This window comes from Schistocerca gregaria, chromosome 8 (assembly GCF_023897955.1).
Source record: "Schistocerca gregaria isolate iqSchGreg1 chromosome 8, iqSchGreg1.2, whole genome shotgun sequence".
Lineage (NCBI taxonomy): Eukaryota > Metazoa > Arthropoda > Insecta > Orthoptera > Acrididae > Schistocerca > Schistocerca gregaria.
In genome coordinates this window covers 366,312,075-366,379,431 of record NC_064927.1, presented here as the reverse complement: position 1 = coordinate 366,379,431, position 67,357 = coordinate 366,312,075, and the positions used below count along the sequence as shown (strand labels likewise).

The window sequence follows — 67,357 nt, the reverse complement described above, 5'->3', positions numbered from 1 at the left end:
CAGGCTGCTACTCCGAAGCACCCTCATCCTGAACCACAACTCATTCTCGTGCCAGACTGTGGTAGAGACAGTATTTCAGCAGGTTGTAAATGGGATGCCCCAACTGCATCCGTTCTTCTTGAAGAAACTACCTTCTTCACAATCTAAGTTCTCAGCTTCTGATCAAGAGCTTCTCACCGTCTCAAGACGCCAGTTCGCACTGATTCAGAGATATAGAGCTTATTGTGCAGTACACTAACGACATATGACACATCTACAGTGTAGATAATATCATTGCAGACTACCATTCAAGAATCAACGCAATATCTCTTAAGTGCAACTACGAACACATCACAAGCGAGGAAACAACCGATCCAGGCACTTCAGATCTTGTTAACAACAGCAAAACAATCATCCACATCAAATATTGAATTCTTTCCACGACCACTAGTGTCTCTTACAACGCACTGCGAAATTTTGTGTGGTTACATAACTTGAGCTGCCCCAGCGTCAAGATAATGGTTCGCTTGGTGGTAGATTTATGTGAGCCAGCCTCAAGTGAGCGTGTCGTCACTGGGGACAAAGCAGTCTTGTGTGTCAGCATAGCAAGACAGTCCACTATGCACAACCTCACCGCAGATGCTTCCCCATCCTGAAGACTCAGTTCTGATTTGTCCACCTTGATATCGTCGTACCTTTGCTGGAGTTAGAAGGATTTTGTTACCTGCTATAGGTAACTGACAGGGCATCATGACGGGTATAAGTTATACCTATTCATGAGATCACAGCCAAGACAACTGTATGTCCATTTGTCGAGATGTGATCACCTACTTCAGCACACCCAAAGTTGTTACTACTGAGCAGGGCTGTCAATTTGAGCCAGCGCTCTTCAGGGCCCTGTGTCGCCTCTGCTGGATCATTCACACGTGGACTATTGGATACCACCCACAAGGTGATGGCTTCATCAAGATGTGGCACAGAACCATGAAGGTTACCTGTACCCGTGAATCCTACTCAGCATTTGTTCTGCCTACAAGTAGAATCTAAACTGTCACTGACAGAGGTAGCCTACAGACAACCACCGGTCCTGCTAGCTGACTTTGCACAGCCTATGGATGACACAGATCACATGCACTCACACAATGTAGTGAGTTATGCTCAGCATCTTATCAAGAATGTGCATGACCTGCTTTCTTCGCCTCATCAGAAACCAAAAGTGTCTATGCGCAAGGACCTTGCATCCTGCAACTTTGTGACGCTGGCAGGATAATTCTGTACCGGCAGCTCTGCAGCCATCTTATTTAGACCTGTACAAGTATGCTCAAACACACTCGACAAACATTCGATATCCTAGTGCACAGCATACCTGTGACTGTCTCACTCTCACGACCTAAGCCTACCAGGATCCTCCAGGACAACACAGACTCAACACAAATGGACGTCGATACTTCAGTCAATGATAACGACAATCAGTACTCATCGCCCACCTCTCCTCCACCCTCGGATTCGGCCAGAGACAGACAGGACTTGGATAAGCTTCCACTGCTACTCCCCCCCCCCCCTCTCCACTGCACCATATGTGTCACGATACAGCCATGTTAGACACTCCTGCAACATCTGGCGCCATACCACTTGTGCAGCATCACAATGAGGAATTGTCCGACCGTGCCTCATTCACACACTTGCTGTGGCACGACAAGCAGTGCATAACTGCGCCACCCCTCTACAAGAAACAGTTTGGTCGTGTACTTCTCACACACCTGCCACAGCATGATCAGTCATGCTGTGCATCTGTGCACATCAAAGTCCACCAATCAACACTGCCCGCTTTAGTCTGTACTCCCGCTGGCGGGGCTCTGTGGTGATATTGATCTCTAGTTGGCACTCAACAATCTGTGGTACATGTGGAGTGAATAGTCTTTGGACTGTTGGAATGGAGAGGCAGTGCATTCTGAGTTATTGTTCAGTACATATGTATGTAAAGTGGTTCCGGTGAATAATGTATGTATTACCTTAACCACATCATCTGTGATTGGAATGAGTTCCTGCTGTACTGAGGTGCTCTCTTCTTACAAGTTTATTCGACTTTCATACTTAAGTAGCCATTGCTGCATGCATTTCTGCATCACTTTTTATATTGTCACTGTTCACAGAAACCTTTTCATTTTATTTTCAAATAGCAGTATGGTCTGCCAACAGAAGTTACTGACCAATAGCTATGATGCTATATAATCCACTCCAAAAAAATCCTGGGCTTGTTCACGTGAATTTACTGAATCACATATTCAGTCTTACAATAATCACTTAGTAACCTTTCATACAGTGTAGGCATGATGCAACAGCACATGGACTCTTCTTGCAGAAATCTGCCAATGACTCTCTGCTCACATACATGTGTGTGACTAGTAGTGCATGGCCTTTATGGACATTAAATAGCAAAAAAAATCCCTAGGCAGAAAAAAGAGATGTGCTCGGCGTCAGAAGTTTAGAAATCAGCAATTGGTAAGGATAATGATTTACTACTGCATAAGAGCAACGACAGTAGTATTCCTTACAGTTCAAGTCCAAGAATTTTCTCCAATGTGCCACATTATTGTAGTAAACTGACTGAATCTGAGCCTAGAGAAGACCCAAATTAAAGGTAAGACCCAAATAAAAGGTGTGAAGAAAACGTTTATATGAAAAACGAATAGCAGCTTGCTTAAAATGTGATTACAAGTTTTAGAGACACATGAGAAAATGTATGTAGGATTGTAGGAAATTACAAGTAATACCATATGGTAAAAAAGTTCATATAGTTTCAACAGGTTATCAGTGGAAAGAATTCCGAAAGTTTAAACTTTTTCAAAGATTGACTGTTACAAGCTTACTGCTGTTTTACGTATTTCAGGAGAAAATCAGTCATGTAAATCTACACTCAATGAATGTCATAATGTGTTCCCATATATGAGATTCAAGTTCTGATTTAGAAACTGTGATTATAAAGCAATTATGTAAAACATGTGCCAATTTGAAACAACACCATGCAAACCTTATTCTACAATAAAATTTTTAAAGCAGTTACTACAAGAGAAGTTGTGCTCACATTGTGAATTTTTTCCTGCACTCCTTTCTTTTTGAATTTTCGCTTTAAGAATTTACTTCTGGACATATAGCCAGCAGGAATGAATCTATCAAAATAGCTCACCAGAAGTGTGTTGTTTGTCAAATCATACATTTCACTATACCTTAGTGTCTACAGTGAGAAAAGTTGACAGCACTGGGATTTTCAGGGAAAATTTAAGTGCATGTCGAATGGATAGGATAATGAGAAATTGAGGTGGCGTATTTGATACAGTAGACAAAAAGCCCAAAACTACCAAGGCAGAAATTGAAGCTATATTCGAAATTATTGGGGCAAAACTCAGTATCAGGGGTGGACATAAATTTATACTTGGAACCACCAGGCTCATCAAAAGCAAAAAAAAAAAAAAAATCAGAGAAAGTCTCAGTTCAATAGTACAAAAGTTTCGCAATCATCAGGGGAGACTTTAATCATCCAGCAACCAACTGGGAAAATTACAATTTTGTCAGAAGTGGGCATACCAAGATCTCATGTAAAATATTATTAAATTCTTCTCTGCAAACTACCTAGAACAAATGGTTTGGAACCCCACTAATAGAAATACATTAGATCTAATAGGAACAAATACACCCAACTTCTCTGATAATGTCCACATCGAAACTAGTATCGGTGTCGACGCGGCAGTTGTAGCAACAGTGATTACCAAAGTGCAAGTAGCAACTAAAATAGGAAGATATGTATGTTCAGTAAAGTAGATAAAGAAGCAGTAGTGCCATATATCAGTGAGGAGCTAGAAACTTTTAGCTCAGAACAGGAGCATGCAAAGGAATTATGGCTCAAGTTTAAAAGAACTGGACAGATATGTACCCCGTAGAACACTTCAAAATGGGAGAGACCCTCGATGGTATAGAACCACTACAAAGAAATTGAAATTGAGGGTAATAAAGCAAAAGCAGAAATGCTTCATTCTGTTTTCAAATGTTTTGTTTCAAAGAAAAACCTAGAAGTATTGCCCCAGTTTAATTCTCGTACCTCTAAATAGAGGAGCGAAATAGTTGTTAATGTGATTGACGTTAGTAATAACTGAAATCCTCAAAATTGAACAAATCTCCAGAGCTTGATAGTGTCTCTATCAGATTCTATACAGAATTCGTAACTGTGTTCGCTCCTCTTTTAATAATAATCGCCCAGGATTAGCTGAGCGGTCTAAGGCGCCACATTCATGGACTGTGCAGATGGTCCCAGCAGAGGATCGAGTCCTCCCTCAGGCATAGGTGTGTGCGTTTGTCCTTAGGATAATATAGGTTGAGTAGTGTGTAAGCTTAGGGACTGATGACCTTAGCAGTTAAGTCCCATAAGATTTCACACACATTTGAAGATTTTTTAATAATAATCTACTATGAGTCCTTCAAACAAAAAAGTGTTCTCAGGAATTGAAAAAACAACACGTCACATCTACCTACAAAAAACGGTAGCAGAAATTATCCACCAAACTACCATGCAATAGCCTTGACATCCATTTATTGCACAAACTTAAAAGATATTATGACTTCTATCATGGTGAGATGTGTTGAACAGAATGACTTCCATGCCAATAGCCTTGACACCCATTTACTGTGCAATATTAAAAGATATTCCGAATTCAAACCTAGTGAGGTACATTGAACCAAATGATCTATGTGCCAGTCAACACGGAAGCTCATGTGAAACCTACACTCTCAGTGCGAGCCAGATTTCCAACTTACTGTCCACACACTACATTTGTAGTGTCCTTCCCACTACACTCATTACTTGCGGCAGTCAATCTACCAATTCCCATAAGAGTTTGGGCAATGTGAGTGCATGAGTGCATGTCCAAAAGAATACATACCATCTTCATATAGGTAACACTTACCAGCCAATTACCTTCTTCAGTACGGATGTACTCTCATTGCTCAAAATCTTATGGGAATCAGTAGATTGACTGCTGCAAGGATGAGTATAGTGGCCAGGGATGCTACAAATTTAATTTGTGGACAATATGTTGGAAATGTGGGTCTCATGGGGAGCATGCCAGAAATAAGTTCCTGCAGTCGCATTATCCTCTGTGTCTTTGGCGGTTCAGTCTGATAGAGCGTCTGCTATGTGAGCAGGAGATTCTGGGTTCGAGTCCTGATTGAGGTGGACATTTTCAACTGTCCACATTGATCTTTATTAACGCCTGTAAGCAGCTTAAGTTCTTGATTTCATTATAATTTCATTCTTCGAGAGCTGAAAGATCACCAATGGTAGCTAAAGGATGAACTTCGTCTTTTTTTCTGAACAGCAGTTCTACACTCACGGCTGTTTTCTAGTTTCTGATAATGTGATAGTTAGCCGACGTTTTCCAGAAAGTGAATGATCTTATCGTATCACTACAATGTGAAAAAAAGTAATATCGTCTTTCTAAATGAGAACATGTTTGTGTTTAAGAGGACGCTGGGACTTTGGAGTATCTAGATGGAGAAGGAAACTGCAAAATGTTTTCGTGTCTCAATTATTTCGCTGAGGGATAGGAGTTGGACTTAGGTAAAATTATTAGTATTGATTTAGAACGGATGGAAGCCCCTAGTCAGTAGTTCAAGGATACATTTCCATCACCTTCATCTCAGTATCACTGGGTCCACAATACTGAGATACAGTCATAACAAAATACTTGTGAACACTAAAAGAGGAGGAGCTAATAGAACTCTCACATGATAGACCACTTTCAAATGAATTTAAATCGAAGTCTGTCTAAATTTTTGGTTGCAGACTCGGAATGAATATCGCAGTTTATGTAGAAGGGAAAGAGCAATGCTATTATCCTTTACATCAACTTAATTTGTGTGAGTTAACATTTTCTGCAGTGGTACAAATCAAGATGACACATCAGTCTCAACTGCAACTGGAAGGGGATTTGCAAGTTGCTCTTGCAAGAATTCGACTGAGGTTGTATCTGCTTTCTTCACAAATTGATGCCTACACATCACAATAAATAAGCAAATCTCAGAAAATTTTCGGATTTTGCACCATTTGCATGTTTATTCTTATTTATTTATTTATTTTTTGGATGATCAGTTTGAGTGTAACAATATCTAAATGGGCATTTAAATGTAGACTATAATTCTATCACCATTTGTACATCTCAACCATTTGAATATTAACACATCAGTAGTATAGATGGAAACAGTTAAACTTTAAATAACTAGCTAATTCATGCACTAATTTGTAAAAAATTTACAGTGAAATACATGTATTTGCTCAGTTCTAAAAACTTCACATGAAGTGATGGTTGTTTGTAAACTAATTGTAATTGCTAACTTTTGCTACCTTTGAATAATACAAATGTATAATTATATAAAAATATGTTTAATTCTCATATGCTTGAAGGTTGATCTCTAATTATTATTATTATTATTATTATTATTATTATTATTATTATTTTAATTGATAGTTGCAGTAATTATACAGATTGAAATAGATCTTGTGTACAATTTTTGTGTCAGTTATGAGAAAGGTTGAGGAAGGAAAAAATAGGGGGTGTGGAAAAATAATTTATGTTTCAGAAAGGGGGGCATAATGGAAAAAGTTTGGGAACCACTTGGCTATCCTGTAACTGACAACCACACAATGTTTGTTTCAGATATCACAATTTTCTTAATTTGTTTAAATTCCATACTTGGCCAGTTACACACACACACACACACACACACATTATATATATATATATATGTGTGTGTGTGGGGGGGGGGGGGGGGCACTTCCTGCCATACTGCCATATAATTGACTCCTACACCATCTTCCATTATCATGTTTCATAATTTTCCATACTTATCAAAGTTCTGTCTGTGACTGTTTAAATTGTAAAATATCATTGATTCGTTTTTTGAACGTTTTCTAAACGGACAATTGCTTATATTAGATAGCAAGGCAGCTTCGCTTTTAATATGCAAAGAGAGCTGCAGCATATTGTCTTACTGAACATTACTGGACTGAACTGAATTGAGTTGATTTACTTGCCTGTAAAGAACTTTTGTGTTGTATAAGACACAATAAGTAAATGCATGACTGTACATAAGGTTATACAAATAATTATACAAATAGTTGACATGTATGAATATTACTACATAGACATTGCTCTATCTTGTCCTCATCACATTCCAGTAATTAGTTTTGTTACACAGATTAAATAGACCACAAATTAGGTTGTACACTGGAAGTTATAATTCTGTTTCTTCACAAGAACATTTATAGTAAAAGATCGTATTTTTTCATTATATGTAAATTCTTTTACTATATCAAGGTTGGTTTATCTTTCAATTTTGTCTTTACCTCGATTTTAAATTTATTTTCATGAAATTGCCTTGTTACTTAGTTACCTAATTAAATGTTCCACAGATGATTTGAATATTGTTTTATCAAAAAATGGGGAAATAGTCAGTTTACAGGATATGTGTGCATGATTAGTGTTAACATGAATTAACACAATATAATTTTATTCCTACTTATGCAACTATATTTAAAAATTACTGGCTACTTGTTTTTAAATAGAAGTTCGTCACTGGAATAGGAGGAGTTGTACAGGAGATATGATTTTAAATTAAATTTGAAACTTGCTTTGCTACCTGTTAGACATTTTACATTATTGGGCAAATGATCAAAAATTATTATTGCTCACATATTGAACTTCCCTCTGAGCCACTGACAGCTTTATCTGCTGATAATAAAGAGAGTTTTTTCCTCTAGTTTTATACTCATATTTGTGTAAAAATACATCACTATTCTCAAATTGTGATGGATTATTTATGACGAATTTCATTAGCGAAAATATGTACTGTGATAGTGCAGTTAACATACCTAGCTCCTTGAAGACTTACCTACAAGATGTCTGTGGGTGAACACTGCACGTTTTTGTACAATCAATACTTTATTTCTAAGTGATGAGTTACCACAGAAAATTATTTCATATGACAGTATTAAGTAGAAATATCAAAATATGTAAGGAGGCTGATACATTTGTTTCCACCATTAGCAATTATATGACGAGCAAAAGTAGCTGAATATAATTTTTGAGAAGCTCAGTAATATCCTACTTCCAGTTCAAGTTTTCCTATGCACATACACCCCTAAATTTGGAGCATTTTACCCTACTCACTGCCTTCTGTTCATGTGTTATATCAGATGCTGGTATGATTCTATTTGTTGCACAGAATTGAATGATGTGTGTTTTTTTCTAAAATTAAAGGAGAGTCTATTTTCAGAGAACCACTTAATAATTCTTTGGAAAATCTCGTTTTATAACTCTTCTGTCACTTTCTCTCTATTGGGATTTATTATAACACTTGTATCGCCTGCAAAAAGTACCAATTTTGTTTGAGTTATTCTAATAGAGTATCATGATATATACAATCAAAGGCCTTGGAGAGCCCACAAAACATAAAACTCGTGATATATTGCTATTTAAGGCTTTTACTTATAGATGAGTGAATGTATAGCTAGCATTCTCAGTCGAACAGCCTTTTTGGAATCTGCACTGTGATACACTAACTAAATTGTTTCCATTTTATTGTATGACTTCTCTTGAGTACATAACTTTTTCAATTATTTTGAAAACATATGTAATTATGCAAATTGGACGATAATTGTTGAATTTTGTCTTCTTACCTTTGTTATGAAGTGTTCAATAATTAAAATATCCACGGGTGTACTGCCGGTCTATAGTGTCCAACGGGCACAATATTTCGGCGATCAAACATGTCGCCATCATCAGGTGAACTGACGGACTGAGCTCCTGTGAACGTGCCGGCATGGAGATCCGTACACTATGGCTGCTCAGGGGGAACTGGGTTCGGTCGCGGCGGCGGCCGATTTAAATACCCTCCGCCCGTGGCACGCTCCCTCCGCCGTCCCCGCCCCACGCCACGGTAGCGCGGTGGAACAGATTGCGACGGCGTCTGAGATGATGTCAGTGTGATGGATCTGTCCGCCGTGGTCGTCACAACTATGCGTTTGCTCGTTTTACTCTTGATTAACCCAATCGCTGGTTCCCAAGCCTTACTAAGATTATAGCCACAGTCACGGTTTATGAGGTCGTCATTGGTGCGAATTTCGATGGCCTCTCTAACAACGCTGTCCCAGTATCTCGACGTCTGTACCAGATCCTCGTGCGGTCATACTCCATAGCGTAATTTTCCGACAAACAATGTTCAGCGACCGCCGACTTGCTCAAATACATCAGTCGAGTATGCCTCTGGTGTTCACGGCTTCGATCCTCGACGGTAGGGATCGTCTGACCAATATACGACTTGCCACATTGACACGGAATCTGGTACACGCCGGCCTTCCTCATCTTGGGCGCTCCCCACCAGTGCACGAGTTTTATTCGGAGGACAAAACACAGTTCCGACCCGGTGTTTCTTCAGAATGCGGGCGATTTTCCCCGAGAGTGCGTCTGTGTATGGAATAAATGCAGTGCCTACCTCCTCCCTCGTGACTTCATCCATCTCAACAAGTTGTGCTGCAATGGTTGGGCGGAGAGCAGGTTGGATCTGCCACTCTGAGTACCCATTTTTTCGAAACACAGTTCTCAGATGTTCCAATTCCTGGGGTAGACACTCTGTGTCAGAGATAGTGCGCGCCCTATGTACTAGAGTTTTAAGTACCCCATTCCTCTGTGAAGGGTGGTGACAGCTGTCTGCGTGCAAATACAGATCAGTGTGTGTTGTCTTTCGATACACCCCATGACCTAGGGTGCCGTCAGCCCTTTTCCTAACCAAGACGTCAGGGAAAGGTAATTTACCCTCCGTTTCAGTCTCCATAGTGAATTTGATGTTGGGGTGTATGGAGTTTAGATGTGTAAGGAAGTCAAGGAGTTTATCCATACCATGTGGCCAGATGACGAACGTGTCGTCCACGTAACGGAAAAAGCAAGTAGGTTTCCATTCGGATGACGACAGGGCTTCCTCCTCGAAGTTCTCCATGTACAAATTCGCTACCACCGGTGAGAGTGAGCCACCCATAGCGACTCCCTCCGTTTGTTCGTAGTATTCTCCATTAAAAAGAAAATACGTGGAAGTCAAGACATGCCTAAAAATTTCAGTGGTATTCTCGTCAAACCTCTGACCAATCAACTCTAGCGACTCTCGCAGGGGTACCCTCGTAAACAAGGAAACGACGTCAAAACTCACCATGATATCTGACTTATCCAACCTGAAGCTATCAAGGCGTTTAACAAAATCCACGGAAATACGGATGTGATGAGGGCATTTACCCACATAAGGACTTAATAATCCCGTCAGGTATTTGGCCAACAAGTATGTAGGTGCCCTGATGTTGCTGACAATGGGGCGTAATGGTACCCCCTCTTTGTGAACCTTCGGGAGTCCATATAGCCTAGGCGGTACCGGACCTTGGGGTAACAATTTCTTAGCGTCACCCTCCGGTAAATCTGCGTCCTTGAGAAGAACCCTCGTCTTGTTCTCCACCTTCTTTGTAGGGTCAACGCTGATCTTCCGGTAGGAATCGTCATTTAGCAGGCTCTGCATCTTATCAGTGTAGTCTTTATGGGAGACAACAACTGTAGCATTGCCTTTGTCAGCCGGTAAGACAACAATTTCAGAGCGTTCCCTCAGATCACGAATGGCCGCCCTCTCTTTACTGCTGATATTTGACTTCATCGGCTTGGATTTCGTCAACGCACGACAAGTTTCAGGACGTATTTCCTCGGCTGATTCTGGCGGAAGTCGAGCTGCAACCTGTTCAACAGTACTAACAATTTCTGCGACCGGAGTGAACTTGGGGGTGGGAGCGAAGTTGAGACCTTTCTGCAAAACCGAGACCGCATCATCACTCAAAACCATGCCACTCAAATTGATGACAGTCTTGCACGGAACCTGCAGATATGGTTTGTCAAGGAGACGTGAGAACTTAGCTGTTTGACGTCCCGTAGCCTTCTTATGGGCAGAATCAGCTGACACCCAGGTGACACCATCAATCCAATCCCAGGAAAAAGAAGTGAACTTAGTAGCCAGTTGCAAATATAATTTGAGCAATTCCTGTGAGATAAACTCAAGGCCCTGGCGGGTGAATTGCACTCTCTCACGTTTAATAATTGCATATTATAAGGGGAAATGTAACAGAAAATGTAAACATTTATTTAAAAAATCATTACAGCCATATTTATTAATGTACAAATATAAAATTTTGTAACTGTATAGCAAAAATGCTGTGTTTTAACGAAAAATGTAGAAAAATATGCAGGATTAATATTTTGCTAGAAATTTGAATTTATAATTTTTCTATCGTCTTTTTTATAAAAAGCCATAACCCAAATTCTAATCATGCAATTAATCCTAATGTTTTATTGTAGTGTCACGAGAAGCTTATAAGCCCACTGAACTACAGTTAAATTAATAACTGTTCAAAGTGTATCATTAACAGAGTTTTTAATTTTGCACATCCAAAATTAACTTATTTATACATACAATCATCTAAAAATCAGAATATTGTTGCAGGATCTCGTATTTTTTAGTTCCAGGGAGACAGTGACACACTGAAAACAGTTCCTGAAAATTTGATTGCATTAGAACACATACTTTTTGAGAAAAGGCTTCTATTAAGGTAAAAAATGTAAATTAGGGAAAATGAGTTTCTAAGATTTTCTTCTTATTCTTCTACATGTAATAAGCTTATCTCAGTTTTAAAATCCTCCATACTTCTCATCCTCCAGGTTTCTCCTCTCTCCTCTTCAAATCTGTCTGGCCTGTATTTGCAGGAAAGACATTGATCTGTTAGCTTTCTTGACCCTGCTCTTGTTGTTGGTGTAAAATGCTTTTGTTGCAAACACACTAGGATCTATACCAACTCTCTTCAGCACTTCAATTCTGCCATTATTTCCGTTATTATAACATACTAGCTGATCCGGCGAACTCTGTTCCACCTTAAAGCCAATAAATAATCGGACTTTGGATGTTAAGTTCAATTTTTATTAGGAAATACAAAAATATTAACTATTTTAATGATTCTTTATTGTTTATGTTTTTTCGTGCATAGCTTCCACTCTTCAATTAAGTACCTTGTGATACGCCTGCCAGAGTGGCCGAGCGGTTCTAGGCGCTACAGTCAGAAGCGATGGTTGTAGGTTCGAATCCTGCCTCAGGCATGGACGGGTGTGATATCCTTAGGTTAGTTAGGTTTAAGTAGTTCTAAGTTCTAGGGGACTGATGACCTCAGAAGTTAAGTCCCATAGTACTCAGAGCCATTTGAACCATTTTGAACCTTGTGATACGCGACATTTTTTGTTTTATTGTTAGCAATGCAGATGGTCTTCTGGCCCATGAATATGCCACATATAATTGACCATGTGCAAACATGGATATTCCAGATTTAAACCACAAACTTTCAAGGATTGGCCTTGTGATTTGTTAATGGTCATGTCGAATGCAAGACGGATCGGAAATTGAAGTCTTTTAAACTCAAACGGCATATCTTCAATACTGTCTGCCCCAAATGAGGTCAACAACTATTGTATTTTTGGGTGTTTGCAAGAAAATGACGTGATTCAGGTCTTTCGCCACAAAGCAATGAATACAATGGTTGAGGTGGCGGAGTCAGTAATGGCAATTAGTGGTAAGGCAGCACAATCAGTGTGTTTCTCAGGAAAACTTCAATGTGCCACAATACTCGCAAACAACGTCCATGAGCCCAATGCAAACGCAAGGATGCAAGCAGTAATCAGTACTGCAATCGTATCTAAACACTGCGCTGCTCGATTCTTATCATCACATGATAAATCTCTTCTTGTGGGTCAAAGATTATCTACATGTTGATCTCTGTTGTTCGCTCGACGATTTCGCATTGCCAACCGAGCCGCTTCAAGGGCTGCCTCACTTTGCTCTTGTGATTGAGAAGCATGAAGTCGAGCCATATAACGTGGCGCTCTTCATGGGCATTTTGTTTTTGTCCTTTCATTCGCAATGTTTTGTATCTTTCTTGCATTACAGCTTTGTCGAGAAATATTCGATCGTCTTGGTCGCGGCTTGTTAATGATGATTCAAAGAAAATACAAATTATTTCTTTAAATTTTTAATTAATGATGTATACTGATACTTAACCGTAGACGTTTAGCTGTCATTTGCGGTCTGTTATTCTATGTCAGATGCGTTTTTGTTATACCACGTTTTATAGTGACGTTTAGCTGACATTTGCGTTTTCTTATTCCTTGCCAGATGCGTTTTTATTATACGACGTTTTATAGCGGTCGAATAGGATAAAAAGTATCCTGCTTCTAGGCTACCACCCATCAATTTTCAGCCAAATCGGTCCAGCTGTTCTTGAGTTATAAAAAGTGTAACTAACACAACTTTCTTTTATATACGTATATAGATAACTGCATTATAGACACCTACAAAGAAGGTGGACTACAAGACGAGGTCGCTTCTTAAAAACGCAGATTTACCGGAGGGTGACGCTAAGAAATTGTTACCCCAAGGTCCGGTACCGCCTAGGCTATATGGACTCCCGAAGGTTCTCAAAGAGGGGGTACCACTACGCCCCATTGTCAGCAACATCAGGGCACCTACATACTTGTTGGCCAAATACCTGACGGGATTATTAAGTCCTTATGTGGGTAAATGCCCTCATCACATCCGTAATTCCGTGGATTTTGTTAAACGCCTTGATAGTTTCAGGTTGGATGAGTCAGATATCATGGTGAGTTTTGACGTCGTTTCCTTGTTCACGATGGTACCCCTGCGAGAGTCACTAGAATTGATTAGTCAAAAGTTTCACGAGAAGACCACTGAACTTTTTAGGCATGTCTTGACTTCCACGTATTTTCTTTTTAATGGAGAATACTACGAACAAACGGAGGGAGTCGCTATGGGTGGCCCACTCTCGCCGGTGGTAGTGAATTTGTACATGGAGAACTTCGAGGAGGAAGCCCTGTCGTCATCCGAATGGAAATCTACTTGCTTTTTCCGTTGCGTGGACGACACGTTCGTCATCTGGCCAAATGTTATGGATAAACTCCTTGACTTCCTTACACATCTAAACTCCATACACCCCATCATCAAATTCACTATGGAGACTGAAACGGAGGGTACATTACCTTTCCTTGACGTCTTGGTCAAGAGAAGGGCTGACGGCACCCTAGGTCATGGGTGTATAGGAAGACAAGCACACTGATCTGTATTTGCACGCAGACAGCTGTCACCACCCTTCACAGAGGAATGGGGTACTTAAAACTCCAGTACATAGGGCGCGCACTATCTCTGACGCAGAGAGTCTACCCCAGGAATTGGAACATCTGAGAACTGTATTTCGAAAAAATGTGTACTCAGAGTGGCAGATTCAACGTGCTCTCCGCCCAACCACCACAGCACAACCTGTTGAGATGGATGAAATCACGAGGGAGGAGGTAGGCACTGCATTTATTCCATATACAGGCGCACTCTCGGGGAAAATCGCACGCATTTTGAAGAAACACTGGGTCGGAACTGTGTTTTGTCCTCTGAATAAAACTAGTGCATGGTGGGGAGCGCCAAAGATGACCTCGGTTTGAGGAAGGCCGGCGTGTACCAGATTCCGTGTCAATGTGGTAAGTCATATATTGGTCAGACGATGCGTACCGTCGAGGATCGGTGCCGTGAACACCAGAGGCACACTCGACTTATGTATCCGAGCAAGTCGGCGGTCGCTGAACATTGTTTGTCGGAAAATTACGCTATGGAGTACGAACGCACGAGGATTCTGGTACAGACGTCGAGATACTGGGACAGCGTTGTTAGATAGGCCATCGAAATTCGCACCAATGACGACCTCATAAACCGTGACTGTGGCTATAATCTTAGTAAGGCTTGGGAACCAGCAATTTGGTTAATCAAGAGTAAATCGCGCAAACGTATAGTTGTGACGACCACGGCGGACAGAGCCATCATCTCAGACGCCGTCGCAATCTGTTCCACCGCGTGACCATGGCTTGGGGCGCGGACAGCACAGGGAGCGCGCCACGGGCTGAGGGTATTTAAATCGGCTGCCGCCGAGACCGAACCAAGTTCCCTCTGGGCATCCATAGCGTACGGATCTCCGTGCCGGCATGTTCACAGGAGCTCAGTCCGTCAGTTCACCTGATGATGGCGACATGTTTGATCGCCGAAATATTGTGCCCGTTGGACACTGTAGACCGGCAGTACACCCATGGATATTTTGATTATCAAATACTCCGGGAGAAACTCAAGAATCACATCTTACAACAAATCGGACACTGATTGTGCATTGGTGTTTGGCAGTGGACAGTCTGTGGGAAAAAAATTGCCCACACAGCACGCCCCATTGACTCTAAATTAAGTGTGTTTTTCCTGATAGCACTCCCATAAAATAACTGAAGAGAATCGATTTATTTCAGAGTAAGCCTGCCTTTTCCTCCTAGTGGTTTTCCATCATCAAGTACTTTACCTTTCTTCTCTTTCAGCAAATGATGAAGCCTATCACCTAGCCACTTTTGGATATGGCCAACACATTTCAACTTTTATATTGTTGTATTGTACGGATTTTTTTCTGTAACAGCTTTGAATTAAGAGGAGTCTCCATAACCAATGTATTTAGTATAACTAATACCATACTGGTCCTCAGATCTGGAGAACATCCTCACAACTGCAGCAGCCTCCATGCCTCCACTTCAGCCACTACAATTTTTACACCATGCTACTGCATGTTATTCTTGCCACAGTTTCTCACTATCTTCGTTGTTGGACGTTTTTCTTGTTGCACACTGGTGGCAGTATTTAGACATAATTTCTACATTTAAAACTTTACCTGTGTCAATACAATAACAGATGCAACTCTATACAGAAATGTGTGACCCCTTTTCATTCAGGTCCCACCTACAGACACGAACAGGTCAGTAACATTAGTAGGAGATTCACAGTTGTGAATATCCAGAAAACCACACAATAAATTATCCCCTTCCCTGCCCTGTCCAAGGCATCTCAGACCACATGCTATCCTAAGATTGCTATCATAGATGCCAGTGTCAGTTTTTTTGGAGGGGGAAAATTCATATTCATAGTCTCACGAATTACAAATTAATTTAAAATCACAAGCTATTCCCACTCTTCTTTCTTCAACAACAATCATTCATTCTGTATTTTTACAGCTAACAGATGAACATGAAAACTTAATACCTCGGCAGAAAAGCTCTAAAACAATAAGTCTGAATCCAATGAAATCCATATCAGCATCATTCACGCACCTGTACAATTCTCCTGTCCCAAATTTCGATGCTGAAACTGATAGCTTATGTTCTTCATTTCGAGTTGTCTCTTCTTTTTTATTGGTAAACCGATTTTCATGAAACTTGCATTTCCTAAACACAGCTTTCCACCACCCAGTATGCATAAATCTTGACTTCCACGTAAAGGTTTGCGAATTCAACCTTCCACCTACTTATATGTGTCAATATTGTCAAAATGTAAATAAGCCAAATGCAAGAAAGTTTTCAGACAAAGATATAGATGTCAGCCAGAGATATAGATGTCAGCCATAGATAACGAAAGAAAATAGCCTTCACACTGACAAAAATTCCGCCAGTGCAGAGTTAATTAGTTTAACAATTTAAAAGCTTTTGTAAAGCTGCTACCACGATAAAATTCACACACAACATAGATTAAACTGTGTAGACCAAGAAAATAATAAACTGTCTGGAACAATTCCCTGTCACAGTGATGGATAGCATATATATTACTAAGGATATTACTTAGGAAGTTGAAAAAACTTTTCAGAATTCTTTTTGAAATTCTATTAACCCCACAGGAGCTTCTGTTATTTTTAGGAATTTTTATAACTGTATTAATTTCAGTGAAGGATATTGGTGCTACTTCTAGTTGTCTAAAGTTTTGTTGAATGACATTTTAATATATTCTTCTGCTTCTTCATGTGAACCATTTAATTCTATATTTACTGCTACATTTAGAAACTGATTGTTAAAAGTGTCTGGTATAGACCCTACCATCGAAAAATATTTTGTCAATGTGTGTAGAATAGAATATGTATAGAATAGGCTATGGTACTACTCCGTGATTACAATATCAATGAAACACAGTTGGAATCCGTCAGCTGATACAAATACCTGGTTTAACAATTTGTTGAGTTATGAAATAGAACAATGACATAGGCTCACCCATAGGTAAAACAAGTGGTTCATTGGTACAATCCTAGGGAACTAAAACCAGTCCACAAAACACTAAAGTGATCCATCCTAGAATGTTGATCAACGCCGTAGGACTCATACCAAATAAGGCTAGCAGGGGATAATAAACATATCAGTATACAAAGAATAGCAGCATGAATGCTCATGGGTTTGTGTGGCACATGGGAGGGCGTCACAGAAATGATGAAAGAACTGAACTGGCAGACGCTTGAAGATAGATGTGAACTGTCTTGAGAAAGCCTAGGGACAAAGTTCCAAGAAGCAACTTTAAGTGATGACTCTACAGGTACATGCTTGAATGTACCACACACAGGCCTTTAAGCAATCATTCTTCCAGGGGACCAGCAGGGAATGGAACAAGTAGAAACCGTAATGATTGGTACAATGGGAAGTACCTTCTGCAATGAACTTCACTGTGGTTTTCAGAGTAAAGATACAGATAAATGTGGCATATGTGAAAGAAGAATATAATAATTCCAATCCCAAAGAAAGCAGGTGCTGACTGACGTGAAAATTACCGAACTATCAGTTTAATAAGTCACAGCTGCAAAATACTAACGCGAATTCTTTACAGACGAATGGAAAAACTGGTAGATGCGGACCTCGGGGAGAATCAGTTTGGATTCCGTAGAAATGTTGGAACCCGTGAGGCAATACTGACCTTACGACTTATCTTAGAAGAAAGATTAAGAAAAGGCAAACCTACGTTTCTAGCATTTGTAGACTTGGAAAAAGCTTTTGAAAATGTTGACTGGAATACTCTCTCTCAAATTCTGAAGGTGACAGGGGTAAAATACAGGGAGCGAAAGGCTATTAACAATTTGTACAGGAACCAGATGGCAGTCATAAGAGTCGGGGGGCATGAAAGGGAAGCAGTGGTTGGGAAAGGAGTGAGACAGGGTTGTAGCCTCTCCCCAATGTTATTCATTCTGTATATTGAGCAAGCAATAAAGGAAACAAAAGAAAAATTCGGGGGAAGTATTAAAATTCATGGAGAAGAAGTAAAAACTTTGAGGTTCGCCAATGACATTGTAATTCTGTCAGAGACAGCAAAGGACCTGGAAGAGCAGTTGAACGGAATGGACAGTGTCTTGAAGGAGGATATAAGATGAACATCAACAAAAGCAAAACGAGGATAATGGAATGTAGTCGAATTAAATCGGGTGATGCTGAGGGAATTAGATTAGGAAATGAGACACTTAAAGTAGTAAAGGAGTTTTGCTATTTGGGGAGCAAAAATAACTGATGATTGTCGAAGTAGAGAGGATATAAAATGTAGACTGGCAATGGCAAGGAAAGCGTTTCTGAAGAAGAGAAATTTGTTAACATCGAATATAGATTTATGTATCAGGAAGTCGTTTCTGAAAGTATTTGTATGGAGTGTAGCCATGTATGGAAGTGAAACATGGACTAAAACTAGTTTGGACAAGAAGAGAATAGAAGCTTTCGAAAGTCGTGCTACAGAAGAATGCTGAAGATTAGGTGGATAGATCAGGTAACTAATGAGGAGGTTTTGAATAGGATTGGGGAGGAGAGAAGTTTGTGGCACAACTTGACTAGAAGAAGGGATCGGTTGGTAGGACATGTCCTGAGGCATCAAGGGATCACAAATTTGGTACTGGAGGGCAGTGTGGAGGGTAAAAATCGTAGAGGGAGACCAAGAGATGAATACACTAAGCAGATATAGAAGGATGTAGGTTGCGGTTGGTACTGGGAGATGAAGAAGCTAGCACAGGACAGAGTAGCATGGAGAGCTGCATCAGACCAGTCTCATGACTGAAGACAACAACAACAACATGTGAAAGAGTGTGACCTAACTGAACAGTAATTCCTGTTAGAGATGGATTAAGTCGAGTTACCAAACTGGATTAACTCAGGCTGAGGGGATTCGAGTCAACCCGAGTTAGACTGTCACTAACTCAAGTGCTCACACGGTACATGGCGGTCGCCTAGCGACGACGGTTTCGGGTGAGAATATAATTTACCGCCGTCGTGCCGACCGAGCACGTGTTGAACCGAGTTGAGTCCACGCATACACAATGGGACACCACTCAGTGGGATCTATAAAATTGGAGTAGCTTGTTATGATTTATTTCGTTTGATCGAAATTCGTGTTGCGTTTGATATGTGTTATTTAGATGTGGATCTATGCAGAAGATTGGCGCCATGGCAGCTGCAAATATAAATCTATATTAAACTTTTGAGTGCAAAGTGACTGAACGATACAGTGATCGACCCTGTGGTGAAGCTGCCTTAACATAGTCTGATCGTCATCAAAATCCTTACAGCAAATTCTGTGTGTATTATGAGTGCTCGAATTGTGGCCTGTAGCACAACAACCATTCATGAACACGACGACCAGTCGGCTACCTTAAAATCGTTCGAACACTCTCCAAATCTTACAGCAAATTCGAAGTGTCTCATGAGTGAATTTTCAAAACCAGCCTGCAGAGTAGCATCCATTAATGCTCGTGACGAGGCGTTTGCCTACTTTAAGATCGTAAGGCCACCAACAAAGCATTACAGTACATTCTGAGTGTATCATGATCTCCGCAACTTCCATACTGCGAATTTCGGATGTTTCATAAGTGTATCTTCAGAGTTTTAAACGAAAAGATCAAATATTGCCATTGTAGAGCAGTATTCGTGAACAGACATTTGGCAACCTTTCGATCGCCCGACAGCCGTCAAAATGTATACACCATGTTACAAGTTTTTCATAAGTTTACCATCAAAATTTCGATCTGGAAGACTAAAAATTGCAGCCTCTTAACAGGTATCAAATAAAGATCGTGAAGAAGATTTTGGCTATCTTATGGCTGCGCAATGGCTGTCATATTGCGAATTTCGGATGTTTCACAAGTGTATTTTCTAGATTTCAAACTGAAAGACCCACCCAATATCGCTGTTTGTTGTGCAGTATTCAGTCAGAATCGTGAACAGCCGTTTGGCTGCCTTACGATCGCCCAATAGCCACCAAAATCTATACACCATGTTTCAGTTTTTTCGCAAGTCTGTCATCAAAATTACAAGCCTAAAAAATGGAGGCCTTAGTAGCTCCATCTCGATCGTGGCTATACATGGTGATCCATTGATAGTGACCGGGCCAAATATCTCTTGAAATAAGCATCAAACGAAAAAACTACGAACATCGAAACTCGTCTAGCTTGAAGGGGGAAACCAGATGGCGCTATGGTTGGCCTGCTAGATGGCGCTGCCATAGGTCAAACTGATATCAACTGCGTTTTTTTCAAATAGGGACGCCAATTTTATTACATATTCGTGTAGTATGTAAAGAAATATGAATGTTTTAGTTGAACCAATTTTTTTCCCTTTGTGATAGATGGCACTGTAATAGTCACAAACGTATAAGTACGTAGTATTACGTAACATTCCGCCAGTGCAGACGGTATTTGCTTCTTGATATGTTACCCGTGTTAAAATGGACCGTTTACTAATTGCAGAAAAGGTCGATATCGTGTTGATGTATGGCTATGTATGCTGTTCGGCATCCGGAACGACATCATCCAAGTCTCCGAACCGATCGCCGGGTGTTTACGTTATATAATGAAACAGGAAGTGTTCAGCCACATATGAAACGTCAACCACGACCTGCAACAAATGATGATGCCCAAGTTGGTGTTTTAGCTGCTGTCGCCGCTAATGCGTACATCAGTAGCAGACAAATTACGCGAGAATCGGGAATCTCAAAAACGTCGGTGTTGAGAGTGCTACATCAACATCGATTGCACCCGTACCATATTTCTATGCACCAGAAATTGCATGGCGACGACTTTGAACGTCGTGTACAGTTCTGCGACTGGGCACAAGAGAAATTACGGGACGATCACAGATTTTTTGCACGCGTTCTATTTAGCGACGAAGCCTCATTCACCAACAGCGGTAACGTAAACCAGCATAATATGCACTATTGGGCAACGGAAAATCCACGATGGCTGCGACAAATGGAGGATCAGCGACCTTGGCGGGTTAATGTATGGTGCGGCATTGTGGGAGGAAGAATAATTGGCCCCCATTTTATCGTTGGCAATCTAAATAGTGCAATGTATGCTGGCTTCCTACGTAATGTTCTACTGATATTACTACAAGATGTCTCACTGCATGATAGAATGGCGATGTACTTCCAACAAGATGGATGTCTGGGACTTAGCTCGTGTGCAGTTGAGGCGGTATTGAATAGCATATTTCGTGACAGGTGGATTGGTCGTCGAAGCACTATGGCCCGCACGTTCACCGGATCTGACGTCCCCGGATTTCTTTCTGTGGGAAAGTTGAAGGATATTTGCCATCGCAATCCACCGACAACAACCTGCCAACATGTGTCAGCACATTGTCGATGCATGTGGGAACATTACCGAAGGCGAACTATTCTATGTTGAGAGGAATGTCGTTAAATGTATTGCCAAATGCATTGAGGTTGACAGACATCATTTTGAGCATTTATTGCATTAATGTGGTATTTACAGGTAATCATACTGTAACAGCACGCGTTCTCAGAAATGATAAGTTCACAAAGGTACATGTATCACATTGGAACAACCGAAATAAAATGTTCAAACGTATCTACGTTCTGTATTTTAATTTAAAAGACCTACCTGCTACCAACTGTTCGTCTCAGGGCGCCAATGAGGTCGACACCAGCGTCGATCTGAGTATTGTCTTTGAACTAAGCTAAGATTATCTTTGTGCAGTTCCGCCATGTCAGTTCTTTGTAAGCCTTGCTTGTGTAAAGAGGTGAATAAATGAACTATTGTTAAAATCGTGTTACTTAGTGTAACCAACTCGAACTTCCACCTCACTGGTGACCCCAACGTGATCTGAACACGCAACCTTCTTGTTTTTCGGGTCTCTGCCGATAGCCTTTCACTGCCCCCTGAGAAAGTACAAACAATACTAAATCTACCCAGACCTTCATCATTCAAAGAGCTCTGGCGCTTTGTGGGGACACTTAATTATTATTGCTGACATCTACCTCGGGCTGTGGAGATTCAGTCTCCACTGATGGACGCCTTGGCAGGCACCAACACTTCTGGATCTCGGCCCGTTCCATGGACCCCTGCTATGACTGACTCTTTTACTGCCCTCAAAAATCTTCTTGCTGAGGCCCACACCATCGCGCATCCTCATTCCAATGTGCAACTTTTCATCACCACAGACGCGAGTGATACTGCCATCGGCACTGTCCTTAGCCGGACAATCGACGGCCAGATTTCGCCTCTGCATTTCTTCTCACGCAAGCTCACCAATGCACAACGGAAATATTACGCGTTTGACGCGGAGTTGCTCATGGTCTACGAAGCAATCAAGCATTTTAAGACTGACATTGAGGGACGCCCTTTCTATGTTTTAATTGACCACAAACCCCTGGCTGCGGCCATTAGGACCCGCCAGCTGACCTGCCTCCTCGCCGCTTCAGATACATAGACTTCATATCTCAGTTCACCACCAATGTCAGACACATAAAGGTTGCTGACAATATAGTTTCTGATTTCCTTTCACGAGTTGACACCGTCCATTCCCTGTTAAATCTCTCTGAACTGCCTAACCTCCAACCCGCCGACGAGGAATCATAAAACCTGATTTCAGACTCTACCTCTTCACTACACTTCGTCACCACCTTCCCTGGCATTTCTGGTGAGATCTGGTGCGACGACAGTACGGGAACGTTACGCCCCCTCATCCCAACCACGCTCCGTCTAGCTGTCTTCAACGCATTGCATTATTTAGCCCACCCCGGTGTTCGTGCGTCCGCCCGCTTCGTAGCGGAGCGCTTTGTGTGGAGAAATGTCAACAAGGACTGCAACCAATGGGAATGCTCCTGCGTTGCGCGCCAATGCTGCAAAGTACTCAAGCATGCTTCACCCCCTCCCCCCCTCGGCACCTTTTCGATCCCTCCTTGGCGTTTCCAGCGTATTGATATTGACATTGTCGGCCCTCCCCGTCTAACGCCTTTCGTTATGTTCTCTCGTCTATCGACGAGCCGCCGATGCGGTGGACACCAGCATTGATCTGGGTATCATCTTTGAACTAAGCTAATTGTGCAGTTCCGCCATGTCAGTTATTTGTAAGCCTTGCTTGTGTAAATAGGTGAATAAATTAACTACTTTTAAAATGATGTTGCTTGGTGTAACCAACCTGAACTTCCACCTCAGTCTAAAATTGTGAGCCATATGTTTGGGACTATTACAGCGCCACATATCACAAAGCGAAAAGAGTGGTCCAACTAAAACATTCATATTTCCTACCGTACTAAACGAATATGTAATAAAAATGGGGGTTGCTATTTAAAAAATAAGCACAGTTGATATCCGTTTGACCTATGGCAGTGCCATCTAGCGGGCCAACCATAGCGCCATCTGGTTTCCCCCTTCAAGCTAGAGAAGTTTCTTTCTTTGTAGTTTTTTCGTTTACGCTTATTTCGGGAGATATTTGGCCCGGTCACGATCAATGGACCACCCTGTATATATAACCACTGTTTGGGAAACTCCAGAGCGCACCCTGGTTAACGGAACTGATTCGTAATCTGCACAGACGCGAAAGAATGGACGACGTTGAAAGCCATCTCAGTTTTTTCGCACTAACTCGGTTAGAACTCGGTTTATGTAAACGTTCAACTCGGCAAGCCGAGTTCGCCCATCGCTATTTCCTATATTGTCTACTTCCTTGTCGACAACAATCGAATGTCGAACGATATCCTGATCGACGCTTGCGTGTAGGCTTCACTCCCTTCTCCTTGCAAGGTCGTCGGCTGTACTAGTTGGACGAGTGTAGAATTACGTAGAAGTAAGAAAGAGAATGTTTTCTCGCGTAGTGAGACCCCAGACCGTGTCAGTTTTGCAAAATGGTGTTAGAAGTATATCCACATCGTCGCAGGTGAGAAATGAATGCATAGTTTCGAAATGGTGTATTTCTACAACGTGTGGGTAGTTCCTACCGGTTAAGAATATGACTTGTGTACAAAGACACTTAATTTAATTATGGAATATGTTAAAAAAGCAAATTATCGTTTCTTTCTTTTCAGAGACATACTAAAGTGGCTGTCCTAGGAGCAAGTGGAGGAATTGGCCAGCCTCTGTCATTATTAATGAAACAGTCTCCACTCGTATCAGAATTATCTCTCTACGATATTGTAAACACACCAGGAGTTGCAGCCGACCTAAGTCACATTGAAACGCCAGCTAAAGTAAAGGGCTATGATGGTTCCAATCAGCTGAAGGTAATGTTTGTGTTCAGCGCTTTGAAAACTCTTATTTGCCATCTGGCAATTTAACCTTTTGTGCGCGTGTCTGCCACGAACGTAGACCGAAACAGCCTTAAATTTAGGAAATACAAACATGTTATACGTGTCGTTAATCTCTGTATAGCCTAGTTGAATCGTGCCAGCAACGCATTTAACAATGGAAAAAAGCATATGCCGAAGTTGGATGTTGTTATCTCTGTCTGGACACCGTAATATATATTGTTCGATACCGGAATTAAATTCCTCAAATGAGATTGTAAAAGTAATATACGAACTCTGCAGTTCATGACTTGTTAATATCCCACTTCGTCCAAATTCAGAATGGCCCCCACAGTATGTGGTTGGCAGTGCAGTCACTATCAAGTACACAAAACTGTTGCATGAAGAGGTCAGCACAGTGTGTGTAGGCTCAGAATTATCTGTCCAGAATTTGTTCTGCAAAGAATTTAAATAGTAAGATAGGACACAGGCAATAACGTGATTGATGGTATATAAATTTAAACTGATCAGTGTTCTTAACAGTACTGTTGAAATTGCTTTAGATGCCTGCTGATAGCCGGTATGATTTTAGGATGCTCTGAAAGGTTGCGAGGTGGTGATCATCCCAGCTGGTGTACCAAGGAAACCTGGAATGACCAGAGATGACCTCTTCAACACAAATGCATCAATTGTGAGAGACCTTGCCCAGGCATGTGCTGAAGTGTGTCCAAAAGCTATTATTGGCATCATTTCAAACCCTGTAAGTAACTGACATCATTGAAGTAGAAGTAAGTGACATCATGTAAGTAGCATTCTCTCAAAATGGCGTTGTTTAATTTCTGGAAGGTCTTGCCTTCTGTCTTTTATGGTGTGCCTTTTAGATGAAAAGATTTACTGCTTTACTTCATGATCATGTAACCAAACTGAATTAATGTATGGATCTAGTTCAAATATTGATAATGTATTCTTAGTTATCTTAAAAGTTCACAAGTTATATAACATAACAAGAAACCTAATTCTCTTGAACATATCGGGCCAAACTTAAAATGCAAATCTTGAGACGTCAGTAATTTGATCACTGTGTCGTCCTGAGTAACTATTTGAACTGTTTGGTGAATGTAGTCAAGCTTCTCAAGACATCAAATTAATTGACTTCACTAACTTCCTTGAAGCTGTGCTGCTAATCACTGCCAAGTGCACTGTCCTTGCAAAATATAGTATAATTATGAGCTATTGGTTGCAATTTGAAAATCACTTGTATTTTTTCCCCAGTAGATCAGTGTGTGACAAATACGTGCACCACGCACACACAAAATCATCTCCATTGATTTGTAAATAAATTCCTTTCTATGGGGAGAATAGCGAGACAATTAACAAGCTGATAAATGATTAAATTATCAAATGATTTGTTTCTTTGCTGAAGATACATTGCCTTTGTGGTCTCCTCTTCTTTACCTAATTGTGTGCTTCAACAACTGTGAATGCTTGAGTGAATGCTTGAGGAAGGTACTAGCAACAGATTCAACTGTAGTGTAGCGGTGTAATTTTCAACTTTCTACCATATTTAATGCAGTTTTCATTGCAAAAAACCGAACGATGAATTCAGAAGACAAATATTGGATCATGAAAACGTCGTGAGTATTATTACTGTGAAAAATGCAATGTGGATCCACTACATTAACTGGTGCCCTGTCTCATACTGCTTTTATTACAAAGTATTGCCTCCTTATTTTTCTTAAGTCTTATCAAGGTGTGAAATGAAAATGTTAAATATTTATTGGAAGTTAAATTAGATATTTATACTAATCCGTAACTATTTGTAATTCAAGCAAAGCCTAAAATTGTAGTAAATTAAGTCATATGCACTAAAATTGTGTCCCAGGCTATGATTTAAACTGAACTCGTGCAACACTCACAACCCATTTCATTCTCCAAGTACCTTTATATTTCATAGAATTACATACATGGAAGGGAAGAAGATTAGAATTTAATGTCCTGTTGCTGACGAGGTCATTGGAAATGGAGCACAAGCTTGGCTAAGGGGAAGGATGAGCAAATAAATAGTCTATGCACTATGGAACCTCACCATTTTCCTCAAGTTATTTCGGGGAAATTGCGGAAAACGTAGAACTGGTTAGCCGGATTAGGATGTGAGATTCTGTTGTCCCAAATGAGAGTGCTGTGCCTTTATTGTGCCATTTCTCTCAGTAATTTATATGTTAATAGATATAACACATGTATATAAAGCATTACAGAAACATCAAAGTTAAACACGAAGGGGAACATAATTTGTGGTAAATTTGTTTAATAAAGACCATGTGAAAAGGACCAATGATTTTACTGAGAGGTGTATTACTTATTAGCCTCGTCATATAGATTCCTATAGTAAGACTCTGATTTCACTGTGATTCATTTAGTTCTTGTTAAGATCATGTAAACATACAATTATTTTTATTCATTCAAATATCTTGGATGTAAGGGAGCATGAAAGGGAAGCTGTGGTTGAAAAGGGAGTGGGACAGTTGCAGCCTATCCATGATGTTGTTCGGTCTGTATATTGAGCAAGCCGGAAAGGAATCCAACGAAAACTTTGGAGTAGGTAATACAGTTTAGTTAGAACAAATAAAAATCTTAGGGGAGGTTTGCCAATGAAATTGTAATTGTATCAGACAGCAAAGAACTTTGAAGAGCAGTTGGAATGGATAGTGTTGAAAGGAAGATATAGGATGAACATCGACAAAAGCAAAACAAGGATAATGGAATGTTGTTGAATTAAATCAGGTGATGTTGAAGGAGTTTTAGATTAGGAAATGAGACACACAAAGAAGTAGAAGAGTTTTGTTACTTGATTAGCAAAATAACTGATTATGGCCAGTGTAGAGTTACTATAAAACATACTATCAATGGCAAGAACAACATTCCTGTGTATTGTTGAATACAGATTTAAGTGTCTGAAGTATTTTTAGGCGTATGTATGTAGAGTGTAGCCATGTATAGAAGGGAAGCATGACTGGTAAACAGTTAAGATGAGATGAGAATAGAGGCTTTTAAAATGTGGTGCTACAGAAGATTGCTGAAGATTAGATGGGTAGGTTATATAATTTGTGAGGAGATGTTGATGGAATTGGAGAGAAAAGAAATTTGTTGTGCAACATGATTAGAGGGCATTGGTTGGTAGTACATAATTTGGACGTCAGGGATCACCAATTTACTATTGTACAGAAGTGTGGGGGAGGGGCAAAAATAGCAGAGGGAGGCCAAGAGATAACTCAGTCAATAGATTAAGGAGGTTGTAGTAGTTATTAAGAAATAGACTTGCACAAGATACAGTAGGATAAAGAGCTGCATCAAACGGGTCTTTGGACAAGAGACCACAACAAGAAGCCACCATAAGTTCTGTGCAGACATGATCTTATTAGCATAATTTGCCAAGAAATATGCCTCCAGTTCAGCTTTAGGTTGCCTTAGGGGTAACACAAAAAACACTACTTTGGTATCTATTGCAACTAAGCAATGAGGTTGAAGTGTGAATCATAGAATTGAGTTGTCAATAATATACGAGGGTAATCCCAAAAGTAAGGTCTCCCATTTTTTATAAGTACATAGACATGTTTATTTCTACAATGACTCATGTCAGTTTTCAGCTTGAACGTTTAGCTATTTTTCAACACCTCACCATTTCTTCCGATGCATTTTTGTAGATGCTGTAGTAGTTTATGTAAGCTCACGTCATACCAGCTCGCCACTATGCTGTTCAGAAAGTTATGAACATCTTCTTTCACCTCGTCATTGGAGCTGAATTGCTGGGACCAGGACCACAATTTATGCTGACAGGTACTGTGAGATTGTGAAAAACTCAAACAGGCAATTGAGAACCGGAAAAAGAGGATTGTTGAGCAAGGGTGTACACATCCTCCATGACAACACTCGCCCCCACATCACTCAGCAAACCGTTGCTCTCCTGCAACAGTTTCAGTGGAACATAATCAGCCACCCACCCTACAGTCCTGACTTGGTGCCCAGTGACTGACTATCACCTGTTCCCTAGGTTAAAAGAACATTTGGCCAGAGAGTGATTTAGCTCCAACGACAAGGTGAAAGAAGAGGTTCATAACTTTCTGAACAGCATGGCAGCGAACTGGTATGACATGGGTATACAAAACCTGCCACAGCGTCTACAAAAATGCACCGACAGAAATGGTGATTATGTCGAAAAATAGATAAATGCTAAAGCTGTAAACTGATGTAGATTGTAGAAATAAACATGTCTATGTACTTATTAAAAAATAGGAGACCTTACTTTTGGGATTACCCTTGTATTTTCATTATATTATGATACTGATCTCTCCTTCAGTTGCAGAGGTACAGAGTGATACCATGGTTAAGTCATTTTCACAAATATACCATAACAGTATTTTAGACATTAATATTGTGGAACTTTTCTGTCATAGAGAAATGCCCAACATTCTTTTTAAGCATGTTATTTTTTGCCTTTGACCTTCAGTCTGAATGCTCTCAAAGCTTCAGTACAAAACAAACTCTTTGACATTTTGCACAGAAAAATTTGAGGGTTAATCGGTATTCCGGCTGCTTTGACATTAATTTCAGATCATTGTTCCCACTATAACTGTTTCATTGGCTTCCCAGTTACAAATTCATTAACACAGGGATGGAAATAGGTTGTTGACAATCTGTACTTTTGATGTCAGTTTTACCAGTCTGTGGCTGCTGGATTAACTTTTGTTTGCTTACACAGTCTGTTCCATGTAGATGAGAGGGCATAAGTTGTAAATGGTGAGATTACCAGAACATTTAAACTTTGGTGAGTTCCATGTTTGCTGCATTATAATGCCAGGATTTTTTGTCACAAGTATTTGCTTTGTTTGATCACTGTATTTGTTTCTGAAATGTTGCTTCTCCAGAATTTATTTCTTAGATTCAAATTAAATGTTGTCCAGTATTCAATTTACAGTTAGTTCTGTTTCGTGACTTCTGTGTGCTGTGTAAATTAGCTGCTTGTGCTGAGATGTATCTTCAGTCACTGATGCAAAAGTCAATTTGCTGGGGTATTAATTTCCCCACATTGCATCCTATGCCTGTAATGTGTATGTACTCTTGACATATGGAATTAGCTCTCAATGGATGTTCATGAAAGAGTGTTTCTCATGTGATGTCTTGTTATAACTGATTCATGTTGTCCAAACTCAATGTAAACTTTTCATCTTTTAATCTGCAGAGAAGTTCTTGCTTTTTTGAAACTGCAGGGTAAAGGTCCATTTTGGACCTTGCATTTGAATGACTGTGTTCTTACCCTCTGACCATCCATGACTAACGATCTCTGATCATAGCATCAATTCTATCAGAAGCAGTCTCCTACATTTCAAACTTCACAGAAGCTGCCTTGTGTGCTGGACTAGCACTTCTGTGAGAAAGGATAGACTTTGCCACATTGTGAGGGCTGTTGCTGGAATTACTCTCACTATAGCTGGACTTGATCAGGACAGATTTAATCTGTCAGGCAGTTTAAAGTGTTGCCCACTGGTGCCATTTCCTTCTGATATCCTCTCTTCCAAATGCAACTCCTGCAGATTGTGGAGAAGTCTCTGTGAAGTTTGTGAAGAAGAAGAAGAAGAAATGTTGACAGAACTAAGGCTAAAAGGCCAAGTGTTGTGCTCGATAGGTATTGGTAAGAGCACTGACTAAAGAGTGCAAGATTCTGGCTTTGAGTCCCAGTGTGGTGCACAGTTTTAGTATTCCTTATCACTGTCTGTGTAAACTACTGCTGCTATACTGTAGTGGAAGGGAGCAAAAACTTGTAAATGAAACAAAACTTAATTTTTTGGTGGGGCAAAAGTTTTGCAGTATAGGGCCAAACACAACAAAACTACTATGGTCATTCATAATAATCTGTAGTATTGAGTGAAAGTAACTGACAGATCCTATTTTACATCAGAGTAAAAGCCTGTTAATGTTTATCCAATTTTAAATTACTTCCCTGTGAATAAATTTGTGCCCAACATGTAGTTGTGTCTTCAACACACATGGACACAATATTCTAGAATTATCTCCTGCCTATTACATATGGACACGTGGAAGTTTAGAAGGTAACACAGTGGATTTTTCCACACATGTTGTTAAAGTTCTTGATTCTGCAGCTCTAAAAGCAAAACACAACTTGACCTTGTGGTAATTGGAGTTCAGTGTTGATGGAATTAAAACTGTGTGTTTGCATAGCTGCTGCTCTTTTCACTCTCCTGCTATTCATAAAATAATCCAAACTCTTGCCTTAAATATCAGCTTCATCTTCTTGTTGCTATCTCAGCTATCATGGAATCAGACTATCTGTAAATAATACCATTTAAGGCCATAATAATTGTTTAATAATCTAAGACCACTGGTCAGACTGTCTTTAGTAACTCTATATTTTATTCATTCACCTCTGGTACAATTTAGGATTAAGTAGTGTTTAACAACTCACACATTTTAGTGTATTTTTAATCTTCTCACTGATACCACAAGAGCAACAGTTTTGTTGTGGCTGTGAATCAAGAGGTGAACTTACTTCCTGCATAGAAGTCAGTTTTTATTTGTGAAAAGATTTCTTGCGTAGGTCCAGAAATAATAATAATAATAATAATAATAATAACTTACAGAATTGTGTAGTTGTTAGGTTATACTGAAAAAAAAATATGGCCAAAGGTGAGAGGCAAGAGAGCCTAAAATGAATTTTAGGTTGCTTTGAAACCCATTGTTAAGAATTATTCCAGTATCTATGTTAGAGATACATACATGTAATATGTGTATCCATGAGTTACAGGAAAGCACTGTTAAAAAATCAGTTTTAGACCCAAAGAAGTTGAAAATTTTCTGTTTCCTTGATTGACACATCAGAGTATTCATTATTGAACAGGTACATTTTTGTTATCTTCATATATGTATAATATTTGTTGTCTAGAAGCTGTTCCTTTTTAGTAGCAATTGCAAACTTGAAGCACAAATCTAAACAATGAAAAAATCCAGCTAGTGTTAACACAAAACATGTTTAGTTGTTGGTTTTCTGTAACAGTGTTGTGCGTTCTTTGACATTGGCAAGTTTCATGAAGGATAATCATAATTCACTTCCCGTCTATTGTGTCTGCATGTTTAATGGCCAAACACATTATCACAAAGCATGTTTTTTTTTCTTTGACATATTAAAATTACTTTCCTATTGCAGGTAAACAGCACTGTACCTATTGCTTCAGAAGTTCTGCAAAAAGCAGGAGTCTACGATCCCAACAGGGTGTTTGGAGTATCAACTTTAGATGTTGTTCGAGCAAACACCTTTATTGCAGAAGCCAAGGTTTGTTGTCAGATTCAAGATTCAAAATACTCTAATTGTACAACATTCCATGGTAGATAGGAATAACTGGTTGTGTAGACAACAAATGTTCGTATGTCCAAAATCTTAGATAAATCAAGAGATTTTTTTGTTACACTTGCAGTAGAGGTAAACTAAACTGCAATTATGTAATTGAAAGTTATGGTACTGTGTAAAAAGAGATAAATACTTCTGAATGTGCAATAAGTTGACTGCAGTATTATTTCACATGGGGTGAAGACATTTTGGTAAGCTTATCAGGAGTCGCCAGGCAATCACTGTTGTGGAGAGAAGGAAGGATGGTACGGCTACATTTTAGTGATTAAAAACTGTGCTAACCTTGGTTATTAGTGAAGAAGTGGATGGTCCATCATATAAGCTATAGGTGCCAAGTTCTTTGTTGTGTTTTTAATTGGGATCCATTCCAATTTCATTCTGTCAGTTTCCATATCATTGTTGTCGGGCCGGCCGGTGTGGCCGGGCGGTTCTAGGCGCTTCAGTCTGTAACCGCTACAGTCGCAGGTTCGAATCCTGCCTCTGGCATGGATGTGTGTGATGTCCTTAGGTTACTTAGGTTTAAGTAGTTCTAAGTTTAGGGAACTGATGACCAGATGTTAAGTCCCTTAGTGCTCAGAGCCATTTGAACTGTTGTCATGTGCTGCAAATTAATCTTAAATGTACAGATAAACAGTATTACATTCTCTGTTGCTTGTTCTGTTAACCCATCTCTCTGCTAAGATTCATGAAGGCTTCTAATCATGTTGAGCAATTTTAGATAAAAACTTTGGTTATTTCAGTGTAGTTAAATTATTGAAAGAAATGTTTGAATTTTTTTTTGTTGCATTGTATTCCAGATTAGCTCAAAACAGTTCAGATTAGTGGCATAATGGGAGCCTCTGAACAGTAAACCCCCCTTACGCAGTTTGTGTCTGCCTAAAAAAATAGGCTCCAAAAATAGGCTACACAATTTGTGTAAGCTGATTTCTTGTTAAACTTGTTTAAAAACTGATTTTTTTTTCTGAATGAACCAGTCATTTACTTTCTGAAGGTTGCATTAGTGGGGGCTCTGTCTGACCAGTATGATACAGCATGTTATCATGAATTTTAATAATAAAGAATAGGCCTCCAGTATGTTCTGCCAGTCGTAAAAGGCGACGAAAAGAAAAAATACCACTAATGGGGCTAACCCTCCTTTCAGTGTGATTAGTTGGTTCAGGACAGAACTAATGAAGCCTCGGACAAGCACTGTCATATTCGGGGAAGACACTTGAACCCTATGTCCGTCCACAATGGTAAAGACACTACTAACAACACAGAAAATGATTTAAATCCAAATAGGTGTTTTGCAGGGTATGCTTCCTGCAACTGCTCTAAAAGGAAAACAGACAGAGGATGAGATGGTCAGATGAAGTTAACAGGCACCTCATGTTCTGTTATTACCAAGCAACAAACTTAGGAATCAACACAACTGGCTACAGATCGCAAGTACACACATTTATTACCAGATACCCAGAATTAAAATTTTTAACAGAACAACTAGCTGATCAAATCTGTGTAATAATCAAAAATAACAGGAGACCCCAGTCAGAATTAGAAAACATCAAACTAAAAGTACAACAAATACTGGAACAAAATAATGTGCAATCAAAAGAAGAAGAAGAAGAAGAAGAAAATACAGTAATGGACTCAAACATCCCAGAAAGAACAACACACATCAATTAAACAATCGGAGGAAAACAAAATCTTAAGACAGCCACCAGAACAAGCACAAATAGAACACGAACTGACACACATGTTAGATATATAAGAAAAATTTCAGCTGACATATATAGAATGCAAAGACACAAATTACAGGCATTAGACCATTCTTACATAGACCGCCAAATAACCCACAAGTCGAAACAACAATAAAAACTATCAACACAATCATACACAACAAAATAAATGAATACAACTATGGAAGGGTTAAAACTACTGGTTTATATAGGAGCACTCACTACACTAAATACACACACTAGGCAGAGATCAGAACCAACCAACACACAGAAGAAACCCACAAAACCAGCATGGCAACACAGGCTACAGATCAGAGTAGAAAAACTGAGAAAAGGCATCAGACAGCTAACATAATTTATAAGAAATGAAATGTCAGAAAAAAACCGAAAAATGTTAGGTAAAATCTCACAACAAGAAGTGATAGAGCAATTATATGAAAAGAAGCAGAAATTACAACCATTGCCCAAACGACTTAGAAGATACAAAAGTGAAAATAGAAGGAAACAAAACCAAACATTCAACACAAACCAAAAGAAATTTTACCAGACAATAGATAACACATACATTAAAATGGTGAATCCACCAAACATAAGACATGGAACACTTCTGGAGTAACATATGGTCAAACCCGGTACAACATAACGGGTATGCACGGTGGATAGAAGCAGAAACAGACACATAAAAGATGATACCACAAATGCCTGAAGTGATAATTTTGCAACATGAAGTCACCAAAGCAATTAATTCTACTCATAATTGGAAATCCCCTGGAAAAGATAAAATAGCAAATTTCTGGCTAAAGAAGTTCACCTAAACACATTCACATCCAACTAAATTATTTAACAGTTGCATTGCAGACCCATAGTGCCTCTGATACACTTACACAAGGAATAACTTATCTGAAACCTAAAGATCAAGCAGACACAGCAAACTCAGCAAAATATCGCCCCATAATATGCCTACCAACAATATACAAAATATTAACTTCAGTCATTTCACAGAAATTAATGACACATGCAACACAGAATCATCATCATCATTTAAGACTGATTATGCCTTTCAGTGTTCAGTCTGGATCATAGCCCCCTTATAAAATTCCTCCACAATCCCCTATTCAGTGCTAATATTGGTGCCTCTTCTGATGTTAAGCCTGTTACTTCAAAATCATTCTTAACCGAATCCAGGTACCTTCTCCTTGGTCTGTCCCGACTCCTCCAACCCTCTACTGCTAAAACCATGAGTCTCTTGAGTAACCTTGCTTCTCCCATGCGTGTAACATGCCCCCACCATCTAAGCCTGTTCGCCCTGACTGCTACATCTATAGAGTTCATTTCCAGTTTTTCTTTGATTTCCTCATTGTGGACACCCTCCTGCCATTGCTCCCATCTACTAGTATCTGCAATCATCCTAGCTACTTTCATATCTGTAACCTCAACCCAGCTTTCGCTCCCATACAACAAAGTTGGTCGAAAGATTGAACGGTGCACAGATAACTTGGTACTGACTTCCTTCTTGCAGAAGAGAGTAGATCGTAACTGAGTGCTCACTGCATTAGCTTTGCTACACCTCGCTTCCAGTTCTTTCACTATGTTGCCATCCTGTGAGAATATGCAGAACAAAATTATAAATGAAGAACAAAAAGACTGCTGCAAAGGAGCACGAGGATGTAAAGAGCAACTGATAATAGATGCAGAGATGACATATCAAGCTAAAACTAAACAAAGACTAACAAAAGTACTGAAAACAGAATTGACAGCAAGAAACAAGACAAAAGCTATAAATAATTATGCTATACCAATACTGACCTACTCATTTGGAGTAGTGAAATGGAGTAACACAGACCTAGAAGCACTCAATACACTTACACAATCACAATGCCACAAATATAGAATACATCACATACATTCAGCAACAGAAAGATTCACATTAAGCAGAAAGGAAGGGGATTTATCGACATAAAAAACCTACATTATGGACAGGTAGACAATTTGAAAATTCTTTATAGAACGAGCAGAAACTAGCAATATACACAAAGCAATCACTCGTATAAATACATCGGCTACACCATTGCAATTTCATAACCACTTCTACAACGCTTTATTTAGATCACATAACATCAACAGATATGAAGAAAGTAAATTGGAAGAAGAAAACACTCCATGGCAAGCACCCGTATCATCTAACACAGCCACACATCGATCAAGACGTATCCAACACATGGCTAAGAAAAGGCAATATATACAATGAGATGGAAGGATTCATGATTGCAATACAGGATCAAACAATAAACACCAGATATTACAGCAAGCATATTATTAAAGGTCCCAATACCACAACAGATAAATGCAGACTTTGCAAACAACAAATAGAAACAGCAGATCACATCACAAGCTGATGTACAATACTAGCAAATACAGAATACACCAGAAGACATGACAATGTAGCAAAAAATAATCAAACAACTTGCCTTAAAACATAAACTAATGAAACACGTTCCCACATACAAGTGTGCGCCACAAAATGTACTGGAGAATGATGAATACAAATTATACTGGAACAGAACCATTCTGAATAGTACTGTTTTATTTGTCTACTTTCATTATTTCTGATTGCTCTAAAGTATTCCACATGCTTGGTAACAATACAGGAACATTGTTAGGATTGTTATCTTATTTTTAAATGAAATTCAGTCGCTTTCAGAAATGTTTCCTTTTTCCCCCTAAAAATTTCACTTTTTCAAAATATGAGCAACCGTCTCAATGTTTGTATTTCCTTCTTTAGCTCATAAGACTCCAAGCAGTTTCTTCGAATTCGAATAAATACTTCGTCTAAGTCAGGTAAAGAAACTATTCTCCTGCCCCCCTTTTTTTCCCCCCTGGCAAAGTTCTAAAATGTAGAATATAAGCTCATTACCACCTGAATGTGGATGTATTGTTTGTCACTCTCAGGGATATTCGTGATTATGGACGACGCCACATTAAACTGGTGTTGATAGTTCATGATGACATGTGGAACCATTTGACAGTATTGCCCAACTGACCTGAAAGCATTGGCAGTGTGATATGTTTTCAATGGCCATCACTTTGTTTCCTGTAACATCAGTGTGTTTCCAATAATGGCCACCGAGGCAAAGTGCAATAATGTTGTGGTTAGGTAGTAGTTTGATATTGATTTAAGTTGTAGATAAAGATTTACACCTACAGTACACTAACAGTTTGATACTGTCGAACTGATGTTGAATGGTCATGGACTTCTACCAGACATTAAATTCTTGCTGGAAACTCATTCAAGGAAATATATAATGTTTTGCTATACCGAGTTACAATACCATTCACTATCAATTAACCAATAAAAATAAAATGTTTAATCCAGAGATCAGGGATTGAGCCTTGGAAAATGGCAACTGCAGCACAATCTGACCCGACAGTTTTCCATGTCACAGAATTACTATTACTTTAGCATTCAAAGCTGTTTTAACGTAGTTGATAACTACAAAATTTTGGAGACAGCAGGATAACTAAAGCTGCAATTAACCTGGTGTAAGAGATACCAAAAGATTTGCTTGGTTCATCAATAAACTGCAATTGATAAACCGTATTGCTTAGGGTGTGTTACTTTTGCTGCTTTCTGTGTGTGCATGGTGTCGGTGATTGTTATTAGTAGACAAAGACTCGTCAAGTTGGCTCTTTCATAAATGTCATTTGCAAATGAAATGAAATCTCCTCCATCCATCTGAAATTGTGAGAGTTCTGTGAATTCAGCTGTTAGGAGGTGATAGGACAGCATATTGTTGTCATTTGGTTTGCTTATATTGTAAGCACTGTAAGAACTAAATGGGAGCAATTGATAATGGATGCAAATCGCAGCTGTGACTCTGAGAAACGTGGATATAGAAGTTGGTGATCCACAGTTGATTCATGAAGACAATAAGATGCTAATTTTAAGTTAATGGTGATTCATGAAGCACTGACCACAAACAACTGTGCAACAAGAAGAAAATTTGGTGTCACAGCAGCAAAATTCATAGTCAGATGAAGAATAAATTACTGTCTACATGCCAAACTTTCGGAGGACTGAGCTGAATTGGATCAGCAGGTTGCTCAGTATGTCAAAGCTTCCTGATTACTTGAGAAATTGCCCTAATGAAGGTGCTGGGGCTACAGAAACATTTTAAGACAGCACGAGTTACAGAATAAAAAGTGAGTTCTGGCTAGTGTGCGGGGATGAAGAAGAGTGTGGGTCTTCTTATGATGCAAAATGCTAGCTCATCTTAGCATTTGATGAAAAACTATTTAACTGTCCTACCTCCCCCTAAACTACCTCAGTTGTTTCATTTCTTGTCCCTTGCCAGCTCCCTGAACAGCCACAGCATCAACCCAGCTCCTCTCCTACATGGATTGGCCAACCTTCTTAACGTCCCTGAGCCTTCCCCACTGCCTGCCAGAGCAGCAGTAACTCATTACAAGAATCCGCCACAATTCTCAACCTCTCTTCTAAGGTACTCACCCATTCTGAATCATCTGTGTTATCCAAGGACCTCACTTTCAGCCCTAATCCTGCATTCAATCATGCTGCTTAGGTGAAGCACCCCTTTGACAGTCCCTGTTGTAAGACTTGCCCTATACACCCTCGTAGCACGACCTATAGCAGCTGTGTAATTGGCAAAACATATACTGTTAAAGAGAGAGTAACCTGTGAAACAACACATTTTGTACCACTCTGTGGAACATCTCATGTTACGTACCAGGTGTTGCGTAAGCACTCTTTGGCCTTCTACAGTGGTATAATTGCCACTAGGTTAATAGTTACGATGAATGGGCATAGAAAGGGGGTGTATCTGGCTGCATGAGTTGTGACCTGCAGTGCCTGTTTAACCACATGTCATCTGGATTCTTGTCCCATTAAAACATTTTTCAAAATTCTGCAGGTAAGATGGTATTAAAGGTCCTGGGTTCTTGGTACTCACCTGGCCTTAATTTACATGAATTTCTTTGGTCTTTGTATTATTCCTCAGTAACTGTTCATTTTTTCACACCATTTTAGTTTTCTATATCTTTTATTTTCAACCTGTCATTTTTTTCCCAGCTCCCCACATGTACCATGTTATTAATGCACTTAACTTTCCACTCTTTAACTCATGTGCAATGTTTTGTTAGTAATCTGTCTTGCTTATTATCCTGTCTTCCACCTTTAAGCTCTCATATCTTCAAAACTTGGCTGGCACAGTCCCCAACTGTCAGTCAGTCCTTCACAACCTGTCTGGTAGGTCTCCCCTAACTCGGGGTTCTGGCAGAGTTTTCTGTAACTCTGCATTTGTTAAACCTTACTAGTCCTTTTCTTTCATACCTCATCAATGCTCTTAAGCCACTGGATCTCTAACTTTATCTACCCAGTTATATTTTCAAAAATTATTTCCAATTATATACTTGCTTATCACTATCATATAAACAATATAAGAAAATGACACGACTATTTTCCAGGGGATGAGTTTATACGCCAACTAGCTCTGCAGATGACGAAGAATTGATGAAATGTATGACGACATGAAAGAAATTATTGAGATAGTCAAGAGAGACGAAAATTTAAGTCGTGGCTGACTAGAATTAGATAGTAGGAAAAGGGAGAGAAGGAAACGTAGCAGGTGAATATGGATTGGGGGGTAAGAAATGAAAGAGGAAGTCGTCTGATAGTTTTGGACAGAGCACAACTTAATCATAGCTAACACTTGGTTCAAGAATCATGAAAGAAGGTTGTTTACATGGAACAAGCCTGGAGACACTAAAAGGTATCACATAATTATATAATGGTAAGACAGAGATTCAGGAATCAGGTTTTATAAGACATTCCCAGGGGCATATTTGGACACTGACCACAATCTTTTGGGCATGAACTGTAGATTAAAACTCAAGAAACTGCACAAAGGTGGGAATTTAAGGAGATGGGACTTGGATAAACTGACAGAACCAGAGGTTCGAAGTAGAGAGGATATAAAATGTAGACTGGCAATAGCTAGGAAAGCGTTTATGAAGAAGAGAAATTTGTTAACATCGAGTATAGATTTAAGTGTCAGGAAGTCATTTCTGAAAGTATTTGTATGGAGTGTACCCATGTATGGAAGCGAAATGTGGGCGATAAATAGTTTGGACAAGAAGAGAATAGAAGCTTTCAAAATGTTGTGCTACAGAAGAATGCTGAAAATTAGATGGGTAGATCACATAACTAATAAGGAGGTATTGAATAGAATTGGGGAGAAGAGGAGTTGGTGGCACAACTTGACAAGAAGGGACCGGTTGGTAGGACATGTTCTGAGGCATCAAGGGATCACAAATTTAGCATTGGAAGGCAGTGTGGAGGGTAAAAATTGTAGAGGGAGACAAAAAGTACACTAAGCAGATGCAGAAGGATGTATGTTGCAGTAGGTTCTGGGAGATGAAGCAGCTTGCACAGGATAGAGTAGCATGGAGAACTGCATCGAACCAGTCTCAGGACTGGAGGAGGAGGAGGAGGATGTGAAGGGCATTAAATATTCAGAGAAGAATTTCTGACTATGAGAAGACAATAATAATGCTAGTACTGGGTGCATTACCAGATGGATGGAAACCTTCCTTCATATGCTATTCTTTTCAGGAGAAAGTACTTACCTTTAGATACTAAAAAAAGTGATAGCTGTCAAATGACCCGACACCAGAAGGTTGTTTGGAACACAATACTAAGGTCTTCAAACAACAGTGCTGAATTCTTTCAGGGAGTAAATCATCCAGGAAATTGAGGGTCGGATGAGGAAGGTTCCGCCAGACATAATAGTTCCTGGTGGCATGATGTCACAACTTCCAAGTGATGGTTGTTGTGAACAGATATTTTAAGGTTCTCTTGTAAGAAGTTTAAAGTGGTTTCTTCTTCTTAACATTCAAGGAGGAGGAAGTTACAGACACACTCTGCATCTATGCTGGGCTGGTGGATCATTAATACCTGGGGCAGAATTTTAAGCGAATCTGTTATGAAATGATTTAAAAAGTACTGTGTGCCCAGTGTTAAAGATAGCTCAGAAGCTAAAAATCTATTGGAGGAATGTCAGGAAAAAACAAAGAATATGCTTACAAATGAAGATTTATATTGTTTTTATTATTATTAAGTGATACTACAGATATGTCTTTGATAGTAAGCAAAAAAGGAAGTGAAGGTAGAAATTAATGTAGTCCATTTCGTATGGTTTGTCTATATTTTGTTAAGACACAGATATAAAACAATAAATGGCAAAAGTTTGAGAATAGGTAGAATATTAACCTTTTTAACCTAGCACTTAACATCAGTAAGACAGAATCTAATTTAGATTAGTCTGAATATATTAAAAACAAAAATTTATCAAGAAGTCACTTTTAAAAAAAGGCGTGGTATGATATTCATGGTAGTCTTATAGTCAGATAAATGGTACCTTGAGAAGGCCAAAGGTGCTGAAATAAGGTAATTGCTGAATAATGAGATGGAAATCCTTATTTCAAAATAAAAGAACAGGAAAATGGCTTTGTTTTAGAAATTTACAGTGGTTGTGGACCCAGACATCAACTTCTTTTAAAGCATTTTCTTTTTTTGGTCTTCAGAGGATTTAAAACAATACATCATAACTTATTTCCTGTTGATACTGTAATCTGATTTCTAATGCATCTAAGGTGCAGCAACAGTTAAATCTTGTATATAATTGTTTTTGTGGCTGCAGTCAAATAAAGAAGTTAGTTAGTTTTGTTTATAATATGGCAGCAGTCACATACAAATACAAAAATTAAGAAAATTTCTAATATAAGAGTTGTTGGTTGAAAGTTAAAGCTTCATGAAAAGAATTATGCTACACATTTCGTGGAGTAAAAGACTACTTCACTGTACTTGATATTTCCTCCAGACTCTGTGTTACTATGATAAAGCAATGTGTTGAAGAATCTAGCAGTCTTTTAATGTTTGCTGTTACTGCAGATGTAATCACCTGTAGTCCCTGTTTTGATTTATTTTAATTTCATTTTGATGATTTTTTAGTTTTTTGTAGTCTTTCATCTAAGTCTTCGTGTAAAGAGAGCATATGATTAACAGCTAGCATGTTTTTCCAGTTCTGTACAAATTCATAGTATGTTAAAAGCAGAAATGCAAGGTAATATATTTAAGGCATAGAATCTCAAATGTTCCTGCCAACATTTTTTTGCCATGACAAATGTTTAGTGTTGTTGAAAAGCTATGATTCGAAAGTGTAACACTGAAACTTTTACAACAGGGTCTGGACCCGACAAAGGTGAATATCCCAGTGGTGGGAGGTCACTCTGGAGTCACTATCATTCCTCTTATCTCTCAGGCAACTCCCAGTGTGGACTTCCCGAAGGATCAACTCAAAGCTCTTACTGAAAGAATACAGGTAATTAAAGTATGAAGCTGTGAAAGGACACACATTTTAATAAAGAAAAACAGCTAATTTTGATAGATTTGATTGTACATTTTGTTAGTTCATAATTCATTAAAAATTTAAAGAAAACTATAAAGAAATTATAAAAACATACAGTGATTGCAGAACAGCATGCCTTGATGATTAAAACTTAACTAAAAGTTGAGAACTGAGATTAATTATAATTTGTGAAGGAATTATCTAATATTAATTAAAATTTAAATTCTCTGCCAAATCTAAGCAATTTGTTGTTGGGCATTCATGAATCGTGTTGGCCTGCCAACTATTGTCACCCTATGTTTTTCATGAACATTACATTATCCTTCAGGAGGCTGGCACAGAAGTGGTGAAAGCAAAAGCTGGTGCTGGTTCAGCAACACTTTCAATGGCATATGCAGGTGCTCGCTTTGCATTTTCAGTGATCAGAGCCCTCAAGGGAGAACAAAATATCGTTGAATGTGCCTATGTCCGATCAAATGTTACAGAGGCAAAATACTTTGCAACACCTTTACTTCTTGGGGTGAGTAAAAGTCCATCAGTATAACAAAATGAATAGAATACACAGGGTACATCAATTAATGGGTACTAATTTAACAAATCAGTTGTTGTTTCCTATTCTGACTTTTTATATAGTCAAAAAATTATTTTTGTAGCCTGGTGGTATACAGAAGAACCTTGGTCTTGGGAAGCTGTCTGACTTTGAGAGTGAGCTGCTAAAGGCAGCAATACCAGAACTAAAGAAGAACATCCAGAAGGGAGAAGATTTTGTGAACAAGAAGTAAATTGCTACCTTGGGAACAAACCATGATGTAGATTTGTAAAAGTGATGTGATACTCATATTGTTGCTGCTGTGTGGAATGGTGTACATGAGGCTGTGTATGTTGCCGGTGTAGAAGTGTTACACTGTTAACACTAAAAAAGAATAGAAACTGCCTAGTATTAAAATCGGTGCGATTAGACTAAAAAGTTTAAAATATATTGTTTATAAATTGTGTAGTTTTATACACCATTTGTTTCCTAATTTATGTGCTTCTTGTTAAAGATCTAAAATATCTCCTCTCATGTTTTTATTTTTCCTTTTATAGTATTTTGCAGTGTGTTAAAACATGCATTTATAGGCACCAGGGTGGAAATGACACTGAAGGAAATGCAGCTGTCTTGCCAAGTTTGTCATGGTGTCAGTTTGTTACAATAAAATGATATTGAAGTGGTTATGCACAGTTGTATTTTATAATTTCTACAGACATTGAGTCAGGTCTAAACGCACCCCAATTAGTTTATGGATTTTATTGCGCAGATACAGATTTTCTTAATACATATACAAATTTCGTGGGTAACATTGGATACAGAGCTGCGGAAAAAATCAGCCTTAAATTGTCAGTGTTCCTTGTAGTTAATTGATACAAATGTGAGAATAATATTACCTCTTTGATTGCTATGAGATGGTTAGGCCATGAAGTAAGAGGTTGATTCAGTGCATTCAGTAACAAACTTTAGTCCACAACAAATTTTATCCCTTCTTCTGGTCAAGTTGTGCCACAAACTTCTCTTCTCCCCAATCCTATTTAACACCTCCTCATTAGTTATGTGATCTACCCATCTAATCTTCAGCATTCTTCTGTAGCACCACATTCTGAAAGCTTCTGTTCTCTTCTTGTCCAAACTATTTATCATCCACATTTCACTTCCATACATGGCTACACTCCATACTTGCAGAAACAACTTCTGACATTTAAACCTATACTTCCTGACACTTGAACCTATACTTCCTGACACTTGAACCTATACTTCCTGACACTTGAACCTATACTTCCTGACACTTGAACCTATACTTCCTGACACTTGAACCTATACTTCCTGACACTTGAACCTATACTTCCTGACACTTGAACCTATACTTCCTGACACTTGAACCTATACTTCCTGACACTTGAACCTATACTTCCTGACACTTGAACCTATACTTCCTGACACTTGAACCTATACTTCCTGACACTTGAACCTATACTTCCTGACACTTGAACCTATACTTCCTGACACTTGAACCTATACTTCCTGACACTTGAACCTATACTTCCTGACACTTGAACCTATACTTCCTGACACTTGAACCTATACTTCCTGACACTTGAACCTATACTTCCTGACACTTGAACCTATACTTCCTGACACTTGAACCTATACTTCCTGACACTTGAACCTATACTTCCTGACACTTGAACCTATACTTCCTGACACTTGAACCTATACTTCCTGACACTTGAACCTATACTTCCTGACACTTGAACCTATACTTCCTGACACTTGAACCTATACTCGATGTTGATAAATTTCTCTTTTTCAGAGACACTTTCATTGCCATTGCCAGTCTTCATTTTATATCCTCTCTACTTCGACCATCATCGGTTATTTTGCTCCCCAAATAGTAAAACTCATTTACTACTTTAAGTGTCCCATTTCCTAATCTAATTCCTGCAGCAGCACCCAATTTAATTATACTACATTCTATTGTCCTCATTTTGCTTCTCTTGATGTTCTTCTTGTATCCTCCTTTCAAAGACACTGTCCATTCCATTCAGCTGCTCTTCCAGGTCCTTTGCTGTTTCTGACCGAGTTAGTGTCATCGGTGAACCTCAGTTTTCATTTCTTCTCTGTGGATTTTAATACCTATGGGGATAGGTAACAACTCTGTCTCACTCTTCCCAACCACTGCTTCCCTTTCATGCCCCATGAGTCTTTATAACTGCCATCTGGTTTCTGTACAAATTGTGAATAACCTTTTGCTCCCTGTATTTAAACCCCACCACCTTCAGAATTTGAATGAGAGTATTCCAGTCAACATCCATTTGTCTGTAATAAGCCGTGGCTTATTAAACTGATAGTTCGGTAATTTTCACATCTGTCAACATGTGCTGTCTTTGGGATTGGAATTATATTCTTCTTGAAGTCTGAAGGTATTTCGTCTGTGTCGTACATCTTGCTCACTAGATGGTAGAGTTTTGTTAGGCCTGGCTCTCCCAAGGCTGTCATTAGTTCTAATGGGATGTTGTCTACTCCCGGGGTCTTGTTTCGACTTAGATCTTTCAGTGCTCTGTCAAACTCTTCACACAATATCGTATCTCCCATTTAATCTTCATCTACATCCTCTTCCATTTCCATAATATTGTCCTCAAGAACATCGCCCCTGTATAGACCCACTATATAATCCTTCCACCTTTCTGCTTTCCCGTCTTTGCTTATTACTGGATTTGCATCTGATCTCTTGATATTCATGCAAGTCATTCTCTTATCTCCAAAGGTCTCTTTAATTTTCCTGTAGGCAGTATCTATCTTACCCCAAGTGATATGCACCTCTACATCCTTAAATTTGTCCTCTAGCCATCCCTGCTTAGCCATTTTTGCACTTCCTGTCAATCTCATTTTTTGAGACGTTCGTATTCTTTTTTGCCTGCTTCATGTACTGCATTTTTGTATTTCCACCTTTCATCAACTAAATTCAATATTTCTTCTCTTACTCAAGGCTTTCTACTAGCCCTAGTCTTTTTACCTACTTGATCCTCTGCTGCCTTCACTACTTCATCCCTCAAAGCTACCCATTCTTCTACTACTGTATTTCTTTCCCCCATTCTTGTCAATCGTTCCCTTATGCTCTCCCTGAAGCTATCTACAACCTCTAGTTCTTTCAGTTTATCAAAGTCCCAGCTCCCCAATTTACCACCTTTTTGCAGTTTCTTCAGTTTTAATCTACAGTTCATAACCAATAGATTGTGGTCAGTCCACATCTGCCCCTGGAAATGTCTTCCAATTTAAAACCTGGTTCCTGAATCTATCTGATACCTTTCAGTATCTCAAGGCTTCTTCCATTTTTACAACGTTCTTTCATGATTCTTAAACCAAGTGTTAGCTATGATTAAGTTATGCTCTGTGCAAAATTCTACCAGGCGACTTCCTCTTTCATTCCTTACTCCCATTCCATATTCACCTACTATGTTTCCTTCTCTTCCTTTTCCTACTGTCGAGTTCGTCACCCATGGCTATTAAATTTTCGTCTCCCTTCACTATCTGAATAATTTCTTTTATCTCATCATACTTTTCATCAGTCTCTTCATCTGCGGAGCTAGTTGGCATATAAAGTTGTACTACTTTGGTAGACGTGGGCGTCGTATCTATCTTGGCCACAATAGTGGGTTCACTATGCTGTTTGTAGTAGCTTACCTGCATTCCTATTTTTTTATTGATTATTAAACCTACTCCTGCATTACCCATATTTGATTTTGTATTTATAATCCTGTATTCACCTGACCAGAAGTCTTGTACCTCCTGCCCCCAGACTTCACTAATTCCCACTATATCTAACTTTAACCTATCCATTTCCCTTTTTAAATTTTCTAACCTACCTGCTCGATCAAGGGATCTGAGATTCCATGCTCCGACCTATAGAATGCCAGTTTTCTTTCTCCTGATAACGTCGTCGTCCTGAGTAGTCCTCACGTGGAGATCTGAATGGGGGACTAAATACCTCCGGAATATTCTACCAAAGAGGACGCCATCATCATTTATCTGTACATTAAAACTGCATGCCCTCGGTGAAAATTACGGCCATAGTTTCCCCTTGCTTTCAGGTGTTCGCAAGCACAGCAAGGCCGTTTTGGTTAGTTTTACAGGGCCAGACCAGTCAGTCATCCAGGTTGTTGCGCCCCCCCCCCCCCCCCCCCCCCTGCAACTACTGACAAGGATGCTGCCCCTCTTCAGGAACCACATGTTTGGCCTCTCAACAGATACCCCTCCTTTGTGGTTGCACCTACGGTACAACTATTTGTATCGCTGAGGCACGCAAGCCTCCACACCAACGGTAACGTCTATGGTTCATGGGGGTCACAAATTTTTCTATGAACAGGGACAAAAAAGAATCAGGTGGCCGCAGTAAACGGTGAAGTAATAAATGTATAGTAATACAGAACCCATTATTGTGGATAAGCAAGGAGTTCATCAAATGAACACCTTGAACCTATATTATTGTACGCTGTAATAGGAATAGGGTGTAAACTTTAAAAGTACATAAATTGATTACAATATGTTCTGGGATATATGATAAGACTTAATTTTTAAATGCTATGCTGAAACAAAGTACTGTGCCTATTATATAGGATAGTTGATGAAACTTGAGGAACCAAACTGAAAATTATTTTCTCCATTCCGTAGAAACAGTTATTTTAAATGGGATAAGTTCACAAATTCAATGCATTTCTATGTATAACTCAATCAGCTTAATTTACCGATTGTCTGGTATTGATTTATTCTTCATGTGGAGTTAGAAATTGAATTACCACTAGTGGGGATCACTTGGTTGCATAGCAGCTCTTGGAAAAATTTTGTCTGGTTTACACTAACTGCCTGAATTAAAATGCAATGCTGGGCCAACCTGTGACAGAGATAGAGCAAGTCCTCGCACTTAGCTATGACCGAAAAATGAGAGGCTGTGAAGCAGGATATGTGACTTGTTTTGTAAATTCATATGATGTGATATACATTATGTTCTTGTTGATTTACTTATAAAATATACTGAAAATGTGACAGAGGGGGTACAGTGCTTAAAGGCAACAAACTTGTATTTGAGAGTACAGAACTTCAGATTCACATCTGAGCATTTTGGTTTTCACTAGATTACTAAAGGCAAATGCTATGATATCTTTGGAAAGGACAAAGATGCAAGCCTAATAGAGGAAACATACGCTGTGTACAGTGCCCAGTGCTGCTGTGTGTTCCCATGCATAATCATTTAGCAACACTAGTCTCTATATTTGTCAGAATTTTAGTTTGGATCCACAAATGCTGATCATTTAAGATGAAAAGTTCATAGGTAGGTTCACATAAACCTCCACCCACCCCACATCCTATTTTTAACTGTGCTGAGCCTTGTTACTGACACTAGATTCTGCTCCAGCAATTTTTACGTATTGCACATATTAGCCAATAATTGCACAAGCTTATCCAGTTGCCATGAAGAAACATTTAGTGCACAAGGATCAAATCAAATTGTAATGCAAATGATGTATTGCATATCAATTTTAGGCATAGAGCAGTACAAGTAATGATTAGTGTGCTGAACTTGTAAATAATCTGCAACATACCAAGTAAATTTATTGGTAGTTTGTGCAAATCTTCCCAGTAACAGTACTCAACACCATGTTAGTGAGAAAGTACATATGATTCATCAATATACTATTACAAAATTTTAAGACTAGTGTTTCCAATCATCAGAATAAATCTATTGTCAGAGAAATATGAAACCATACAATGTTCTCTTGTAAACTATTGAGATATGTGGGAGAGCCAAGTAAGATAAGACAGGTGAAAACTTTGCACATTTGAAGAACAACAAAAGAACTCTAAAGATAATGGGTGTTAATACTGTGAAACAGTTTCACATTTGCAAAACACTGACATGCTTTATAGACAGGAGAATGGTAGAAGCTGACTTGGGGAAGATCAGTTTGGTTTGAGGAGAAATGTCAGAATGAGACAATGCTTAGTATACAGATGGGAGACCTACCTTTAGAGCATTCTGTAGTTTAGAGAAGGCTTTTGAAAATGTTCTTTGAAATTCAGAAAAAATTAAAGCTGAGAGAGAAGAAATTAAAACTTCTAACATTTGCTTACAATGTAATTCTGTCGGACATCAGTGGTTTTGGAAGATCAGTTTAATGAAATGTAGTATCAGGAAAAGGGTATAAGATGGAAAAATCAACCAAACAATGAGAAGTCCAGGTTGGAATACCAATAATTATGTGAAGGATGATTTCGTATTCACCGTAAAGATGACACATTGTGTTCCAAATAGGCACAATGAAGACTGTTACATATAAAGTTTTTGGCCAAGGCCTTCCACACACACACACACACACACACACACACACACACACACACACACACACACACACACTAACAATCTGTACTGGAATGGGGAGGGGGGGGGGGGGGCAGGGGGCAGAAATAGCAGCGGACAGGTGCAGGAAGGAGAAATAGTGCTGCCTAAAGGAACATGCATGCATGCACGCACGCACGCACGCACGCACTAGAGGTGGTAGACAAGTCTATCTGGTGTAGCACCAGGAGGCTGGGGGAATGGAAAGGAGCAGCAAAAAGGGGATAAGATGGGTGGGTGCACTAGTGGAGCAGTGCACAACAATGGTTGGGTCATGTGCTGGGAGGTGGTGTTACGGTAGAGGGTGTGGGGGGACAACAGGTCACTGTAAGTTGAGGCTGGGATGTTCATACCTCGCTATTGCTCCTCCTTCACCACTCCACTAAGGGTTCTTACTCCTGTTGGATGCCTTTGTTTTTCTGGCCTGAGTAGCGAGAGATAGTGGTAATGGGTGGAGATGTGCTTGCTTGTGTGAATGAATGTGTTAAGTCTTTAAGCTTTCAGCCAATGTCTCTTTCGTTTTGTTCTGCTTGTCTGCAACTGAAAATCAACCAAAGTAACGTAAGGATTATGAAATATAGTTGGATTAAGACAAGTGAATGTGTAGGAATGTTGGTTAATTAATGCTCATAAAATTGAGTCCATGGGAGCTGTCATGTTAGGCACTGGTGCAATTAATAACATTTGCAAGAGTTTAAGACAAAATAGTTTATTGAATTAAACTAGTACAAGTAGCATTGAAGTAATCTCAAGAATTAAGTCCTTAGTGGTTCCTGAAACCACGAGACCACAGAATTAATGTCACTTCCTAATATGATGAATACTAAAGAAAAGTGGAACCACAAGGTACAGTAAGAATAGCATCCTTAGCAATTTGCCCTGAAAATATTTTGCACAGTCACAGGACTGGAGACAAGACAGGTCAAGCTATCAATAGATGATCTAATGCGGCAAAGTGTGGAGGAAAAAGTATCACTAAAGCTTGAAATAGACTCATCACATGATGTTGGTAGTGTTGTGTATGCATTTCCTGTTTTGGTCTTCAGTCGGAAGACTGGTTTGATGCGGCTCTCCATATTACTCTATCCTGTGCAAGCCTCTTCATCTCAGAGTAACTACTGCAACCTATATCCTCGTGAATCTTCTTACTGTATTCATCTCTTGGTTTACATCAGATTCCCCCCCCCAATCCTCCACACTCCCTCAAGTACTAAATTGGTGATGTCTCAGAATGTGTCCTGTTAACCGATCCCTTCTTTTACTCTTCTTGTGCCACAATTTTTTCTCTCCAATTATATTCAGTACCTCGTCATTAGTCATGTGATCTACCCATCTAATCTTCAGCATTCTGTAGTACAGCATTTAAAAAGCTTCTGTTCTCTTTTTGTCTGAACTGTTTATTGTCCATGTTTCACGGCCACTCATTGCTATACTCCATACAGATACTTAAAGAAAAGACTTCTTTACATTTAAATCTGTAATTGATGTTAACAATTTCTTTTTCTTCAGAAAAACTTTTCTTGCCATTACCAGTCTATATTGTATGTCCTCTACTTTTGCTCTTGTCAGTTATTTTGCTGCCCAAATAGCAAAACTTGTCTATTATTTTAAGTGACTGATTTCCTAATCTAATTCCTTCAGCAACGCCTGATTTAATTAGACTACATTCCATTATTCTTGTTTCGCTTTCATTAATGTTAATCTTACAGCCTCCTTTCAGGCCACTGTTCCATTTAACTGCTCTTCCAAGTCCTGTGCTGTCTCTGATAGAATTAAAAGGTCATCGACAAACCTCAGTTTTTATTTCTTTTCCATAGATTTTAATTCCTACTCCAAATTTTTCTTTTGATTCCTTTAATGCTTGCTGAATATACAGAATGAATAACATCGGGGATAGTCTACAACCCTATCTTACTCCCTTATCAACCAGTGCTTCCCTTTCATGCCCCTCAACTCTTATAACTGCCATCTGGTTTCTGTAAGAGTTGTAAATAGCCTTTTGCTCCTTGTATTTTACCTGTGCCACTCTCAGGATTTCAAAGAGTATTCCACTCACGCCAAAAGCTTTCTCTAAGCCTGCAAATGTTACAAACATAGGTTTACTTTTCCTTAATCTGTCTTCTCATAGAAGTTGTAGGGTCAGTATTGCCTCAAGTATTCATACACTTCTACAGAATCGAAATTGATCTTCCCCAAGATTGGCTTCTACCAGTTTTTTTCATTCTTTTTCTGTATAGGATTAGTCAGTATTTTGCAACAGTGACTTATTAAACTGATAGATAGGTAGTTTCTACAACTGTCAGCACGTGAGTTCTTTGGAATTGGAATTATTATATTCTTCTTGGAGTCTTCAGGGTATTTTGCCTGTCTTGTACATCCTGCTCACAAGGTGGTTTTGTCATGGCTGGCTCTCCCAAGTCTATCAGTAGTTATAACGGAATGTTATCAATCCCTGGGACCTTGTTTCGACTTAGGTCTTTCAGGGCTCTTATCAGATTCTTCTCGCAGTACCATATCTCTCATCTCATCTTATCTTCATCTAAGTCCCCTTCCATTTCTATAATATTGCCCTCAAGTACATCGCCCTTGTATAGATCAACTATATAGTGCTTTCACCTTTAAGATTTCCCTTCTTTGCTTAAGACTGGTTTTCCATCTGAGCTCTTGATATTCATACAGGTGGTTTTTTCTCCGAAGGTCTGGTTAATTTTCGTGTAGGCAGCATCTATCGTTCCCCAAGTGATACATGCTTCTGAATGCTTAAATTTCGCCTCTAGCCATTCATGCTTAGTCAATTTGTACTTTATGTGAATATTCAGGTTTTGGCGGCGCAAAAACTGTTCCATTAAGTCCCGGGTGTGCAGCTGCAAGAAATCTCCTCCTCCTCCTTCTTCTATTTCGGCTGTATAACGTTCAGCCATCTTCAGAGCGAGCCACAAGACTCTGAAGATGGCTGAACGTTATACAGCTGAAATAGAAGAAGAAGAAGATTGAGATTTCTTGTGGCTGCACACCCGGAACTTAATGGAACAATTTGTACTTTGTCACTCATTTTCTAGAATTTTGTATTCCCTTTCATCTGCTTAGTTTACTGCATTTTTCTATTCCCTCCTTTCAATAATTAAATATGCCTTATGTTGTCCAGGATTTCTAGTAGCTCTTGTGTTTTTAGCTACTTGATCCTCTGCTGCCTTCACTATTTCATCTCTCAAAGCTAACTATTCTTCTGCTGTATTCCTTTCCCCAGTTGTCAATTGATCCCTAATACTCCTTCTGAAACTCGCTGCAACCTGTGGTTCTTTCAGTTTATCCAGCTCCCATCTCCTTAAATTCCTACCTTTTTGCAGTTTCTCCAGTTTTAATCTACTGTTCATAACAAATACATTGTGGTCAGAGTCCACATCTGCCCCTGGTAACATTTTACAATTTAAAATCTGTTTCCTAAGTCTCTAACGATTATATAATCGATCTGGAACCTTCTGGTGTCTCCAGGTCTCTTCCACGTATACAAATTTCTTTTATAATTCTTAAACCATTTGTTAAGCTCTGATTAGGTTATGCTCTGTGCAAAATTCTAATAGGCCTTTACCCCAGTCCATTTTCACTCAGTATTTTCCCTTCTTTTTTCCTTCTATAGTATTCCAGACCCTCATGACTACTAAATTTTGGTCTATCTGATTTTTCTTTTATCTCGACATAAATTTCTTCAATCTCTTCATCTGCAGAGTAGTTTGCATACAAACTTGTACTACTGTGGTGAATGTGGGCTTTGTGTCCTTGGATACATTGTGTTTACTATGCTGTTCACAGTAGCTTACCCATACTCATATTTTCTTATTCATTATTAAACCTATTCGTGCATTACCCTGATTTGATGTATCATTTATAACACTATTCACCTGATCAGAAGGCCTGATCCTCCTGCCACTGAACTTCATTAATTCCCATTATATATAACTTCAACCTATCCATTTTCATTTTTTAATTTTCTAACCTACTTGCCCATTTACGGGCCCTGACATTCCACACTCCAATATATAGAATGTCAGTTTCGTTTCTCCTGATAACGACATCCTGAGTAATTTCCGCCCAGAGATCTGAATGGGGACTATTTTATCCTCAGAATATTTTACCCTAGAGGATGCCATCATTTAATCATATAGTAGACCTGTGCACCTTCGGGAGAAATTATGGATGGAGTTTCCCGTTGCCTTCAGCCATTCGCAGTACCAGCAAATGAAAGCCATTTTGGTTGATGTTACAAGGCCACTTCAGTCAGTCATTCCCTGCAGCTACTGAAAAGGCTGCTGCGCGCCCACGTTTGGCCTCTCAACAGATACCCCTATATTGTGGCTGCAGCTGCAGTTTGGCTTTCTGTCTCGCTGAGGCACCCCATGTCTCCCCACCAACAGTAAGGTCTGTGGTTCATGGGGAGTTCTTATATATGTGTAGCAAACCGTTTTTGTTTGTTTTTTTGTTTTTGTTTTTTGTTGATTGACATCACTAACAAATTTGCAATCACAAGGTGTGGAACTGATACTTGTCTATTGTTGACGAAATGGTCTAGGCAGGATTCACTAGAATGAACAGTGACACAAGCATACAGACAGTGATTGGCGGGAGCTTGAATGTTGGCTACTAGTCATAGGGGCACAGGTATTTACCGGTAGGAGATAATGTTTTGCAATGTAATACACTGCTTTACGTACTGTGCTGCATTGCAGATGTAGACAGTGCAGGTGAGTACAAATACTTTCACACAAAGTATCTAACAATGGACTTCGTGTTGCATATTCGACTATTAAAGGCAAAAAGAGTGTACCAACGAGATGTGTTTGTGTCCGCACCAAACTAGTGTTGTTTCCTCTGAGAACTAAGGTTAGGGCAACAGAAGCCTAGTTAGGTGCAGAGATATTGTCTTCATCCCATTAGCCAGCGATAGGAGAATTGTCTGATCGCATATTGGAGGTGAGAGCTATGGCCAGAAATACAGGTGCACACGAAGAACTACGAGGTGCATTCAAGTTCTAAGGCCTCCGATTTTTTTTCTACGGACTGGAAAGAGATAGAAACATGCGCATTGTTTTAAAATGAGGCCGCGTTCATTGTCAATACGTCCCAGAGATGGCAGCACCGTATGGCAGATGGAATTTTACCGCCAGCGGCGAGAATGAGAGCTGTTTTAAATACTTAAAATGGCAACGTTTTCTTTATTTGAACAGTGTGCAATCATTCGTTTTCTGAATTTGCGTGGTGTGAAACCAATTGAAATTCATCGACAGTTGAAGGAGACATGTGGTGATGGAGTTATGGATGTGTCAAAAGTGCTTTCGTGGGTGCGACAGTTTAATGAAGGCAGAACACCGTGTGACAACAAACCGAAACAAACCTCGGGCTCGCACAAGCCGGTCTGACGACATGATCGAGAAAGTGGAGAGAATTGTTTTGGGGGATCGCCGAATGACTGTTGAACAGATCGCCTCCAGAGTTGGCATTTCTGTGGGTTCTGTGCACACAATCCTGCATGATGACCTGAAAATGCGAAAAGTGTCATCCAGGTGGGTGCCACGAATGCTGACGGACGACCATATGGCTGCCCGTGTGGCATGTTGCCAAGCAATGTTGATGCGCAACGACAGCATGAATGGGACTTTCTTTTCATCGGTTGTGACAATGGATGAGATGTGGATGCCATTTTTCAATCCAGAAACAAAGCCCCAGTTAGCTCAATAGAAGCACACAGATTCACCGCCACCAAAAAAATTTCAGATAACCGCCAGTGCTGAAAAAATGATGGTGTCCATGTTACGGGACAGCGAGGGCATAATCCTTACCCACTGCATTCCAAAGGGCTCTATGGTAACAGGTGCATCCTACGAAAATGTTTTGAAGAACAAATTCCTTCCTGCACTGCAACAAAAACGTCCGGGAAGGGCTGCGCGTGTGCTGTTTCGCCAAGACAACGCAGCCGCACATCGAGCTAACGTTACGCAACAGTTTCTTCGTGATGACAACTTTGAAGTGATTCCTAATGCTCCCTACTCACCTGACCTGGCTCCTAGTGACTTTTTGCTTTTTCCAACAATGAGAGACACTCTCCGTGGCTGCACGTTCACCAGACGTGCTGCTGTTGTCTCAGCGATTTTCCAGTGGTCAAAACAGACTCCTAAAGAAGCCTTCACCGCTGCCATGGAATCATGGCGTCAACGTTGTGAAAAATGTGTACGCCTGCAGGGCGATTACGTCGAGAAGTAACGCCAGTTTCATCGATTTCTGGTGAGTAGTTAATTAGAAAAAAAATCGGAGGCCTTAGAACTTGAATGCACCTCATACTTTACTGCATTGGCAGATAGCTGTTAATGAGCTAGATGTGTGTGGAATGGGGCCCAATTGTTGAAACAGATGTGTGGCAAAGAGCTGCAACAAGGAATTACATTAAGAAATGAAAAATGAACTTAGGAGTTACTTGGGCAGCAAAATAACTGATCTTTGCTAAAGTCAAAAGCTGTGTATTAACATAAAATGTTAGGATGGCTCTTCTGAACGCAATTTATTTATTTATTTTCTGTCCATATAACAGAGTTTTCGGACACTGTCAGGAAAATTTGGATTACATTACACATATACAGTAAAATACTTACATTCTTTCATAACAACATATGGATCACACGCGTCTGTACACATTATTTTTCAAAAGGGCGCTACAAGTAGATATAAAGAAAGTAAATTTTTAGGTACTGTGTATCTGAAGTGATGTGTTGGCTACCAACATGATGATGTTATTGTTGTGGTCTTCAGTCCTGAGACAGGTTTGATGCAGCTCTCCATGCTACTCTATCCTGTGCAAGCTTCATCATCTCCCAGTACTTACTGCAACCTACATCCTTCTGAATCTAGTGTAACACAATTAAGCTTATATTTACAATAATACAGTACACATAATACAGTGTATAATTACATTGTTTCATACCACTGATAGATCAGTCATTGTCCATATAAACTGGTTTCCAAGATGGCACTACAACTTAGTCCTCTATAAAGTAACAGCACTTCTCTATTAATAATTGCTTCAGTCTACTCTTTAGCATATTTAGATTTACTTCCTTGAGTTCACAGGGTAGTACATTGTAGAAAATTGCTCCCATTCTGTGTGGGCTGTGGTCCATTGCCTTTTTATTGGTCACAATTCTATGAAAATTTTCCCTTCCCTGTGTATAATAGTTATGTACATTACTGTTTCCCATATTAAATTCAGGATTTTGTTTCACAAACATGACTGTCTGCAGTATATACATGGAGTACACCGTAATAATTTTATATTTTCTACAGTTCTCTAAAAGGCTCTCTTTTTTTACCTTGGCTACTATTCTTACTGCCCTTTTTTTTAATAATAATCTAAAAAGTCTATCTATATGAACTGCTGATGCCCAACCCCCATATCTCAATACCATACTGAAGGTGCGAATAAATTAACCCAAAATATATTTGCCTTAAAGTATCATGGTCCAAGAAGGCTGAGACCTGTTTCAGTAGATGCATATATTATATACATGTTCTTTCCTTAAGTGTTCATCAACAATGATGCCCAAAAATTTGTGAATTTGCACGTGCAAGACCCAATGGGGATGTAAATACAGTATCAGTTATGGCAGCATTATAACTGTGGATGAACTTCATTATTACCGTTTTGTCTTTATTTACAAGAAGCTTGTTTGCTGTAAAGTATGCGGACAGAGTATTGAAACTGATCTCGGAACTGTTAGCTGCAGACTGCATATCACTGCTAAAGCTGATGGATATGTCATCGGCATATCTTATGACTATGCAATTTTGGGGTTCAGATATTTACATATACAAGGAACTGGAAAGGCCCTAGTATGCTTCCTTGAGGCACACCACATTGAAGTGTCCTGAAGTTTGATTTGGTTGTTAGGATCTGCTCATTATTTTGATAAGTTAGCTTGACACACTGTTTCCTGTCTTTCAAATAAGAGGTAAGTAGGTTCAAGGCTACTCCTCTCACCGTACTCTTCTAGCTTACACAGAAGAATGGTATGATTCACAGTATCAAAGGCTTTACTCATATATAGGAAAGTGCCTATTACTGTGTCACTTTTGTCCAGCTTATTTAATATTTCATGTGTAAAAGATGCTACTGCTGTTGTAGTAGATCTCCCTTTTCTAAATGCATATTGTAGGTTGTTTAACAGATTGTGTTTGGTGAAATATGATTAAACTTGGTTTGGTATTACTCTCTCCCTAACAATTTGCCTAGTTCTGAGGTTAATGCTATTGGCCTGTAGTTCTTAGTGTCAGTTTTTAGGCCCTTTTTATGCACTGGTATGATTCCAGTGATTTCAAAAAGTCGGGGAATACTCCATTTCTGAGGGAGGTATTTATCAAGTGAGTCAGGGGTTTCACTAATTCATCCTTGCATTCCTTTAGCAGTTTAGGTGAAATGTCATCCCAGCCACAAGACGTTTTTGGTCAAAGCGCTGATATGATAGCTAGGACGTCCCTCTCAGTAATGCCGTGGATATAAAAGGACTGGCTAGATTTTCCAAGACTAAAATTTTGTGTCTTGACATGAACTTAATTTGTACCAACTATACTGAACTTTTGTATAAATTTCTCACACACTTCTTTTGGGTCATTTATTTCTTCACCATTTTCTTTTAATGTTACGTTGGTTTGTTCATAGGAATTCTTTTTCCCACTTTCTTTATGCATTATTTTCAAGGCAGTTTTACTGATACAGCTAGAGTTCCTCATTTCAGAGGTATTTTTCTGTGCTCACACTGCTATGAAATGTGGATAAGAAATATTTTGTGCAAGAAGTTAACAGAAGCTCTTGGAATGTGGTTTTACATGAGAATGCTGAGGGTAAGATGGTAGCACAAGTAACTAATGGAAAGGTACTGAATAAAAATAAGGAAAAAATAAATTTAATGTGCAACTTGACTACATGAAGAAACTGGTTGATGAAGCACATCCTGAGGCAACAACTGTTGGTATTGAAGTGGGGGGTGTTTTGGAGGTTAAAATTGTAAAGGAGACAAGGTTGGAGAGCAGTAAGCAGGTTCAAATGGATGTAGTTTTGCAGGGGTAACAAGGCATCAGAAGATAGACTATAGTAGAGAGTTGCATCAAACCAGTCTTCTGACTGAAGAGAACACAAATAATAAAACAGGCATGTCGACTACGTTAAGTATTAGAGCAGAAGTTTGCTAATTTCGGGGAAACCTGGACTAATTGTCCATTCACACCTTTCTCTGGCAGGCTCCAGTTTACAAGTCACAAGAGAAAACATTCAGTGTTAAATAAGTAAAATTCCTGACATCTTGATCTTTAAATGTACATTCAGTGCAAATTTGTAAGGGGTAACTATAGTTAATTCATATAACTTAATGCTATGGCAAATAGATGAATAGGGTAAAAAAATAGCGATAACTTGAAACAAGATTCAATTTGACTCTGCAGTGCATACAGGGGTATGAGCCATGAGGTAAGGGATTGGCAGCAGGGGTTGTGTAAGGATGGATGAGTATATTGTGTAGGATCGGTGGATGGCGGAATACCACGGTGGGACGGCTGGGAAGGATAATGAGCAGGACATTTCTCATGTCAGGGCACTATGAGAGGTAATCGAAACCCTGGTGGAGAATGTAATTCAGTTGCTCCAGTCCCAGATGGTACTGAATTCCTCTGTGGCTGGACTTTGGGAGGTGGTGGAGACTGGAAAGATGAGGCATGAGAGATTTGTTTTTGTACAAGGATGGGAGGATAATTACGGTCAGTGAAGGTTTCAGTGACACCCCCAGTATATTTTGAGAGGGACTGCTTGTCACTGCAGATGCGACGCCTATTGGTGGCTAGGCTGACGGAAGGGACTCCTTGGTATGGAATGGGTGGCAGCTGTCGAAGTGGAGGTATTGCTGGTGGATAGTAGGTCTGATATGGGCGGAGGTACTGATGTAGCCATCTCTGAGGTAGAGGTCAACATCTAGGAAGGTGGCTTGTTGGATTGAATAGGATGAGGTGAAGCAAATGGGGGAGAAGTTGTTGAGGTTCTGGAGGAATGTGAATAAGGTGCCCTCACCTTCAATCCAGATAGCAAAGATGTCATCAATGAATCTCAACCAGGTGAGGGGTATAGGCTTCAGGAAGGATTCCAGTGCACCCCACTCGTCCCAAAACTCCATGTCAGCATGTTACTCAGCCTCGTGTGGTCTGTGTGGCATCGATAGGACATGTCGACCACACAAATTACAATCTTTGGAAAATTAACTGCTCTGACGAGCTGCCATGTTTAATTCAGTTTGCCTTTGTACTTCATGCAGTGTTCACGTGTATCAGTCTTTATGGTAAAATATATGTGTAATATAGGAAACTTGGGAACTGTTTATTACGTATATTACTATCAGTATCCAGAATCCCATAAGTTCTTGGGAGTATGGCTCCAAGATAATCTCAAATAGGGGACACACATTGAAAAAGTCTGTAAGAAATTGTGGCACTACTTAATGAGAATATTAGAGGGATGCTGCAACAAAAATTCTCTGAAAGCTGTGTCTTATGACTAAAGAGGGAAACATTCCACGTGTGTGTGTGTGTGTGTGTGTGTGTGTGTGTGTGTGTGTGTGTGTGTGTGTGTGGGGGGGGGGGGGGTGCATTCCTGTCCTTTTTTTCCCCTTAAGGTAAGTGTTTCTGCTCCCGGGATTGGAGGGATGCTGCAACAAAAATTCTCTGAAAGCTGTGTCTTATGACTAAAGAGGGAAACATTCCACGTGTGTGTGTGTGTGTGTGGGGGGGGGGGGGGGGGGGGTGCATTCCTGTCCTTTTTTTCCCCTTAAGGTAAGTGTTTCTGCTCCCGGGATTGGAATGACTCCTTACCCTCTCCCTTAAAACCCACATCTTTTCGTCTGTCCCTCTCCTTCCCTCTTTCCTGAAGAAGCAAACGGTGGTTGCGAAAGCTTGAATTTTGTGTGTAGGTTTGCGTCTGTCAACCTGCTAGCGCTTTTGTTTGGTAAGTTACATCATCTTTGTTTTTAGATATATTTTTCCCATGTGGAATGTTTCGCCTCGAGAAAAAGCATGTACTGTACTGGCAAATTAATATTTGTATTAAAGCAACATTTACATGGTAAAACATCTAGCAACATTTATGAGATACATCACAAAGACAAAGAGACAAATTGTTAGCGAAATTCCTGAAAGTTCTTGTGGATTAGATTAGATTAGATTAGATTAGATTAGATTAGATTAATACTTGTTCCATAGATCATGAATACGACACTTCGTAATGATGTGGAACGTGTCAGGTTAATAAAAGATGTCTGTACAAGAAATTACATTACACAAAATATTGCATGACACTAATGATTAAGTTTTTTTTTTTACTTAGTTTATATCTAAAAATTCAGCCAATGAGTAGAAGGAGTTGTCATCTAGAAATTCTTTTAATTTATTTTTAAATGTTAGTTGGCTATCTGTCAGGCTTTTGATGCTGTTTGGTAGGTGCCCAAAGACTTTTGTGGCAGCATAATTTACCCCTTTCTGTGCCAAAGTCAGATTTAACCCTGCATAGTGAAGATCATCCTTTCTCCTGGTGTTATAGGTATGCACACTGCTATTACTTTTGAATTGGGTTGGATTATTATCAGCAAATTTCATAAGGGAATATATATACTGTGAGGTTACTGTGAGGATCCCTAGATCCTTAAATAGATGTCTGCAGGATGACCGTGGGTGGGCTCCAGCAATTATTCTGATTACACGTTTTTGTGCAATGAATACTTTTCTACTCAATGATGAATTACCCCAGAATATGATGCCATACGAAAGCAGTGAATGAAAGTAGGCATAGTAAGCTAATTTACTGAGATTCTTATCACCAAAATTTGCAATAACCCTAATAGCATACGTAGCTGAACTCAGACGTTTCAGCAGACCATCAATGTGTTGCTTCCAGTTTAACCTCTCATCAATGGACACACCTAAAAATTCTGAAAATTCTACCTTAGGTACAGACTTCTGTTCAAAGTCTATATTTATTACTGGAGTTGTGCCATTTACTGTACGGAACTGTATATACTGTGTTTTATCAAAATTTAAAGAGAGTCCATTTGCTGAGAACCACTTAATAATTTTGTGAAAAACATCATTTACAATTACATCACTTAGTTCTTGGTTTTTGGATGTTATTACTATACTTGTATCATCAGCAAAAAGAACGAACTTTGCATCTTCATCAATGTGGAATGGTAAGTCATTAATGTATATCAAGAACAGTAAAGGACCTAAGACCGAACCCTGTGGGACCCCGTGCTTGATAGCACCCCAGTTTGAGGAATCAGCTGTTGTTTTAACATTACACGAACCACTTATTTCAACTTTCTGCATTCTTCCAGTTAAGTATGAATTAAACCATTTGTGCACTGCCCCACTCAAACCATAATGATTTAGCTTATCTAAAAGAATTCCATGATTTACACAATCAAAGACCTTTGAGAGATCACAAAAAATACCAATGGGTGATGTCCGGTTATTCAGAGCATTTAATATTTGATCAGTGAAAGCATATATAGCATTTTCTGTTGAAAAGCCTTTCTGGAAACCAAACTGACATTTTGTTAGTACTGTATTTTTACATATATGGGAGGCTACTCTTGAATACATTACTTTCTCAAAAATTTTTGATAGAGCTGTCAGAAGAGAGATTGGGCGGTAGTTGTTGACATCCGACGTATCCCCCTTTTTATGCAATGGTTTTACAATGGCATATTTCAGTCTATCGGGGAAAACACCCTGTTCCAAAGAGGTATTACATACGTGGCTGAGAATCCTACTTATCTGTGGGGAACAAGCTTTAAGTATCTTGCTGGAAATACCATCAATTCCGTAAGAGCTTTTACTTTTCAGTGAGTTTATTATTTTACTGATTTCAGAGGGAGAGGTTGGTGGAATTACAGTTGTTTCAAACTGCGCAGGTATGGCCTGTTCTATTAATAGCCTTGCCTCTTCTAGTGAAGATCTAGATCCTATTTTCTCCACAACATTTAAGAAATGATTATTCAAAATATTTTCAATTTCTGATTGTTTGTTAGTGCACTTGTCATTCAGTTTTATTGCACTAAAGTCTTCCTGTGCTCTTGGTTGCCCTGTTTCCCTTTCAATAATATTCCAAATTGCTTTAATTTTATTATCAGAGTTACTGATCTCAGACATGATACACATGCTTCTGGACTTTTTAATAACTTTTCTTAGTACCGCACAATAGTTTTTATAATATTGAACAATTTCGGGGTCAGTACTCCCTCTTGCTGTTAGATACAGTTCTCTTTTACGGTTGCAAGATATTCTTATTCCTTTAGTTAGCCAAGGTTTTTTATATGTTTTCTTGGAATTATGTTTAACTATTTTCTTGGGAAAACAATTTTCAAATACCCTTAAAAATGTATTGTGAAATAAGTTATATTTCAAGTTTGCATCGGGTTCCTTATACACTTCATCCCAGTCTAGCTGCTGTAGGCTTTCCCTAAAGTTTGCAATATTTATATTGTTAATTGAACGCACTGCTTTGAAAGTCTGATTTATTATACTGCATGGAGCTATGTCATGTACTGTAACAAGCTGTGCACTATGATCTGAAAGACCATTCTCAACAGGATAAGCATTTATGTCCTTAAACTTATCTTGGTCTATAAAAAAGTTATCTATCAATGTCCTGCTGTTCTTTGTTATCCGAGTAGGAAAATCAATGACGGAGCTCAAATTGAAAGAACTGAGTAATACTAAAAGGTCATTCTTCCTATTACACTCTTTCAGGGAATCAACATTGAAATCCCCACAAATGATAATTTGCTTCCCCCTGTCTGACAGATAGCACAACAAAGCATCCAAGTTTTCTAGAAATAGCTGGAAATTCCCTGAGGGGGACCTATACACTGTTACAATTATGAAAGTGCCATCATTTAGTTTAAGTTCAGTGGCACATGCTTCCATATGTTGCTCTACACAAAATTTTTTAGTTTCTAAATTTTTTGCACTGGAGGCTATAGAAGCAGTGGTGAGTCAAATACACCTTAGCAGTTGACTTGAAATTAGCCAGGTCATTTATTGATTTAATTTGTGAGGGAAGTTTATTATAAATAACTTTCCCATAAAACAAGGTTCCTTTTTTATTCACAGTTGTGTTGGTGGGGTCTAAATGAAAGTTTCCTTTTTGCCTCATGTTATAGGAGAGGATATTCTCATTTTTATGGAAGAGAGTGGGATTTTCCATTGAGTATTTTTTCACAAACACAGTTATCTCATACACATATGTACATGGAAGTGGGAGGATTTCTAGCTTTTTAAAAGAGTGGCCTACAGGTTGTTCCATTTTACACCTTCCATTATTCTTATAATTCTTTTTTGTAGCCTAAAGAGGTCTTAGCTAAGATAAGATTTAAAGATTTACCTGAGAAAATAATTCCATATTACAGTTGTATATAAAGATTCCAAGACTTACCAAGCGGGAAAGTGCACAATAAAATAACACACACACAAAATTTCTAGCTTTCGCAACCAACGGTTGCTTTTTTAGGAAAGAGGGAAGGAGAGGGAAAGACGAAAGGATGTGGGTTTTAAGGGAGAGGGTAAGGAGTCATTCCAATCCCGGGAGCGGAAAGACTTTCCTTAGGGGGAAAAAAAGGACAGGTGTATACTCGCGTACACACACACACATACACACACATATCCATCCGCACATACACAGACACAAGCAGACATATTTAAAGGCAAAGAGTAAGGGCAGAGATGTCAGTTGAGGCGGAAGTACAGAGGCAAAGAGGTTGTTGAAAGACAGGTGAGGTATGAGTGGCAGCAACTTGAAATTAGCGGAGGTTGAGGCCTGGCGGATATCGAGAAGAGAGCATATACTGAAGGGCAAGTTCCCATCTCCGGAGTTCTGACAGGTTGGTGTTAGTGGGAAGTATCCAGATAACCTGGACGGTGTAACACTGTGCCAAGATGTGCTGGCTGTGCACCAAGGCATGTTTAGCCACAGGGTGATCCTCATTACCAACAAACACTGTCTGCCTGTGTCCATTCATGCAAATGGACAGTTTTTTGCTGGTCATTCCCACATAGAAAGCTTCACAGTGTAGGCAGGTCAGTTGGTAAATCATGTGGGTGCTTTCACACGTGGCTCTGCCTTTGATCGTGTACACCTTCCAGGTTACAGGACTGGAGTAGGTGGTGGTGGGAGGGTGCATGGGACAGGTTTTACACCGGGGGCAGTTACAAGGGTAGGAGCCAGAAGGTAGGGAAGGTGGTTTGGGGATTTCATAGGGATGAACTAAGAGGTTACGAAGGTTTGGTGGACGGCGGAAAGACACTCTTGGTGGAGTGGGGAGGATTTCATGAAGGATGGATCTCATTTCAGGGCAGGATTTGAGGAAGTCGTATCCCTGCTGGAGAACCACATTCAGAGTCTGATCCAGTCCCAGAATGTATCCTGTCACAAGTGGAGCACTTTTGGGGTTCTTCTGTGGGAGGTTCTGGGTTTGAGGGGATGAGGAAGTGGCTCTAGTTATTTGCTTCTGTACCACACCGTTGGGTGGCTTGCGGAGTATAAATGTAGATGTAGATGTAGATGCGAAAGCTGTTTTCAGGTTGTTGGCGTAATGGTTCAGGGATTCATGACTGGAGCAGATTCGTTTGCCACGAAGACCTAGGCTGTAGGGAAGGGACCGTTTGATATGGCATGGGTGGCAACTGTCATGATGGAGGTACTGTTGTTTGTTGGTGGGTTTGATGTGGACGGACGAGTGAAGCAGGCCATTGGACAGATGGAGGTCAACGTCAAGGAAAGCGGCATGGGATTTGGAGTAGGACCAGTGAATCTGATGGGACCAAAGCAGTTGAGATTGGAGAGGAAATTCTGGAGTTCTTCTTCACTGTGGGTCCAGATCATGAAGATGTCATCAATAAATCTGTACCAAACTTTGGGTTATCAGGCCTGGGTAACCAAGAAGGCTTCCTCTAAGTGACCCATGAATAGGTTGGCGTACGAGGGGGCCATCCTGGTACCCATGGCTGTTCCCTTTAATTGTTGGTATGTCTGGCCTTTAAAAGTTAATAAGTTGTGGGTCAGGATGAAGCTGGCTAAGGTAATGAGGAAAGAGGTTTTAGGTAGGGTGTCAGGTGACCGGGGTGAAAGGAAGTGCTCCATCGCAGCAAGGCCCTGGATGTGTGGAATATTTGTGTATAGGGAAGTGGCATCAATGGTTACAAGGATGGTTTATGGGGGTAACAGATTGGGTAAGGATTCCAGGCGTTCGAGAAAGTGGTTGGTGTCTTTGATGAAGGATGGGAGACTGCATGTAATGGGTTGAAGGTGTTGATCTATGTAGGCAGAGATACGTTCTGTGGGGGCTTGGTAACCAGCTACAATGGGGCGGCCGGGATGATTGGGTTTGTGAATTTTAGGAAGAAGGTAGAAGGTAGGGGTGCATGGTGTCGGTGAGGTCAGGAGGTTGATGGAGTCAGGTGAAAGGTTTTGTAGGGGGCCTAAGGTTCTGAGGATTCCTTGAAGCTCCGCCTGGACATCAGGAATGGGATTACCTTGGCAAACATTGTATGTGGTGTTCTTTGAAAGCTGATGCAGTCCCTCAGCCACATACTCCTGATGATCAAGTACCACGGTCATTATGACAGCTGCCACCCATTCCACATCAAACGGTCCCTTCCCTACAGCCTAGGAGACAATAACAAACGTAATTGTTGGGTTCAAATTAATGAAAGTTTCTTTCTATTTTATTTACATCATTAATTTGAACCCAACAATTACGTTTGTTATTGTCTCTGTTGCACTTCGAAATCTTTTCTATCATCTTACTTTCTCTTTTTGTTTATGCAACTAGTTTCACTTTGTATTCATCTTCCCTTTTTCCGTACTCTACCAAACATTTTATCCTGCCTAATTATAATAATACGTAATTTACTTTCAAACCATAACCTAAAAACTTTAACGCTTTCAACATTACCGCTGCTATAAAATCCACTGTTCCAAGTTTACAAACATTTCGTATAAACTCGTGAATACTATTTCACAGCTTCAGTTCCTTTCACCCATTAAACAACCATCTCGGCTATTTCCAACAACTTTCGTTTTATTTCCATTCCCATTTTTTTCCCACATAACCGATCATTTTTTAGCAGCTTCCCACAGGTTTAAACGTTATTATTTCTTCGTCAAACAATTGTTAGCCTCATTTTCATAACCTGCCAATTATTTTCTCAGGTAAATCTTTAAATCTTATCTTAGCTAAGACCTCTTTAGGCTACAAAAAAGAATTATAAGAATAATGGAAGGTGTAAAATGGAACAACCTGTAGGCCACTCTTTTAAAAAGCTAGAAATCCTCCCACTTCCATGTATATATGTGTATGAGATAACTGTGTTTGTGAAAAAAATACTCAATGGAAAATCCCACTCTCTTCCAGAAAAATGAGAATATCCTCTCCTATAACATGAGGCAAAAAGGGAACTTTCATTTAGACCCCACCAACACAACTGTGAATAAAAAAAAGGAACCTTGTTTTATGGGAAAGTTATTTATAATAAACTTCCCTCACAAATTAAATCAATAAATGACCTGGCTAATTTCAAGTCAACTGCTAAGGTGTATTTGACTCGCCACTGCTTCTATAGCCTCCACAAGAACCTTCAGGAATTTCACTAACAATTTCTCTTTGCCTTTGTGATGTATCTCATAAATGTTGCTAGATGTTGTACAATGTAAATGTTGCTTTAATACAAATATTAATTTGCCAGTACAGTACATGCTTTTTCTCTTTTAAAATATCTTATATTTATTTTTGTACAATATTTGCCGTGTATATTGTAACTCAGTGATCATTTAATGTAGAAATAATGAAATTATTGCAAATTTAATATTATATTCTGTTATACATTGACTTGTCCTACATCAGAATGTGCTATATGATTACCAGGACCAATAAAATTCTACTATACTCTACATATTAACCAATGAAATCACAGTCTTATGTGGATGGTATCCTCATGGCGAGGGCAGAATGGTTCAAGCACTGTAAGATTCTGAATGAAGCTATGTATAGAGCAGGTATGAAAATAAGATTAAGTAAATCTCAATTTGTAAAGAAGGAAATTTCATTTTTGGGTCACAGGATTAACGAGGATGGTATACAACCTGATCCAGAAAAGCTTGCTGATATTGCGGATTTTCCACCCCCCAAGAACAAGAAGGATCTTAAAGCTATGTTTGGCTAATTTATCTTCTACCACAAGTCTGTATCACATCAGTCATTTAACTGTGCTTGCCTTGGTAATTTGTTTAAAAAGAATCTTATGTGGAAT

At 39.4% G+C, this 67,357-nt stretch overlaps 1 protein-coding gene across 1 annotated transcript; it reads left to right on the top strand.

Annotated features, from left to right (window-relative positions):
* The first annotated feature begins 23,965 nt into the window (after positions 1-23,965).
* Positions 23,966-43,262, top strand: LOC126284075 (malate dehydrogenase, mitochondrial). Its single transcript, XM_049982704.1, has 7 exons — positions 23,966-24,143; positions 24,292-24,486; positions 25,082-25,249; positions 31,706-31,831; positions 41,883-42,020; positions 42,376-42,567; positions 42,701-43,262. Exons 1-7 carry the CDS (start codon positions 24,066-24,068, stop codon positions 42,827-42,829), a joined length of 1,026 nt encoding a protein of 341 aa, XP_049838661.1. The 5' UTR covers positions 23,966-24,065; the 3' UTR covers positions 42,830-43,262.
* The last annotated feature ends 24,095 nt before the right edge of the window (positions 43,263-67,357 follow it).

What these genes read in the sequence shown, in the direction of transcription:
- LOC126284075 (XM_049982704.1), top strand. Translation starts at nt 24,066, where the DNA reads ATGTTTTCTCGCGTAGTGAGACCCCAGACCGTGTCAGTTTTGCAAAAT. An exon ending in GTATATCCACATCGTCGCAG is followed by an intron (nt 24,144 to 24,291) that starts GTGAGAAATGAA and finishes CTTTCTTTTCAG; the next exon opens with AGACATACTAAAGTGGCTGT. An exon ending in ATGGTTCCAATCAGCTGAAG is followed by an intron (nt 24,487 to 25,081) that starts GTAATGTTTGTG and finishes GTATGATTTTAG; the next exon opens with GATGCTCTGAAAGGTTGCGA.